Source organism: Durio zibethinus, chromosome 1, assembly GCF_047325235.1.
Source record: "Durio zibethinus cultivar Kanyao isolate XHJ-2024 chromosome 1, ASM4732523v1, whole genome shotgun sequence".
Lineage (NCBI taxonomy): Eukaryota > Viridiplantae > Streptophyta > Magnoliopsida > Malvales > Malvaceae > Durio > Durio zibethinus.
This window is the reverse complement of record NC_143162.1, coordinates 19,888,409-19,960,497: the sequence shown is the minus strand read 5'-3', so window position 1 is coordinate 19,960,497 and position 72,089 is coordinate 19,888,409.

Genomic DNA, 72,089 nt, shown 5'->3' with positions numbered 1-72,089 from the left:
TCATAAAATCTTGTACACTTCTATTTTTTAGCTGATTTTTTTTGTGCATGCCAACAAAAATACAAGGATCATGTCTACCAAGTTTGGGGCCAAAACTCCTTCTAAAAAAATTTAAAAAATCTCGAACCACAAAAAGTTTCGAAAATCATAAAAAATAGAAAACGAGTCGTCTTGCCATGAAACTTCACGCGAAGGCTTAAGGGACCATTCTATGAATTTACAAGCCATAAAAATGGCATTGGCACATAGAAATATGAAGATGTGCCTAAACCCACCTACCACCCCATCAATCCACGGCTCGCGTATCCTGTCTCTCTGGCCGGCGGAGTGCCCGCCCACTCGCTTGTTTCATCGGTTGGGTTAGGCATACGGAGTTCATTCCCAGTCTAAGATTGGATCAGACCAAAGGTTACAGTAATAGGATCGGTAGCACGCAGAGGGGGACCCGATCGATCCCTGGCTCGCGCATCCCGCCCCTCTGGCTGACTGAGCACCCGCACGCTCGTTTCGTGGCTTAACTTAGGTATACAGAGTTCATTCCCAGTCTAATCATACGGAGTTCATTCCCATTCTAAGATCGGACTGGACCGAGGGTTGTGGCAACACATGCTGGGCTCGGGCATGTGCTGGTCCAATATTTTTCTTCGTCGGGGCAGCATCGTGGAACGGCATTGGGGTTTCGATGATCGGGGGGACGGGGGGTGTGCGCACATGATGTGCGATGGGTGCTGGTACTTGGCCCTTATATTGGCCCCCTATCCCTCATCAAACCTCAAGAACTCACACCCCCTTAAAAAGCATTTGAGATTTTATAGGTTTGCTGCCAGTAGCCATTAAAGTGTTTGAAATGGGGACACTTTTTTCCAATGGTTACAAAATCTTGTAGACTTCGAGTATTTAGCTAAATTTTTTTGTGCATGCCAAAAAAATACAAGGATCACGTCTACGAAGTTTGGGGCCAAAACTCCTTCCGAAAAAATTTAAAAAATCTCGAACCGCAAAAAGTTTTGAAAATCATGAAAAATAGAAAACGAGTCATCTTGCCATGAAATTTCACGCGAAGGCTTAAGGGACCATTCTATGAATTTACAAGCCATAAAAATGGCATTGGCACGTAGAAATATGAAGATGTGCCTAAACCCACCTACCACCCTATCGATCCATGGCTTGCGCATCCCGTCTCTCTAGCCGACGTAGTGCCCGCTCACCCGTCCGCCCGCTCGTTTCGTCGGTTGGCTTAGGCATACGGAGTTCATTCCCAGTCTAAGATCGGACTAGACCGAGGGTTGAGGCAGCATGATCGGCAGCATGCAGAGGGTGACCTGGCCGATCCTCGGCTTGTGCATCCCGCCCCTCTGGCCGGCTGAGGGCCTGCACGCTCGTTTCGTGGGTTGACTTAGGCATACGGAGTTCATTCCCAGTCTAAGCATACGAAGTTCTTTCCCAACCGTAGATCGGACGAGACCGAGGGTTGCAGTAGGACATGCTGGGCTCGGGCATGTGCTGGTGCCATTTTTTTCTTCGTCAGGGCACCATCGTCGGAGCATCGTCAGAGAACCGACCGACGGCATTAGGGTTTCGGCGATCGAGGGGGCCGGGGGGTGTGCGCACATGATGTGCGATGGGTGCTGGTACTTGGCCCCTATATTGGCCCCCTATCCCTCATCAAACCTCGAGAACTCACACCCCCTTAAAGAGCATTTGAGATTTTATAGGTTTGCTGCCAGTAGCCATTCAAGTGTCTGAAATGGGGACACTTTTTTCAAATGGTCACAAAATCTTGTACACTTCGAGTTTTTAGCTGAATTTTTTCGTGCATGCCAACAAAAATACAAGGATCATGTCTACCAAGTTTGGGGCCAAAACTCCTTCCGAAAAAATTTTAAAAAATCTCGATCAGGAAAAGGTTGTGAAAATCATGAAAAATAGAAAACGAGTCGTCTTGCCATGAAACTTCATGTGAAGGCTTAAGGGACCATTGTATGAATTTACAAGCCATAAAAATGGCATTGGCATGCAGAAATATGAAGATGTGCCTAAACCCACCTGCCCCCCTATCGATCTACGGCTTGCGCGTCCCGTCTCTCTGGCCGGTGTAGTGCCCGCACGCCTGCCCGCCCGCTCGTTTCATTGGTTGGCTTAGGCATACGAAGTTCATTCCCAGTCTAAGATAAGACCGGACCAAGGGTTGTGGCAGTAGGATTGGCAGCCCGTAGAGGGGGACCCGACCGATCCCTGGCTTGCGCATCCCGCCCCTCTGGCCTGCTGAGCGCCCGCACGCTCATTTCGTGGGTTGACTTAGGCACACGGAGTTCATTCCCAGTCTAAGCAAATGGAGTTCATTCCAAATCTAAGATCATACCAGACCGAGGGTTGTGGCAGCACATGCTGGGCTTGGGCATGTGCTGGTGCTGCATTTTTCTTCGCCAGGGAACTATCGCTGGAGCATCGTTGGAGAACCTGACCGACGGCATTGGGGTTCCGGTGATCTAGGGGCCGGGGGGTGTGCGCACATGATGTGCGATGGGTGCTGGTACTTGGCCCTTATATTGGCCCCCTATCCCTCATCAAACCTCGAGAACTTACACCCCCTTAAAGAGCATTTGAGATTTTACAGGTTTGCTACCAGTAGCCGTTAAAGTGTCTGAAATGGGGTCACTTTTTTCAAATGGGCACAAAATCTTGTACACTTCGAGTTTTCAGCTGAATTTTTTTGTGCATACCAAAAAAAATACAAGGATCACGTGTACCAAGTTTGGGGCCAAAACTCCTTCCGAAAAAATTTTAAAAAATCCCAAACCACAAAAAGTTTCCAAAATCATGAAAAATAGAAAACGAGTCGTCTTGCCATGAAACTTCACGTGAAGGCTTAAGGGACCATTGTAAGAATTTACAAGCCATGAAGATGGCATTGGCACATAGAAATATGAAGATGTGCCTAAACCCACCTACCACCCTATCGATCAATGGCTTGGGCATTCTATCTCTCTGGCCGACGTAGTGCCCGCCCGCTCGCCTGCCCGCTCGTTTCATCGGTTGGGTTAGGCATACGGAGTTCATTCCCAATCTAAGATTGGATCAGACTGAGGGTTATGGCAATAGGATCGGTAGCACACAGAGGGGGACCCGATCGATCCCTGGCTAGCGCATCCCGCCCCTCTGGCCGACTGAGCACCCGTACGCTCGTTTCGTGGCTTGACTTAGGTATACGGAGTTCATTCCCAGTCTAATCATACGGAGTTCATTCCCATTCTAAGATCGGACTGGACCGAGGGTTGTGGCAACACATGCTGGGCTCGGGCATGTGCTGGTCCAATATTTTTCTTCGTTGGGGCACCATCGTCGGACGGCATTGGGGTTTCGCCGATCGGGGGGCCGGGGGGGTGTGCGCACATGTTGTGCGATGGGTGCTGGTACTTGGCCCTTATATTGGCCCCTATCCCTCATCAAACCTTGAGAACTCACACCCACTTAAAAAGCATTTGAGATTTTACAGGTTTGCTGCCAGTAGCCATTAAAGTGTTTGAAATGGGGCACTTTTTTCAAATGGTCACAAAATCTTGTACACTTTGAGTTTTTAACTGAGTTTTTTTGTGCATGCCAATAAAAATAAAAGGATCACATCTACCAAGTTTGGGGCCAAAACTCCTTCCGAAAAAATTTTAAAAAATCTCGAACCGTAAAAAGTTTCAAAAATCATGAAAAATAGAAAATGAGTCGTCTTGCCATGAAACTTCACGTGAAGGCTTAAAGGACCATTGTATGAATTTGCAAGCCATAAAAATGGCTTTGGCAGGCAGAAATATGAAGATATGCCTAAACCCACCTACCACCCTATCGATCCACGGCTTGCGCTTCCCGTGTCTCTGGCCGGCGTAGTGCCCGCCCGCCCGTCCGCACGCTCGTTTCGTCGGTTGGCTTAGGCATACGGAGTTCATTCCCAGTCTAAGATCAGATTGGACCGAGGGTTGCGGTAGTACATGCTGGGCTCGAGCATGCACTGGTGTCGTATTTTTCTTCACCGGGGCACCATCACTAGAGCATCATCGAAGAACCTGACCGACGGTATTAGGGTTTCGACGATCGGGTGGGCCGGGGGGTGTGCGCACATGATGTGCGATGGGTGCTGGTATTTGGCCCTTATATTGGCCCCATATCCCTCATCAAACCTAGAGAAATCACACCCCCTTAAAGAGCATTTGAGATTTTACAGGTTTGCTACTAGTAGCCATTAAAGTGTCTGAAATGGGGACACTTTTTTGAAATGGTCACAAAATCTTGTACAACTCGAGTTTTTAGCTGAATTTTTTTGTGCACGCCAAAAAAAATACAAGGATCACGTCTACCAAGTTTGGCGCCAAAACTCCTTTCAAAAAAAATTTAAAAAATCTGACCGAAAAAAGTTTCAAAAATCATGAAAAATAGAAAACGAGTCGTCTTGCCATGAAACTTCGCGTGAAGGCTTAAGGGACCATTGTATGAATTTACAAGCCATAAGAATGGCATTGGCACACAAAAATATAAAGATGTGCCTAAACTCACCTACCACCCTATCGATCCACGGCTTGCGCTTCCCGTCTCTCTGGTCGACGAAGTGCCCGCCCGCTCGTTTCGTCGGTTGGCTTAGGCATACGGAGTTCAATCCCAGTCTAAGATTAGACTAGATTGAGGGTTGCGGCAACAGGATTGGCAGCTCACAGAGGGGGACCCGACCGATCCCCGACTTCTGCAACCTGCCCCTCTGGCCGACTGAGCGCCCGCACGCTCGTTTCGTGGGTTGACTTAGGCATAAGGAGTTCATTCCCAACCTAAGCATATAGAGTTCATTCCCAGTCTAAGATCGGACCAAACCAAGGGTTGCGGCAGCACATGCTGGGCTTGGGCATGTGCTGGTGCCACATTTTTCTTCGCCGGGGCACCATCACCGGAGCATCGCCAAAGAACCTAACCGGCGGCATTGGGGTTCGGGTGATCGGGGGGCCGGGGGGTGTGCTCACATGATGTGCGATGGGTGCTGGTACTTGGCCCTTATATTGGCCCGTTATCCCTCATCAAACCTTGAGAACTCACACCCCCTTAAAGAGCATTTGAGATTTTACAGGTTTGCTGCCAGTAGCCATTAAAGTGTCTGAAATGGGGATACTTTTTTCAAATGGTCACAAAATCTTGTACACTTCGAGTTTTTAGCTGAATTTTTTTGTGCATGCCAAAAAAAATACAAGGATCAGGTCTACCAAGTTTGGGGCCAAAACTCCTTCTGAAAAAATTTTAAAAAATCCCGAACCGTAAAAAGTTTTGAAAATCATGAAAAATAGAAAACGAGTCGTCTTGCCATGCAACATCACGTGAAGGCTTAAGGGAACATTGTATGAATTTACAAACCATAAAAACGGCATTGGCATGCAGAAATATGAAGATGTGCCTAAACTCACCTACCACACTATCGATTCACGGCTTGCGCATCCCGTCTCTCTGGCTGAAGCAGTGCCTGCCCGGCCGCCCGCTTGTTTCATCGGTTGGCTTAGGCATACGGAGTTCATTCCCAGTCTAAGCATACGGAGTTCATTCCCAATCTAAGATCAGACCCGACCGAGGGTTGCGGCAAGACATGCTGGGCTCGGGCATGTGCTGGTGTCGTATTTTTCTTCGTCGGGCCACCATCGTCGAAACATCACCGGAGAACCTGAACGATGGGATTGGGGTTCCGACAATCGGGGGGGCCGGGGGGTGTGCGCACATGATGTGCGATGGGTGCTGGTACTTCACCCTTATATTGGCCCCCTATCCCTCATCAAACCTCGAGAACTCATACCACCTTAAAGTGCATTTGAGATTTTACAAGTTTGCTGCCAGTAGCTATTAAAGTGTTTGAAATGGGGAAACTTTTTTCAAATGGTCACAAAATCTTGTACATTTTGAGTTTTTAGCTGAATTGTTTTGTGCATGCCAACAAAAATACAAGGATCACGTCAACCAAGTTTGGGGCCAAAACTCCTTCCGAAAAAATTTTAAAAAATCCCGAACCGCAAAAAGTTTCAAAAATCGTGAAAAATAGAAAACGAGTTGTCTTGCCACAAAACTTCACGTGAAGGCTTAAGGGACCATTGTATGAATTTACAAGCCATAAAATGGCTTTGGCATGCAGAAATATGAAGATATGCCTAAACCCACCTACCACCCTATCGATCCACGGCTTGCACATCCCGTCTCTCTGGCCGGCGTAGTGCCCGTCCGCTGGTTTCGTTGGTTGGCTTAGGCATACGGAGTTCATTCCTAGTCTAAGATCAGACTAGATTGAGGGTTGCAGTAGTAGGATTGGCAGCACCCAGAGGGGGACCGACCGATCCCCAGCTTGCGCATCCCACCTCTCTGGCCGACTGAGCGCTCACACGCTCATTTTACGGGTTGACTTAGGCATACGAAGTTCATTCCCAGTCTAAGATCAGTCTGGACCGAGTGTTGCGGCAGCACATACTGAGCTCAGGCATGTGCTGGTGCCGTATTTTTCTTCGTCGGGGTACAATCACCAGAGAATCATTTGAGAACCTGACCGACGGAATTGGGGTTCTGACGATCGGGGGGGCCGGGGTGGTGTGTGCACATGATGTGCGATAGGTGCTGGTACTTGGCCCTTATATTGGCCCCCTATCCCTCATCAAACCTCGAGAACTCACACCCCCTTAAAGAGCATTTGAGATTTTACAGGTTTGCTGCCAGTAGGCATTAAAGTGTTTGAAATGGAAACATTTTTTTCAAATGGTCATAAAATCTTGTACACTTTGAGTTTTTAGCTGAATTTTTTATGCATGCCAACAACAATACAAGGATCACGTCTACCAAGTTTGGGGCCAAAACTCCTTTTGAAAAAAATTTAAAAAATCCTGAACCTTAAAAAGTTTTTGAAAATCGTGAAAAATAGAAAACGAGTCGTCTTGCCATGAAACTTGACGTGAAGGCTTAAGGGACCATTGTATGAATTTACAAGCCATAAAAATGGCATTGGCACGTAGAAATATGAAGATGTGTCTAAACCCACCTACCACCCTATCAATCCACGGCTTGCGCATCCCATCTCTCTGGTCGACGCAGTGCCCTCCCGCCCGCCCGCCCGCCCGCCCGCTCGTTTCATCGATTGGCTTAGGCATACGGAGTTCATTCCCAGTCTAAGATCGGATCGGACCAGGGGTTGCCGTAGTAGAATCGACAGCATGGAGAGGGGGCCCGACCAATCCCTGGCTTGCGCATCCCGCCCCTCTGGCTAGCTGAGCGCCCGTACGCTCATTTCATGGGTTGACTTAGGCATACAGAGTTCATTCCTAGTCTAAGCATATGAAGTTCATTCCCAGTCTAAGATCGGACCAGATCGAGGGTTGCGGCAGCACATGCTGGGCTCGAGCTTGTGTTGGTGTCTCATTTTTCTTCGTCGGGGCACCATCGTCGGAGCATCGCTGGAGAACCTGACCGACAGTAATTGGGTTTCGGCGATCGGGGGGGGTGTGCGCACATGGTGTGTGATGGGTGCTGGTACTTGGCCCTTATATTGGCCCCTATCCCTTATCAAACCTCGAGAACGCACACCCCCTTAAAGAGCATTTGAGATTTTACAGGTTTGCTGCCAATAGCCTTTAAAGTGTCTGAAATGGGGATACTTTTTTCAAATGGTCACAAAATCTTGTACACTCTTGAGTTTTTAGCTGAATTTTTTTGTGCATGCCAACAAAAATACAAGGATCACGTCTACCAAGTTCGGGGCCAAAACTCTTTCTGAAAAAATTTTTAAAAATCCTGAACCATAAAAAGTTTTGAAAATCGTGAAAAATAGAAAACGAGTCGTCTTGCCATGAAACTTCTCGTGAACGCTTAAAGGACCATTGTATAAATTTACAAGCCATAAAAATGGCATTGGCACTTAGAAATATGAAGATGTGCCTAAACCCACCTACCACACTATCGATTCACGGCTTGCGCATCCCGCCTCTCTGGCTGGCGTAGTGCCTGCCCGCCCACCCACCCACTCGTTTTGTCGGTTGACTTAGGCATATGGAGTTCATTCCTAATCTAAGATATGACCAGATCGAGGGTTATGGTAGTAGGATCGGCAGCACACAGAGGGGGACCCGACCGATCCCCGGCTTGTGCATCCCATCCGTCTGGTTGGCTGAGCGCCCGCATGCTCATTTCGTGGGTTGACTTAGGCATACGGAGTTCATTCCCAGTCTAAGATCAGATCGAACCGAGGGTTGCGACAGCACATGCTGGGCTTGGGCATGTGCTAGTGTCACATTTTTCTTCACTGGGGCACCATCGCCAGAGCACGATTCCCGAAGCATCGTCGGAGAACCTGACCGGCGGCATTGGGGTTCCGACGATCGGTGGGGTCAGGGGGTGCACGCACATGATGTGCGATGGGTGCTGGCACTTGGCCCTTATATTGGCCCCCTATCCCTCATCAAACCTCGAGAACTCACACCCCCTTAAAGAGCATTTGAGATTTTACAGGTTTGCTGCTAGTAGCCATTAAAGTGTCCGAAATGAGGACACTTTTTTCAAATGGTCACAAAATCTTCTACACTTCGATTTTTTAGCTGAATTTTTTTGTGCATGCCAACAAAAATACAAGGATTATGTCTACCAAGTTTGGGGCCAAAACTCCTTCCAAAAAAATTTTAAAAGATCTCGAACCGCAAAAAGTTTTAAAAATCATGAAAAATAGAAAACGAGTCATCTTGCAATGAAACTTCATGTGAAGGCTTAAGGGACCATTTTATGAATTTACAAGCCATAAAAATGGCATTGGCACGCAGAAATATGAAGATGTGCCTAAACCCACCTACCACCCTATCGATCCACGGCTTGCGCTTCCCGTGTCTCTGGCCGGCGTAGTGCCCGCCCGCCCGTCCCCCCGCTTATTTCGTCGGTTGGCTTAGGCATACGGAGTTCATTCCCAGTCTAAGATCGAAACGGACCGAGGGTTGTGGCAGCAAGATCGGCAGCACGCAGAGGGGGACCCGATCGATCCCTGGCTTGTGCATCCCACCCCTCTGGCCGGCTGAGTGCCCGCACACTTGTTTCATGGGTTGACTTAGGCATACAGAGTTCTTTCCCAGTCTAAGCATATGGAGTTCATTCCCAGTCCAAGATCGGGCCAGGCCGAGGGTTGCGGTAGCACATGCTGGGCTCGAGCATGTGTTGGTGCTGCATTTTTCTTCACCGGGGCACCATCACCGGAGCATCACCGGAGAACCTGATCGACGACATTGGGGTTCCAACGATCGGGGGGGCTGGGGGGTGTACGCACATAATGTGCGATGAGTGCTGGTACTTGGCCCTTATAATGGCCCCCTATCCCTAATCAAACCTCAAGAACTCAAACCCCCTTAAAGAGCATTTGAGATTTTACAGGTTTGCTGTCAGTAGCCATTAAAGTGTCTGAATTGGGGACATTTTTTTCAAATGGTCACAAAATCTTGTACACTTCAAGTTTTTAGCTACATTTTTATGTGCATGCCAAAAAAAATACAAGGATCACGTCTACCAATTTCGGGGCCAAAACTCCTTCCAAAAAAATTTTAAAAAAACCGAACCATAAAAAGTTTCAAAAATCATGAAAAATAGAAAACAAGTCGTCTTGTCATGAAACTTCACGTGTAGGCTTAAGGGACTGTTGTACGAATTTACAAGCCATAAAAATGGCATTGGCATGCAGAAATATGAAGATGTGTCTAAGATCGGATCAGACCAAGGGTTACGATAGCAGAATCGGCAACACGCTGAGGGGGACCCTTTCGATCCCCAGCTTGCGCATCCCGCCACTTTGGCCGGTTGAGCATCCGCACACTCGTTTCGTGGGTTGACTTAGGCATATGGAGTTCATTCCCAGTCTAAGCATACGGAGTTCATTCCCAGTCTAAGATCAAACCTAATCGAGGGTTGTGGCAGCACATGTTGGGCTCGGTCTGGTGCTGGTGCCACATTTTTCTTTGCCTGGCACCATCGTCGGAGCATCGTTGGAGAACCTGACCGACGGCATTAGGGTTCTGACGATCAAGGGGCTGGATGGGGTATGCGCACGTGATGTGCGATGGGTGCTGGCACTTGGCCCTTATATTGGCCCTTATATTGGCTCCTTATCCCTCATCAAACCTCGAGAACTCACACCCCCTTAAAGAGCATTTGAGATTTTACAGGTTTGCTGCTAGTAGCCATTAAAGTGTCTGAAATAGGGACACTTTTTTCAAATGGTCGCAAAATCTGGTACACTTCGAGTTTTTAGCTGAATTTTTTTGTGCATGCCAAAAAAAATACAAGGATCACCTCTACCAGGTTTGGGGCCAAAACTCCTTCCGAAAAAATTTTAAAAAATCTTGAACCGTAAAAAATTTTGAAAATCATGAAAAATAGAAAATATGTCGTCTTGCCATGAAACTTCACGTGAAGGCTTAAGGGATCATTGTATGAATTTAAAAGAAATAAAAATGGCATCGGCAAGCATAAATATGAAGATGTGCCTAAACCCACCTACCACCCTATCGACCACAGCTTGCGCATACCGTCTCCCTGGCCGGCGTAGTGCCCGCCCGTCCGCCCGCTCGTTTCGTCGATTGGCTTAGGCATACGGAGTTCATTCCCAGTCTAAGATCGGATCAGACCGAGGGTTGCGACAGCATGCAGAGGGGGACCCCATCGATCTCCGGCTTGCGCATCCTACCCCTATGGCCGGCTGAGTGCCCGCACGTTTGTTTCACGGGTTGACTTAGGCATACGGAGTTCATTACCAGTCTAAGCATACTGAGTTCATTCCCAGTCTAAGATCGGACCGGACTGAGGGTTGTGGCAGCACATACTGGGCTCGGGCATGTGCTGGTACCATATTTTTCTTCATCGGGCACCATCACCGGAGCATCGTCGGAGAACCTGAGCAGTGGCATTGGGGTTTCGACGATCGGGGGGGCCGGGGGGGTGTGCGCACATGATGTGCAATGGGTGCTGGTACTTGGCCCTTATATTGGCCCTTATAATGGCCCCCTATCCCTCATCAAACCTCAAGAACTCACACCCCCGTAAAGAGCACTTGAGATTTTACAGGTTTGCTGCCAATAGCCATTGAAGTGTCTGAAATGGGGACACTTTTTTCAAATGGCCACAAAATCTTGTACACTTTGAGTTTCTAGCTGAATTTTTTTATGCATGCCAACAAAAATACAAGGATCATGTCTACCAATTTTGGGGCCAAAACTCATTCCGAAAAAATTTTAAAAAATCCCGAACCGCAAAAAGTTTCCAAAATCGAGAAATTAGAAAACGAGTCGTCATGCCATGAAACATCACGTGAAGGCTTAAGGGACCATTGTATGAATTTACAAGCCATAAAAATGGCATTGGCACACAGAAATATGAAGATGTGCCTAAACCCACCTACCACCCTATCGATCCACGACTTGCGCATCCCGTCTCTTTGGTCGACGTAGTGCCCGCCCTCCCGCCCAACCGCTCGTTTCGTCGGTTGGCTTAGGCATATGGAGTTCATTCCCAGTCTAAGCATACAGAGTTCATTACCAATCTAAGATCGGATCGGACCAAGGGTTGCGGTAGCACATGCTAAGCTTGGGCATGTGCTGGTGCCGCATTTTTCTTCATCGGGGCACCATCGCCGGAGCATCACCGGAGAACCTGAACGGTGGCATTGGGGTGTACGCACATGATGTGTGATAGGTGCTGGAAGTTGCCCTTTATATTGGCCCCCTATCCCTCATCAAACCTCGAGAACTCACACCCCCTTAAAGAGCGTTTGAGATTTTACAGGTTTGCTGCCAGTAGCCATTACTGTGTCTGAAATGGGAACACTTTTTTCAAATGGTCACAAAATCTTGTACACTTTGAGTTTTTAGCTGAATTTTTTTGTGCATGCCAACAAAAATAAAAGGATCACGTCCACCAAGTTTGGGGCCAAAAAGCCTTCCGAAAAAATTTAAAAAAATCCCAAATTGCAAAATGTTTCAAAAATCATGAAAAATAGAAAATGAGTCGTCTTGCCATGAAACTTCACGTGAAGGCTTACGGGACCATTGTATGAATTTACAAGCCATAAAAATAGCATTGGCACACAGAAATATGAAGATGTGCCTAAACCCACCTACCACCCTATCGATCCACGGCTTGCGCATCCTGTCTCTTTGGTCGGCGTAGTGCCTGCCCGCCCGCCCAACCGCTCGTTTCGTCGGTTGGCTTAGGCATACGGAGTTCATTCCCAGTCTAAGATCGGACTAGACCGAGGGGCAGCAGGATCGGTAGTACACAGAAAGAGACTCAACTGATCCCCAGCTTGCGCATCCCGTCCCTCTGGCCGGTTGAGCGCCCGCACGCTCATTTCATGGGTTGACTTAGGCATACGGAGTTCATTCCCAGTCTAAGCATACGGAGTTAATTCCTAGCCTAAGATCGGACCGGACCGAGGGTTGCGGCAGCACATGCTGGGCTCGGGCATGTGCTGGTGCCGCATTTTTCTTCACCGGGGCACCATCGTCGGACGGCATTGGGGTTCCAGCGATCGGGGGGGTCGAGGGGTGTGCGCACATGATATGCGATGGGTGCTGGTACTTGGCCCTTATATTGGCCCCCTATCCCTCATCAAACCTCGAGAACTCACACCCCCTTAAAGAGCATTTGAGATTTTACAGGTTTGCTGCCAGTAGCCATTAAAGTGTCTGAAATGGGGACACTTTTTTCAAATGGTCATAAAATCTTGTTCACTTCGAGTTTTTAGCTGAATTTTTTTGTGCATGCCAACAAAAAAACAAGGATCACGTCTCCCATGTTTGGGGCCAAAACGCCTTCCAAAAAACTTTAAGAAAATCCCAAACCGCAAAAAGTTTCAAAAATAGTGAAAAATAGAAAACGAGTCGTCTTGCCATGAAACTTCACGTGAAGGCTTAAGGGACCATTGTATGAATTTACAAGCCATAAAAATGGAATTGGCATGCAGAAATATGAAGATGTGACTAAACCAACTTACCACCCTATCGATCCACGGCTTGCGCATCCCATCTCTCTAGCTGGCGTAGTGCCCGTCCGCCCGCCCTCCCATTCGTTTCGTCGGTTGGCTTAGGCATAAGGACTTCATTCCCAGTCTAAGATTAGAGCAGACCAAGGGTTACAGTAACAGGATCCGCAGCACACAGAGGGGGACCCGGTCGATCCTCGGCTTAAGCATCCCGCCCCTCTGGCGGTTGAGCACCCGCACGCTTGTTTCGTGGGTTGACTTAGGCATACCGAGTTCATTCCCAGTCTAAGCATACGGAGTTCATTCCCAGTCTACGATCGGACCAGACTGACAATGACGGCAGTAGATTTTGGGCTCAGGCATGTGCTGGTGCCGCATTTATCTTCGTCGGGGCACCATCGTTGGTGTATCGCCGGAGAACCTGACCGGCGGCATTGGAGTTCCGGCGATCGGGGGGGCCGGGGGGTGTGCGCACATGATGTGTGATGGGTGCTGGTACTTGGCCCTTATATTGGCCCCCTATCCCTCATCAAACCTCGAGAACTCACACCCCCTTAAAGAGCATTTGAGATTTTACAGGTTTGCTGCCAGTAGCCATTAAAGTGTCTGAAATGGGGACACTTTTTTCAAATGGTCACAAAATCTTGTACACTTCGAGTTTTTAGCCGAATTGTTTTGTGCGAGCCAACAAAGATACAAGGATCACGTCTACCAAGTTTGGGACCAAAACTCGTTCCAAAAAAATTTTAAAAAATCCTGAACCGTAAAAAGTTTTGAAAATCATGAAAAATAGAAAACGAGTCGTCTTAACATGAAACTTCACGTGAAGGCTTAAGGGACCTTTCTATGAATTTGCAAGCCATAAAAATGGCATTGGCATGCAGAAATATGAAGATGTGCCTAAACCAACTTACCACTTTATCGATCCACGGCTTGCGCATCCCATCTCTCTAGCTGGCGTAGTGCCCGCCCGCTCGCCCGCCCTCCCGTTCGTTTTGTCGGTTGGCTTAGGCATAAGGAGTTCATTCCCAGTCTAAGATCGGACCAGACCAAGGGTTGCATTAACAAGATCGGCAGCACGCAGAGGGGGACCCGGTCGATCCCCGGCTTAAACATCCCGCCCCTTTGGCGGTTGAGCACCAGCACGCTTGTTTCGTGGGTTGACTTAGGCATACGGAGTTCATTCCCAGTCTACGATCGGACCAGGCCAACGATTACTGCAGCAGATTCTAGGCTCAGGCATGTGCTGGTGCCACATATTTCTTCATCGGGGCACCATCGCAGGAGCATCGTCGGAGAACCTGACCGACGACATTGGGGTTTCGACGATCGGGGCGACCGGGGGGGTGTATGCACAGGACGTGTGATGGGTGCTGGTACTTAGCCATTATATTGGCCCCCTATCCCTCATCAAACCTGGAGAACTCACACCCCCTTAAAGAGCATTTGAGATTTTATAGGTTTTCTGCCAGTAGCCATTAAAGTGTCTGAATTGGGGACACTTTTTTCAAATTGTCACAAAATATTGTACACTTCGAGTTTTTAGCTGATTTTTTTTATGCACGCCAACAAAAATACAAGGATCACAACTACCAAGTTTGGGGCCAAAACTTCTTCCGAAAAAATTTTAAAAAATCTCGAACCGCAAAAGTTTAAAAAATGATGAAGAATAGAAAACAAGTCGTCTTGCCATGAAACTTCACGTGAAGGCTTAAGGGACCATTGTATGAATTTACAAGCCATAAAAATAGCATTGGCATGCAAAAATATGAAGATGTGGCTAAACCCACCTACCACCCTCTCGATCCACAGCTTGCGCATCCCGTCTCTCTGGCCGGCGTAGTACCCGCCTGCCCGCCCACCCGCTCGTTTTGTCGATTGGCTTAGGCATACAGAGTTCATTCCTAGTATAACATCGGACAGGACCAAGGGTTACGACAGCAGGATCGACAGTATGTAGAGGGCCACCCGGATCGATCCCCGGTTTACGTATTCTGCCCCTCTGGCCGGCTGAGCGCCCGCACGCTCATTTCGTCCGTTGACTTAGGCATACGGGGTTCATTCCCAGTCTAAGCATATGGAGTTCATTCCCAGCCTAAGATTGGACCGGACCGAGGGTTACGGCAGCACATGCTGGGCTCGGGCATGTGCTGGTGTCGCATTTTTCTTCGTCGGGGGACCATCGTCAGACGACATTTAGGTTCCGGCATCGGGGGATCCGGGGGGGTGTGCGCACATGATGTGCGATGGGTGCTGGTACTTGGCCCTTATATTGGCCCCCTATCCCTCATCAAACCTTGAGAACTCACACCCCCTTCAAGAGCATTTTAGAATTTACAGGTTTACTATCAATAGCCATTAAAGTGTCTGAAATGGGGACACTTTTTTCAAATGGTCACAAAATCTTGTACACTTTGAGTTTTTAGCTGAATTTTTTTGTGCATGCCAACAAAAATACAAGGATTACATCTACCAATTTGGGGCCAAAACTCCTTCCAAAAAAATTTTAAAAAATCCCGAACCGTAAAAAGTTTTAAAAATCATTAAAAATAGAAAACGAGTCGTCTTGCCATGAAACTTCACGTGAAGGCTTAAGGGAGCAATGTATGAATTTACAAGCCATAAAAATGGCATTGGCACATAGAAATATGAAGATGTGCCTAAACCCACCTACCACCCTATCGATCTATGGCTTGCGCATCCCGTCTCTCTGGCTGGCGTAGTGCCCGCCCGCCTGCTCGTTCCGTCGGTTGGCTTAGGCATAAGGAGTTCATTCCCAGTCTAAGATCAGACTGGACTGAGGGTTACGGTAACAGGATCGACACACGCAGAGGGGGACCCGATCGATCCCCGACTTGCGCATCCCGCCCCTCTAGTCGGTTGAGTGCCCGTACCTCATGTCATGGGTTGACTTAGGCATACGGAGTTCATTCTCAGTCTAAGCATACGGAGTTCATTCCCAGTCTAAGATCAGATCAGACCAAGGGTTGCGGCAACACACGCTGGGCTCGAGCTTGTACTGGTGTAACATTTTTCTTCGTCGGGGCACCATCGCCTGAGCATCACCGGAGAAACTGACCGGCAACATTGGGTTTCCGGCGATCGGGGGGGTCGGGGAGGGGGTGTGCACACATGATGTGCAATTGGTGCTGGTACTTGGCCCTTATATTGGCCCCCTATCCCTCATCAAACCTCAAGAACTCACACCCCCTTAAAGAGCATTTGAGATTTTACAGGTTTGCTGCTAGTAGCCATTAAAGTGTCTGAAATGGGGACATTTGTTTCAAATGGTCACAAAATCTTGTACACTTCGAGTTTTTAGCTGAATTTTTTTGTGCAAGCTAAAAAAAATACATGGATCATGTCTACCAAGTTTGGGGCTAAAACTCCTTCTGAAAAAATTTTAAAAAATCCCGAACCAAAAAAAGTTTCAAAAATTTTAAAAAATAGAAAATGAGTCGTCTTGCCATGAAACTTCACGTGAAGGCTTAAGGGACCATTGTATGAATTTACAAGCCATAAAAATGGCATTGGCACGCAGAAATGTGAAGATGTGCTAAAACCCACCTACCACCCTATCGATCCACGACTTGCACATCCCGTTTCTCTGGCCGGCGTAGTGCCCGCCTGCCTGCCCGCCCGCTCATTTCATCGGTTGGCTTAGACATACGGAGTTCATTTCCAGTCTAAGATTCAACTGGACCGAGGGTTATGATAGCAGGATCGACAGCACGTAGAGGGGGACCCGACCGATCCCCGACTTGCGTATCCCGCCCCTCTGGCCCCCTATCCCTCATCAAACCTCGAGAACTCACACCCCCTTAAAGAGCATTTGAGATTTTACAGGTTTGTTGCCAGTAGCCATTAAAGTGTCTGAAATGGGGACACTTTTTTCAAATGGTCACAAAATCTTGTACACTTCAAGTTTTTAGCTGAATTTTTTTATGCATGCCAACAAAAATACAAGGATCATGTCTACCAAGTTTTGGACCAAAACTCCTTCCAAAAGAGTTTTAAAAAATTTCGAACCACAAAAAGTTTTAAAAATCGTCAAAAATAGAAAACGAGTCGTCTTGCCATGAAACTTCACGTGAAGGCTTAAGGGACCATTGTATGAATTTACAAGCCATAAAAATCTCATTGGCATGCAGAAATATGAAGATGTGCCTAAACCCACCTACCACCCTATCGATCCATGGCTTGCGCATCCCATCTCTCTGGCCGATGTAGTGCCCGCCCGCCCGCTCGTTTCGTCGGTTGGCTGAGGCATACAGAGTTCATTCCCAGTCTAAGATCAGACTGGACTGAGGGTTGCGGCAGCAAGATCAGCAGCACGTAGAGGGGGACTCGACCGATCCCCAGCTCGCCCATCCCACCTTTCTGGCCGACTGAGCGCCCGTACGCTCGTTTCGTGGGTTGACTTAGGCATACAGAATTCATTCCCAGTCTCAGCATATGGAGTTCATTCCCAGTCTAAGATCAAACCAGATCGAGGGTTACAACAGCACATGCTGGGCTCGGGCATGTGCTGGGGCCGCATTTTTCTTCGTCGGGGCACCATCGCCGGAGCATCGCCGGAGAACCTAACCGACGGCATTGGGGTTCCGACGATCGGGGGGGCCGGGGGGTGTGCACGTAACCATGTGCAATGGGTGCTGGTACTTGGCCCTTATATTGGCCCCCTATCCCTCATCAAACCTCGAGAACTCACACCACCTTAAAGAGCATTTGAGATTTTACAGGTTTACTACAGTAGCCATTAAAGTGTTCGAAATAGGGACACTTTTTTCAAATGGTCACAAAATCTTGTACCTTTCGAGCTTTTAGCTGAATTTTTTTGTGCATGCCAAAAAAAATACAAGGATCACGTCAACCAAGTTTGGGGCCAAAAAGCCTTCCGAAAAAATTTTAAAAAATCCCGAACCACAAAAAGTTTCAAAAATCGTGAAAAATAGAAAACGAGTCGTCTTGCCATGAAACTTCACGTGAAGGCTTAAGGGACCATTTTATGAATTTACAAGCCATAAAAATGGCATTGACATGCAGAAATATGAAGATGTGCCTAAACCCACCTACCACCCTATCGATTCACAGCTTGCGCATCCCGTCTCTCTGGCCGACGTAGTGTCCGCCTGCCCGCTCGCCCGCTTGTTTCATCGGTTGGCTTAGGCATACGGAGTTCATTCCCAGTCTAAGATCAGACCAGACCGAGGGTTGCGACAGCAAGATTGGCAGCATGCAGAGGAAGACCCGACCGATCCTCAGCTTGTGCATCCCGCCCCTCTGGTCGGTTGAGCACCCACACGCTCGTTTCGTGGGTTGACTTAGGCATACGGAGTTCATTCCTGGTCTAAGCATACGAAGTTCATTCCCAGTCTAAGATCGGACTAGACCGAGGGTTTTAGTAGCACATGCTGGGCTCGGGCATGTGTTGGTGCCGCATTTTCTTCACCGAGGCACCATCGTCGGAGCATCCCCGGAGAACCTGACCGACGGCATTGGAGTTCCGACGATCGGGGGGGCCGGGGGGTGTGCGCACATAATGTGCGATGGGTGCTGGTGCTTGGCCCTTATATTGGCTCCCTATCCCTCATCAAACCTCAAGAACTCACACCCCCTTAATAAGCATTTGAGATTTTACAGGTTTGCTGCCAGTAGCCATTAAAGTGTCCGGAATGGGGACACTTTTTTCAAATGTTCACAAAATCTTGTACACTTCGAGTTTTTGCTGATTTTTTTTGTGCATTTCAAAAAAAATATAAGGATCACGTCTACCAAGTTTGGGGCCAAAAATCTTTTCGAAAAAATTTTAAAAAATCTTGAACCGCAAAAAGTTTCAAAAATCATGAAAAAAAAAAATGAGTCGTCTTGCCATGAAACTTCACGTGAAGGCTTAAGGGACAATTGTATGAATTTACAAGCAATAAAAATGGCATTGGCATGTAAAAATATGAAGATGTGCCTAAACCCACCTAGCACCCTATCGATCCACGACTTGTGCATCCCATCTCTCTGGCCGACTTAGTGCCCGCCCGCTCGCCCGCCCGCTCGTTTCGTCGGTTGGGTTAGGCATACGAAGTTCATTCCCAGTCTAAGATCGAAGCAGACTGAGGGTTCCGATAGCACATACTAGGCTCGAGCATGTGTTGGTGCCGTATTTTTCTTTGTCGGGGCACCATTGCCGGAGCATCGTCGGAGAACCTGACCGGCGGCATTAGGGTTCCGACGATCGAGGGGGCCGGTGGGGTGTGCGCATATGATGTGCGATGGGTGCTGGTACTTGGCCCTTATATTGGCCCCCTATCCCTCATCAAACCTTAAGAACTCACACCCCCTAAAAGAGCATTTGAGATTTTACAAGTTTGCTGCCAGTAGCCATTAAAATGTTTGAAATGGGGACACTTTTTTCAAATGGTCACAAAATCTTGTACACCTCGAGTTTTTAGCTGAATTTTTATGTGCATCCCAAAAAAAATACAAGGATCACGTGTACCAAGTTTGGGGCCAAAACTTCTTCTGAAAGAATTTTAAAAAATCCTGAACCGCAGAAAGTTTCAAAAATCATGAAAAATAGAAAACGAGTTGTCTTGCCATGAAACTTCACGTGAAGGCTTAAGGGACCATTGTGTGAATTTACAAGCCATAAAAATGGCATTGGCATGCAAAAATATGAAGATGTGCCGAAACCCACCTACCACCCTATAGATCCACGGCTTGCGTATCCCGTCTCACTGGCTGGCGTAGTGCCCGCCCGACCGCCCACCCGCTCATTTCATCGGTTGGCTTAGGCATACGGAGTTAATTCCTAGTCTAAGATCGGACCAAATCAAGGGTTGTGTAGTAGGATTAGCAGCACACAGAGGAGGACCCAACCGATCCTCGGCTTGCGCATCCCACCCCTCTGGCCTGCTGAGCGCCCGCACGCTCGTTTCGTGGGTTGACTTAGGCATACAGAGTTCATTCCCAGTCTAAGCAAATAGAGTTCATTCCCAGCTAAGATTGGACCGGACCAAGGGTTACGGCAGCACATGCTGGGCTCGGGCATGTGCTGGTGCCGCATCTTTCTTCGCCGGGGCACCATCGTCGGAGCGTCGTCGGAGAACCTGACCGACGGCATTGGGGTTCCGACGATCGGGGGGGCCGGGGTGGTTTGTGCACATGATGTGCGATGGGTGCTTGTACTTGGCCCTTATATTGGCCCTTTATCCCTCATCAAACCTCGAGAACTCACACCCCCTTAAAGAGCATTTTAGATTTTACAGGTTTGCTGCCAGTAGCAATTAAAGTGTCTGAAATGGGGACACTTTTTTCAAATGGTCACAAAATCTTGTACACTTTCGAGTTTTTAGCTGATTTTTTTTGTGCATCCCAAAAAAAATACAAGGATCACGTCTACCAAGTTTGGGGCCGAAACTCCTTCCGAAAAAGTTTTGAAAAATCTCGAACCGTAAAAAGTTTTAAAAACGTGAAAAATAGAAAACGAGTCGTCTTGCCATGAAACTTCACGTGAAGGCTTAAGGGACCATTGTATGAATTTACAAGCCATAAAAATGGCATTGGCATGCAGAAATATGAAGATGTGCTTACCCACCTACCACCCTATCGATCCACAGGTTGCGCATCCCGTCTCTCTGGCCGGCGTAGTGCCCGGTCGCCCGCCCGCCCGCCCGCTCGTTTTGTCAGTTGGCTTAGGCATTCGGAGTTCATTCACAGTCTAAGATCTGACTGGACCGAGGGTTGCGGCAGCATATACTGGGCTCGGGCATGTGTTGCTATAGCATTTTTCTTCATCGGGGCACCATCGCCGGAGCATTGTCGAAGAACCTGATCGGTGGCATTGGCGTTCCAGCGATCGGGGGTGCTGGGGGGTGTGCGCACATGATGTGTGATGGGAGCTGGTACTTGGCCCTTATATTTTCCCCCTATCCCTCATCAAACCTCAAGAACTCACACCCCCTCAAAGTTCATTTGAGATTTTACAGGTTTGCTGCCAGTAGCCATTAAAGTGGCTAAAATAGGGACACTTTTTTCAAATGGTCACAAAATCTTGTACACTTCGAGTTTTTAGCTGAACTTTTTTGTGCATGCCAAAAAAAATACAAGGATCACGTCTACCAAGTTTGGGGCCAAAACTCCTTTCGAAAAAATTTTAAAAAATCCCAAACCGCAAAAAGTTTCAAAAATCCTAAAAAATAGAAAACGAGTCGTCTTGCCATGAAACTTCATGTGAAGGCTTAAGGGACCATTGCATGAATTTACAAGCCATAAAAATGGCCTTGGCACGTAGAAATATGAAGATGTGCCTAAACCCACCTACCACCCTATCGATCCCCGGCTTACGCATCCCGTCTCTATGGCCAGCGCAGTGCCCGACCGCCCGCCCACTCGTTTCGTCCGTTGGCTTAGGTATACGGAGTTCATTCCCAGTCTAAGATCAGACCAAATGAAGGGTTTCGGCAGCTGGATCAACAGCACGTAGAGGGGGACCCTGTCAATCCTTGGCTTGCGCATCTCGCCCCTCTGGCCAGCTGAGCGCACGCACGCTCGTTTCAAGGGTTGACTTAGGCATATGGAGTTCATTCCCAGTCTAAGATCGGACCGGACCGAGGGTTGCAGTAGCACATGCTGGGCTCGGGCATGTGCCGGTGTCACATTTTTCTTCGTCGGGGCACCATCGTCGGAGCATCATCGGAGAACTGGACCGACAGCATTGAGGTTCCAGCGATCGGGGGGGCCGGGGGGTGCCCGCACATGATGTGCAATGGGTGCTAGTACTTGGCCCTTATATTGGCCCCCTATCCCTCATCAAACCTCGAGAACTCACACCTCCTTAAAGATCATTTGATATTTTACAGGTTTGCTGCCAGTAGCCATTAAAGTGTCTGAAATGGTGATAAAATCATGTACACTTCGATTTTTTATCTAATTTTTTTTGCATGCCAAAAAAATACAAGGATCACGTCTGCCAAGTTTGGGGCCAAAACACCTACCGAAAAAATTTTAAAAAATCTTGAACCACAAAAAGTTTCAAAAATAATGAAAAATCGAAAACGAGTCATCTTGCCATGAAACTTCCCGTGAAGGCTTAAGGGACCATTGTATGAATTTACAAGCCATAAAAATGGCATTGGCACATAGAAATATGAAGATGTGCCTAAACTCACCGACCACCCTATCGATCCACGGCTTGTGCATCCCGTCTCTCTGGCCGACGTAGTGACCGCCCGCCCATCTGCCCGTTCGTTTCATCGGTTGGCTTTGGCATACGGAGTTCATTCCTAGTCTAATATCAGATCAGACCGAGGGTTGCGGCAGCACATGCTGGGCTCGGGCATGTGTTGGTGCCAAATTTTTCTTCGCCGGGGCACCATCGTCGGAGCATCGTTGGAGAACTTGACCGGCGGCATTGGGGTTCCAACGATCAGGGGGACCGGGGGTGGTGTGCGCACATGATGTGTGATTGGTGCTGGTACTTGGCACTTACATTTGCCCCCTATCCCTCATCAAACCTTGAGAAATCACGCCCCCTTAAAGAGCATTTGAGATTTTACAGGTTTGCTGCCTGTAGCCATTAAAGTGTCTGAAATGAGGACACTTTTTTCAAATGGTCACAAAATCTTGTACATTTCAAGCTTTTAGCTGAATTTTTTTGAGCATGCCACAAAAAATACGAGGATCATGTCTACCAAGTTTCGGGGAAAAACTCTTTCTGAAAAAATTTTAAAAAAATCTCGAACCATAAAAAGTTTCAAAAATCATGAAAAATAGAAAACGAGTCGTCTTGCCATGAAACTTCACGTGATGGCTTAAGGGACCATTGTATGAATTTACAAGCCATAAAAATGGCATTGGCACATAGAAATATGAAGATGTGCCTAAACTCACCGACCACCCTATCGATCCACGGCTTGTGCATCCCGTCTCTCTGGCCGGCGTAGTGACCGTCCGCCCGTCTGCCCGTTCGTTTCATCGGTTGGCTTTGGCATACGGAGTTCATTCCTAGTCTAATATCAGATTGGACCGAGGGTTGCGGCAGCACATGCTGGGCTCGGACATGTGTTGGTGCCAAAATTTTCTTCGCCGGGGCACCATCGCCGGAGCATCGTTGGAGAACTTGACCGGCGGCATTGGGGTTCCAACGATCAGGGGGACCGGGGGTGGTGTGCGCACATGATGTGTGATTGGTGCTGGTACTTGGCACTTACATTTGCCCCCTATCCCTCATCAAACCTTGAGAACTCACGCCCCCTTAAAGAGCATTTGAGATTTTACAGGTTTGCTGCCAGTAGCCATTAAAGTGTCTGAAATGAGGACACTTTTTTCAAATGGTCACAAAATCTTGTACATTTCAAGCTTTTAGCTGAATTTTTTTGAGCATGCCACAAAAAATACGAGGATCATGTCTACCAAGTTTCGGGGAAAAACTCTTTCTGAAAAAATTTTAAAAAAATCTCGAACCATAAAAAGTTTCAAAAATCATGAAAAATAGAAAACGAGTCGTCTTGCCATGAAACTTCACGTGATTGCTTAAGGGACCATTGTATGAATTTACAAGCCATAAAAATGGCATTGGCACGTAGAAATATGAAGATGTGCCTAAACTCACCGACCACCCTATCGATCCACGGCTTATGCATCCCGTCTCTCTGGCCGGCGTAGTGACCGCCCGCCCGTCTGCCCGTTCGTTTCATCGGTTGGCTTTGGCATACGGAGTTCATTCCTAGTCTAATATCAGATCGGACCGAGGGTTGCGGCAGCACATGCTGGGCTCGGGCATGTGTTGGTGCCAAATTTTTCTTCGCCGGGGCACCATCGCCGGAGCATCGTTGGAGAACTTGACCGGCGGCATTGGGGTTCCAACGATCAGGGGGACCGGGGGTGGTGTGCGCACATGATGTGTGATTGGTGCTGGTACTTGGCACTTACATTTGCCCCCTATCCCTCATCAAACCTTGAGAACTCACGCCCCCTTAAAGAGCATTTGAGATTTTACAGGTTTGCTGCCAGTAGCCATTAAAGTGTCTGAAATGAGGACACTTTTTTCAAATGGTCACAAAATCTTGTACATTTCAAGCTTTTAGCTGAATTTTTTTGAGCATGCCACAAAAAATACGAGGATCATGTCTACCAAGTTTCGGGGAAAAACTCTTTCTGAAAAAATTTTAAAAAAATCTCGAACCATAAAAAGTTTCAAAAATCATGAAAAATAGAAAACGAGTCGTCTTGCCATGAAACTTCACGTGATTGCTTAAGGGACCATTGTATGAATTTACAAGCCATAAAAATGGCATTGGCACGTAGAAATATGAAGATGTGCCTAAACTCACCGACCACCCTATCGATCCACGGCTTATGCATCCCGTCTCTCTGGCCGGCGTAGTGACCGCCCGCCCGTCTGCCCGTTCGTTTCATCGGTTGGCTTCGGCATACGGAGTTCATTCCTAGTCTAATATCAGATCGGACCGAGGGTTGTGGCAGCACATGCTGGGCTCGGGCATGTGTTGGTGCCAAATTTTTCTTCGCCGGGGCACCATCGCCGGAGCATCGTTGGAGAACTTGACCGGCGGCATTGGGGTTCCAACGATCAGGGGGACCGGGGGTGGTGTGCGCACATGATGTGTGATTGGTGCTGGTACTTGGCACTTACATTTGCCCCCTATCCCTCATCAAACCTTGAGAACTCACGCCCCCTTAAAGAGCATTTGAGATTTTACAGGTTTGCTGCCAGTAGCCATTAAAGTGTCTGAAATGAGGACACTTTTTTCAAATGGTCACAAAATCTTGTACATTTCAAGCTTTTAGCTGAATTTTTTTGAGCATGCCACAAAAAATACGAGGATCATGTCTACCAAGTTTCGGGGAAAAACTCTTTCTGAAAAAATTTTAAAAAAATCTCGAACCATAAAAAGTTTCAAAAATCATGAAAAATAGAAACGAGTCGTCTTGCCATGAAACTTCACGTGATGGCTTAAGGGACCATTGTATGAAATTAAATGCCATAAAAATGGCATTGGAACACAGAAATATGAAGATGTGCCTAAACCCCCTACCACCCTATCGATCCATGGTTTGTGCATCCCGTCTCTCTGGCCGGCATAGTGACCGCCCACCCGTCTGCCCGTTCGTTTCATCGGTTGGCTTTGGCATACGGAGTTCATTCCTAGTCTAAGATCAGATCAGACCGAGGGCTGCGGCAGCTCATGCTGGGCTCGGGCATGTGTTGGTGCCAAATTTTTCTTCGCCGGGGCACCATCGTCGGAGCATCGTTGGAGAACTTGACCGACGGCATTGGGGTTCCAACGATCAGGGGGACCGGGGGTGGTGTGCGCACATGATGTGTGATTGGTACTGGTACTTGGCACTTACATTTGCCCCCTGTCCCTCATCAAACCTTGAGAACTCACGCCCCCTTAAACAGCATTTGAGATTTTACAGGTTTGCTGCCAGTAGCCATTAAAGTGTCTGAAATGGGGACACTTTTTTCAAATTGTCATAAAATCTTGTATACTTCGAGTTTTTAGCTGAATTTTTTTGTGCATGCCAAAAAAAATGCCAGGAACACGTCTACCAGGTTTGGGGCCAAAACTCCTTCCGAAAAAATTTTAAAAAATCCCGAACCGTAAAAGGTTTCAAAAATCATGAAAAATAGAAAACGACTCGTCTTGCCATGAAACTTCACGTAAAGGCTTAAGGGACCATTGTATGAATTTTCAAGCCATAGAAATGGCATTCGCACGCAGAAATATGAAGATGTGCCTAAACCCACCTAGCACCCTATCGATCCACGGCTAGCGCATCCCGTCTCTCTGGCCGACGTAGTGCCTGCCCGCCCGCCCGCCCGCCCGCTCATTTCATGGGTTGACTTAGGCATACGGAGTTCATTCCCAGTCTAAGCATATGGAGTTCATTCCCAGTCTAAGATCAGACCATACTGAGGGTTGCGACAGCACATGCTGGGCTCTAGCATGTGCAGGTGCCGCATTTTTCTTCGTCGGGGCACCATCTTCGTAGCATTGCCGGAGAACTTGACCAACGGCATTGGGGTTCCGACGATACGGGGCCAAGGGGGGTGTGCGCACATGATGTGCGATGGGTGCTGGTACTTGGCCCTTATATTGGCCCCCTATCCCTCATCAAACCTCGAGAACTCACACCCCCTTAAAGAGCATTTGAGGTTTTACAAGTTTGGTGCCAGTGGCCATTAAAGTGGCCATTAAAGTGTCTGAAATGGGGACACTTTTTCAAATGGTCACAAAATCTTGTACACTTCGAGTTTTTAGCTGAATTTTTTTGTGCAAGCCAAAAAAAATACAAGGATCACATCTACCAATTTTGGGGCCAAAACTCCTTCTGAAAAAATTTTAAAAAATCTCGGACCGCAAAAAGTTTCAAAAATCATGAAAAATAGAAAACGAGTTGTCTCGCCATTAAACTTCACGTGAAGGCTTAAGGGACGATTGTATAAATTTACAAGCCATAAAAATGGCATTGGCACGTAGAAATATGAAGATGTGCCTAAACCCACCTGCCACTCTATCGATCGACAGCTTGCGCATCCCATCTCTCTATCCGATGCAGTGCCCAATCACCCGCCCGCTCGTTTCATCGGTTGGCTTAGGCACACGGAGCATCGTCGGAGATCCTGACCGGTGACATTGGGGTTCCGGCGATCGGGGGGACTGAGGGGGGTGTGCGCACATGATGTGCGATGGGTACTGGTACTTGGCCATTATATTGGTCCCCTATCCCTCATCAAAAATCGAAAACTCACACCCCCTTAAAGAGCATTTGAGATTTTACAGGTTTGCTTCCAGTAGCCATTAAAGTTTTTGGAATGGGGACACTTTTTTCAAATGGTCACAAAATCTTGTACACTCTGAGTTTTTAGCTGAATTTTTTTGTCCATGCCAAAAAAAATACAAGGATCACGTCTACCAAGTTTGGGGCCAAAACTACTTCCGAAAAAATTTTAAAAAATCTTGAACCGCAAAAAGTTTCAAAAATCATGAAAAATAGAAAACGAGTCGTCTTGCCATGAAACATCACGTGAAGGCTTAAGGGACCATTGTATGAATTTACAAGGCATGAAAATGGCATTGGCACTTAAAAATATGAAGATGTGCCTAAACCCACCTACCACCCTATCGATCCACGGCTTGCGCATCCCGTCTCTCTGGCCGACGCAGTGCCCAATCGCCCGTCCGCTCGTTTCGTCGGTTGGCTTAGGCATACGGAGTTCATTCCTAGTCTAAGATCGGATCGGACTGAGAGTTACAGTAGCAGGATCGACAGCACGTAGAGGGGGACCCGACCGATCCCCGGCTTGCGCATCCCTCCCATATGGCCGACTGAGCGCCCGTACGCTTGTTTCGTTTGTTGACATAGGCATACAGAGTTCATTCCCAGTCTAAGCACATGGAGTTCATTCCCAGTATAAGATCGGACCGGATCGAGGGTTACGACAGCACATACTGGGCTCAGGCATGTGCTGGTGCCGCATTTCTCTTCGTCGGGGCACCACCGCCGGAGAACCTGACTGGTGGCATTGGCGTTCCGGTGATCGGGGGGGTGTGCGCACATGATGTGTGCTGGGTGCTGGTACTTGGCCCTTATATTGGCCCCCTATCCCTCATCAAACCTTGAGAACTCACACCCCCTTAAAGAGCATTTGAGATTTTACAGGTTTGCTACCAGTAGCCATTAAAGTGTTTGAAATGGGGACACTTTTTTCAAATGGTCACAAAAACTTGTACACTTTGAGTTTTTAGCTGAATTTTTTTTTGCATGCCAACAAAAATACAAGGATCCCATCTACCAGGTTTGGGACCGAAACTCCTTTCAAAAAATTTTTATAAAATCTTGAACCACAAAAGGTTTTAAAAATCATGAAAAATAGAAAACGAGTCGTCTTACCATGAAACATCACGTGAAGGCTTAAGGGACCATTGTTTGAATTTAAAAGCCATAAAAATGGCATTGGCATGCAGAAATATGAAGATGTGCCTAAACCCACCTACCACCCTATCGATCCACGGCTTGCGCATCCCGTCTCTCTGGCCAGCGTAGTGCCCGCCCGTTTACCCGTCCGCTCGTTTCGTCGGTTGGCTTAGGCATACGGAGTTCATTCCTAGTCTAAGATCGCACCGGACCAAGGGTTGTCATAGCAAGATCGACAGCACACAGAGGGGGACCCGATTGATCCCCAGCTTACGCATCCCGCTCCTCTGGCCGGCTGAGCGCCTGCACGCTCATTTTGTGGGTTGACTTAGGCATACGGAGTTCATTCCTAGTGTAAGTATATGGAGTTCATTCCCAGTCTAGGATCGGACCGGACTGAGGGTTGCGGCAGCACATGCTGGGCTCAGGCAAGTGCTGGTGTCGCATTTTTCTTCGTCGGGGCACCATCGTCAGAGAACCTGACCAGCGGCACTCGAGTTCCAATGATCGGGGGTGCCGGTGGGTGTGCGCACATGATGTGCGATGGGTACTGGTACTTGGCCCTTATATTGGCCCCCTATCCCTCATCAAACCTTGAGAACTCACACCCCCTTAAAGAGCATTTCAGATTTTACATGTTTGCTGCCAGTAGCCATTAAAGTATCTGAAATGGGGACACTTTTTTCAAATGGTCACAAAATCTTGTACACTGCGAGTTTTTAGCTGAATTTTTTTGTGCATGCCAACAAAAATACAAGGATCACGTTAACCAAGTTTGGGGCCAAAAATCCCTCAAAAAAAATTTTAAAAAATCTCGAATTGCAAAAAGTTTCAAAAATCATGGAAAATAGAAAACGAGTCGTCTTGCCATGAAACTTCACGTGAAGGCTTAAAGGACCATTGTATGAATTTAGAAGCCATAAAAATGGCATTGGCACATAGAAATATGATGATGTGCTTAAACCCACCTACCACCCTATTGATCCACGGCTTGCGCATCCCGTCTCTCTGGCAGACGAAGTGCCCGCCCGCCCGTCCGCCCATTCGTTTCGTCGGTTGGCTTGGGCATACGGAGTTCATTCCCAGACTAAGATCAGACCAAATTGAGGGTTGTGGCAGCAGGATTGACAGCACACAGAGGGGAACCCAGCTGATCCCCGGCTTGCGCATCCTGCCCCTTTGGCCGGTTGAGCGCCCACACGCTCGTTTTGTGTGTTGACTTAGGCATACGGAGTTCATTCCCAGTCTAAGCATACGGAGTTCATTGTCAGTCTAAGTCAAACTGGACCGAGGGTTGCGGTAGCACATGCTGGGCTCGGGCATGTGCTGGTGACGCATTTCTCTTCGTCGGGGCACCATCGCCGGAGCATCACCGGAGAACCTGACCGACGGCATAGGGGTTCCGACGATTGGGGGGCCAGGTGGTGTACGCACATGATGTGCGATGGGTGCTAGTACTTGGCCCTTATATTGGCCCCCTATCCCTCATCAAACCTTGAGAACTCACACCCCCTTAAAGAGCATTTGAGATTTTACAGGTTTGCTTCCAGTAGCCATTAAAGTTTCTGAAATGGGGACACTTTTTTCAAGTGGCCACAAAATCTTGTACACTTCGAGTTTTTAGCGGAATTTTTTTGTCCATGCCAAAAAAAATACAACGATCATGTCTACCAAGTTTGGGGCCAAAACTACTTCTAATAAAGTTTTAAAAAATCTTGAACCGCAGAAAGTTTCAAAAATCGTGAAAAATAGAAAACGAGTCATCTTGCCATGAAACATCACGTGAAGGCTTAAGGGACAATTGTATGAATTTACAAGCTATAAAAATGGCATTGGCACATAGAAATATGAAGATGTGCCTAAACCCACCTACCACCCTATCGATCCACGGCTTGCGCATCCCGTCTCTCTGGCCGACATAGTGCCCGTCCGCCCGCCCGCTTGTTTCGTCGGTTGGCTTAGGCCTACGGAGTTCATTCCCAGTGTTAGATCAAACTGGACTGAGGGTTGTGCCAGCAGGATCGGCAGCACGCAGAGGGGGACCCGATCGATCCTCAGCTTGCGCATCCTGCCCCTCTGGCCGACTGCGCACCCGCACGCTTGTTTCGTGGCTTGACTTAGGCATATGGAGTTCATTCCCAGTATAAGATCAGACCAGATCAAGGGTTGCAGTAGCACATTCTGGGCTTGGGCATGTGCTGGTGCCGCATTTTACTTCGTCGAGGCACTATCGCCGGAGCATCGCCGTAGAACCTGACCGATGGAATTGGCGTTCCGATGATCGGGGGGTGTGCACACATGATGTGTGATGGGTGCTGGTACTTGGCCCTTATATTGGCCCCCTATTCCTCATCAAACCTTAAGAACTCACATCCCCTTAAAGAGCATTTGAGATTTTACAGGTTTACTGCCAGTAGCCACTAAAGTGTCTGAAATGGGGACACTTTTTTCAAATGGTCACAAAATCTTGCACACTTTGAGTTTTTAGCTGAATTTTTTTTGTGCATGCCAACAAAAATACAAGGATCCCATCTACCAAGTTTAGGGCCAAAACTCCTTTCAAAAAAATTTGAAAAAATCCCAAACCGTAAAAAGTTTTGAAAATCATGAAAAATAGAAAACGAGTCGTCTTGCCATGAAACTTCACGTGAAGGCTTAAGGGACCACTGTTTGAATTTACAAGCCATAAAAATGGCATTGCATGTAGAATTATGAAGATGTGCCTAAACCCACCTACCAGCCTATCGATCCATAGCTTGCGCATCCCGTCTCTCTGGCCGACGTAGTGCCCACCTGTTTGCCCGCCCGCTCATTTCGTCGGTTGGCTTCAGCATACGGAGTTCATTCCCAGTATAAGATCACACCAGACTGAGGGTTGCAGCAGCAGGATCGGCAGCACGTAGAGGGGGAGCCGGCCGATCCCCGGCTTGTGCATCCCACCCCTCTGGCCGGCTGAGCGCCCGCACGCTCGTTTTATGGGTTGACTTAGGCACACGGAGTTCATTCCTAGTCTAAACATATGGAGTTCATTCCCAGTCTAAGATCGGACCGGACTAAAGGTTACGGCAGCACATGCTGGGCTCGGGCATGTGCTGGTGCCACATTTTTCTTCGTCGGGGCACCATCGCTGGAGAACCTGACTGGCGGCACTAGGGTTCCGGCGATCGGGGGTGCCGGGGGGTGTGCGCACATGATGTGTGATGGATGCTGGTACTTGGCCCTTATATTGGCCCCCTATCCGTCATCAAACCTCGAGAACTCACACCCCCTTAGAGAGCATTTCAGATTTTACATGTTTACTGCCAGTAGCCATTAAAGTGTCTGAAATGGGGACACTTTTTTCAAATGGTCACAAAATCTTGTACACCGTGAGTTTTTAGCTGAATTTTTTTGTGCATGCCAATAAAAATACAAGGATCATGTCAACCAAGTTTGGGGCCAAAACTCCTTCCGAAAAAATTTTAAAAAATCTCGAACCGTAAAAAGTTTCAAAAATTGTGGAAAATAGAAAACGAGTCGTCTTGCCATGAAACTTCACGTGAAGGCTTAAGAGACCATTGTATGAATTTAGAAGCCATAAAAATGGCATTGGCATGTAGAAATATGATGATGTGCCTAAACGCACCTACCACCCTATCGATCCACAGCTTGCGTATCCCGTCTCTTTGGCCGACGTAGTGCCCGCTCGCCCGTCCGCCCGTTCGTTTGGTCGGTTGGCTTAGGCATACGGAGTTCATTCCTAGTTTAAGATCGAATCAGACTAAGGGTTGCGACAGCAGCATCGGCTACACGTAGTGGGGGACCCGACCGATCCCCGGTGTCATGAGCCACCCTTGTATAGGGCCATGACCGGGACTTAGGTTACCATGAGTCACCCATGTATAGGGCCATGGCCGGGTAGATCCTTTGTGCTAGGAAAAGTGTCCCCATTACAAACATTGTAATGGTTACTGGTAGCATAGCTCTGAAAGTTCTAAGGCTCTTTAGGGGGGGTGAGCCGGCAGCGTAGTGTTGGGTTGTCTCACTGGGTGCTATGCGAGCTTAGGCCACCCACCAAGGGCTGCCCCCCTGGCCCTGGTGATGGTGGGAGGTCCCGATGTATGATTCCCATTTCTAATAAAATTCACCCCAATTGAATGCCCGATTGTTGCCTCGATGCGTTTCTTTCTTTCTCGATGTGAATGTGCCTTGTTGTTTGTGTATGCTTGAGATTGACCTCGATATATTGTGCCTTATTGTGAATGCTTGAGACTGACCATGGTTTATGGTTATTTGTTCAAATATCGATCTATTGAAGGCTGACTTGGGTGGAAGCATCCATTCAAGTGCCACACGGGCTAGTGCTTGTTGAGAGAAAGTTTAGTCTGTGACACGTGGTATCAGAGCACGGTTGAGAAGTGCTAGAAAAATGGATGAGATGGCCACAAGTGGTGGACTGGATCATCAACAGAGAATTGAGGAACTTGAGGCCGCGTTGGCCGCAATGAAAACTCATATGGTGATGAAAGACCGAGTGAGGGAGATCGAGACAACCCAGCGGGAGTTGTTCGATACTCTCCACAATGTGAGCGAAGAGGCTAGAGATGCCTTGAACATTCTCCAAAAGGAGTTTGACGAGTTCAGGGCCTAGGTGAGCATCCTACAAATGGCTGTGGCCAGATCGGGTTTGAGCTCGATGGACAGGGGACAAAGGCCCAAGGTGCCGGAGCCTCCATGCTATGAGAGGGCAAGGGATGCTAAGGAACTTGAAAATTTCTTATTTGACATGGAACAATACTTTCGAGCTGTACACACAAGTTCAGAGGAAGACAAGGTGACAATGGCGTCGATGTACCTCATAGGGGATGCCAAGCTATGGTGGCGCTCCAAGTTTGTCGATGACGAGTGCCTGATTAAGACTTGGACGGATCTGAAGCAAGAATTGAAAAACCAATTTTTTTTCGGAGAATGTGGAGTATATGGCTCGAAAGAGACTTCGAGAGTTAGTGCAAACCAGAACGGTGCGAGAGTTCGTAAAGAACTTTTTTACCCTGATGCTGGATATTCAGGATATGTCCGAAAAGGACAAGATGTTCTATTTTCTTGAGGGCCTCAAGCCTTGGGCGAGGACAAAACTACAAAGGCAGAAAGTGCAAGATGTGGCCACGGCCATGGCTGCAGCGGAACATCTTCATGATTACAATGATGGCTCCTTAAAATGGAAAACTCCTCCATCAACGGGCAGTAGCTTTAACTTTGGGAGTGGGGGAAAGATGACTAGGTTGGACCGACCCTTCGGTGAGGGATCAAACAGGAGGTCCTTGGGTCGAGATAGCACCTAGCCCAAGACAAACAACGCAGGGATTTTCAAGCCTAGACAATCGCTAGCTTACTTTCTTTGCAAGGGGCCGCATTAAGTGGCTGAATGCCCGCACCGAGGAGCCCTTAATGCCTTAAGGACCTCATCTCAAGAGTCCACAAAAGTGCCAGAGAGCATTGAAGAAGCTGGAGAGGAGCCAGCTAGGATGGGCTCAATAAGGTTCCTCAGTGCCCTCCGCACCCAATTGAACACTATAAAGAAAGAGCAAAGTAGAGGCTTGATGTATGTGAACTTGACGATCAATGGGAAAGCCACCAAGGCCATGGTGGATACGGGTGTAACCGATACTTTCATCACACCGGAAGAAGCAAAAAGGTGTGGTCTTCATATTAGTAAAGACTGCTGACGAATGAAGGCGGTCAATTCGCCAGTCTTTGTGATCAGTGGAAGCTCCAAAAGTGTGACAACCCGATTGGGCCCATGGGAAGGGAAGGTAGACTTCACAGTCTCCCCTATGGATGACTTTGATGTCGTTCTCGGATTGGACTTCATGACGTTGGCTCAGGTGATCCCTATCCCTGCTGCTAGCTGCTTGTTGTTTTTAGGGGAACACCCATGTGTGGTGCCAGCCAATATCTTGCCAAAGAGTGGGAAGAAAATGATTTCGGCTTTGCAATTCAAGAAAGGGGTAAAGAGAGGGGAACCCTCTTTTGTGGCCATGCCGATCTACAAAGAAGGGTCGGAAGTAGAACCAATACCCGATGGTGTGAAAAGAATGTTGGAAGAATTCGGAGAAGTGATGCCAGAGATGTTGCCCAAGGTTCTACCCCCTCGACGAACAGTGGACCACGAAATTGAGCTCCTCCCAGGAGCAAAACCCCTTGCTAGAGCTCCCTATCGCATGGCCCCGCCAGAGTTGGCCGAGCTGAGAAAATAGTTAGATGAGCTTCTACAAGTCGGGTTCATCCGACCATCAAAGGCTCCTTTTGGAGTGCCAGTGCTATTCCAGAAGAAGCATGATGGGAGTTTGCGCTTATGTGTTGACTACAGGGCCCTGAACAAAGTCACCATAAGAAACAAATATCCTATCCCACTTATAGCAGACTTATTTGATCAATTGAGCTAGCCCAAGTACTTCTCCAAACTAGACCTGAGATCTGGATACCATCAGGTCAAAATCGTTGAGGGAGATGAGCCAAAGACCACTTGTGTAACACGGTATGGCGCATTTGAATTTCTTGTTATGCCCTTTGGACTAACCAATGCTCCTGCCACATTCTGTACATTGATGAATCAGGAGTTCCATGACTACTTGACAAATTTGTAGTCATTTATTTAGACGATATAGTGGTGTACAGCTCCACCTTGGAAGAACATCAAGAACACCTACGCCGGGTATTTAAAAGGTTGCAGGACCATCGGTTATATGTAAAAAGGGAGAAATGCGCATTTGCTCAGACCCAAATCTACTTCTTCAGTCACATTGTCGAACGTGCCCACATTCGAATGGACATGAAAAAGGTTAGGGCCATCAAGGTTTGTGACTAGCCAACTATTTTTGGGACTAGCCAACTATTATAGAAGGTTTGTGAAGGGGTACTCTCACAAGACCACGGCCCTCACGAAGTTATTGAAGAAGGAGCATAAATGGTGTTGGACCAACGAGTGCCAAGAGGCCTTTGAGAGATTGAAAGATGCTATTATGAAAGATTCCATCTTAGCTTTCCCCAATATTGAAAAGCCTTTTGAAGTTTAGACGGATACATCAGATTTTGCTATTGGAGGTGTGCTTTTACAACAACATCACCCGATAGCATTTGAAAGTAGGAAGCTAAGCGAAGCGGAGAGGAAATATACGACGAAACAAGCTAGGTGGCAGGAATTTTTAGCGGAGTTCGACTTTCACCTTGAGCATACCGCTGGGAAAACCAATCAAGTGGCAGATGCATTGAACAGGCAACCAGAGTTGGCGGCCCTCAGTGGCAACTAGTAGAGCCACTACAGACATTCATAAGTTGATTGGAGATCATCTAGGGAAGGACCCGTAAGCCTATGCCATCTTGAAGCTAGTGGAAGAAGGGAGTCCAAATACTTCTAGCAAGAAAATGGTGTCTTGTGGACCAAGGGGCCTCGAGTGTTTGTGCCGAGAGCAGGAAGGCTGAGACAGATGCTGATGAGGGAATGCCATGACACCCCATGGGTAGGACACCCAAGCTGGCAATGCACTTTAGTGTTACTGAAATAAGGATACTATTGGCCCCACATGCGACAAGATGTGATGGACTACACGAAGACTTGCCTCATTTACCAACAAGACAAAGTCGAAAAGAGGAAACCTGCGGGCATGCTGGAACCATTACCGGTACCCACCAAACCGTGGGAAAGCATCTACCTCGATTTCATTTCGAGCCTACCCAAGGTTGGGGATCTTGGAACTATCTTGGTGGTAATTGATCGGTTCTCCAAGTATGCCACATTCATCCCCGCTCACAAGTATTGTACAGCAGAAGACACAGCTCGACTATTGTTCAAACATGTGGTCAAATATTGGGGCCTCCCTCAAAATATCGTCAGTGATAGAGATCCGAGATTTACGGGGTCCTTTTGGAGGGAACTTTTCAAGATTTTGGGGTCCCAACTCAACATCTCTTCGAGCTACCATCCTCAGACAGATGGCCAAACGGAATGTTTCAATGGATTGTTGGAGGAATATTTGAGGCACTTTGTCCAAGCCAACCAAAAGGACTGGCCTTCATTGTTAGACGTTGCTCAACTCTGCTTTAATTCCAACAAGAGCTCTTCCACTAACAAGAGCCCATTTGAGGTGGTCACCGGACAACTACCAAGGCTACCCCACACTTCCTTGGAACAATATAGAGGAGAGAATCTGAGAGCTTTCAACTTCAGCAAGGAGTGGAAACAAAACACAGAGATTGCACAAGCTTACTTGGAGAAGGCATTAAAGTGGATGAAGAAATGGGCAGACAAGAATCGTAGAGCTTAGTAATTCCAAGTTGGTGATTTGGTTCTGGTCCGACTAGTTCCAGAACAAACCAGGTTCTTAAGAAAGAGAGATCGTAGACTGGTACGCAAATATAAAGGTCCAGTAAGGGTCATTTCCAAGGTGGGGAATGCTTCTTACAAAATCGACCCACCGAAGTGGATGAAGGTGCACCCAGTATTTCATGTAAGCAACCTCAAGCCTTTCCATGCAGATCCTACAGATATTAGCCGAAGGGAGCCAACCAGAGCCGCCATCACCATGAAGCCACCCTCAGAGCTTCGAGTTGAAGAGATCTTAGCCGACAGGGAAACCAAGATATCTTGAAGACTAGTTCGGGAATACTTAGTGAAGTGGGAGGGCTTAGGACTAGAAGAAACCAGCTGGGAGAGAGAACATGACCTCCAGAGATTTCAAAGGAAGATTGAAGAATTTTAAGCCAGCAAGTCGATGAGGACATCGATAGAATAGGTGGGGGAGGATGTCATGAGCCACCCTTGTATAGGGCCATGATCGGGACTTAGGTTGCCATGAGCCACCCAAGTATAGGGCCATGACCGGGTAGATCCCTTGTGCTAGGAAAAGTGTCCCCATTTCAAACATTGTAACGGTTACTGGTAGCATAGCTCTAAAAGTTCTAAGGCTTTTTAGGGGGGTGAGCCGACAGCGTAGTGTTGGGATGTCTCACCAGGTGCTATGCGAGCTTAGGCCACCCACCAAGGGCTGCCCCCTGGCCCTGGTGATGGTGGGAGGTCCCGATGTATGATTCCCGTTTATAATAAAATGCACCTCGATTGAATGCTCGATTGTTGCCTCGATGCATTTTTTTCTTTCTCGATGTGAATGTGCCTTGTTGTTTGTGTATACTTGAGATTGACCTTGATATATTGTGCCTTACTGTGAATGCTTGAGACTAACCATGGTTTAGGGTTATTTGTTCAGATATTGATCTATTGAAGGCTGACCTGGGTGGAAGCATCCATTCAAGTGCCACACGGGCTAGTGCTTGTTGAGAGAAAGCTTAGTCTGTGACACCCGGCTTGCGCATCCCACCCCTCTGGCCGGCTGAGCGCCTGCACACTCGTTTCGTGGGTTGACTTAAGCATATGGAGTTCATTCCCAGTCTAAGCATACGGAGTTCATTCCCAGTCTAAGATCAGACTGGACCGAGGGTTGCGACAGCACATGCTGGGCTCGTGCATGTGCTGGTGCTGCATTTTTCTTCACCGGGGCACCATCACCGGAGCATTGCCGGAGATCCTGACCGACGGCATTGGGGTTCTGGTGATCGGGGGGGCCGGTGGGGTGTGCGCACATGATGTGCGATGGCTGTTGGTACTTGGCCCTTATATTGGCCCCCTATCCCTCATCAACCCTCGAGAACTCACACCCCCTTAAAGAGCATTTGAGATTTTATAGGTTTGCTTCCAGTAGCAATTAAAGTGTCTAAAATGGGGACACTTTTTTCAAATAGTCACAAAATCTTGTACATTTCAAGTTTTTAGCTGAATTTTTTTATGCATGCCAACAAAAATACAAGGATCATGTCTACCAAGTTTGGGGCCAAAACTCCTTTCCAAACAATTTTAAAAAATCTTCAACCGTAAAAATTTTTCAAAATCGTGAAAAATAGAAAACGAGTCGTCTTGCCATGAAACTTCACGTGAAGGCTTAAGGGACCATTGTATGAATTTACGAGCCATAAAATGGCATTGGCACGTAGAAATATGAAGAGGTGCCTAAACCCACCTACCACCCTATCGATCCACGACGTGCGCATCCCGTCTCTCTGGCCGGCATAGTGCCCGCCCGCTCGCCCGCCCGCTCGCCCACCCGCTCGTTTCGTCGGTTGTCTTAGGTATAAGGAGTTCATTCCCAGTCTAAGACTGGATCGGACTGAGGGTTGCGACAGCAGGATCGACAACACGTAGAAGGGGACCCGATCGATCCCCGGCTTGTGCATCTCACCCCTCTGGTCGGCTGAGCGCCCGCACGCTCGTTTTGTGGGTTGACTTAAGCATGCAGAGTTCATTCCCAGTCTAAGCATACGGAGTTCATTCCCAGTCTAAGATCAGATCGGACCAAAGGTTGTGGCAACAAAGGCTGGGCTCGGGCATGTGCTGGTGCCGATTTTTTCTTCACTGGGGCACCATCGTTGGAGCATCACAGGAGAACCTAACCGACGGTATTGGGGTTCTAATGATCGGGGAGGCCGGGGGGTGTGCGCACATGATGTGCGATGGGTGCTGGTACTTGGCCCTTATATTGGCCCCCTATCCCTCATCAAACTTCGAGAACTCACACCCTTTTAAAGAGCATTTGAGATTTTACAAGTCTGCTGCCAGTAGCCATTAAAGTGTCTAAAATGGGGACACTTTTTTCAAATGGTCACAAAATCTTGTACACTTCGAGTTTTTAGCTGAAGCCAATAAAAATACAAGGATCACGTCTACCAAGTTTGGGGCCAAAACTCCTTCCGAAAAAATTTTAAAAAATCTCGAACCGTAAACAGTTTCAAAAATCGTGAAAAATATAAAATGAGTCATCTTGCCATGAAACTTCACGTGAAGGCTTAAGGGACCATTGTATGAATTTACAAGCCATAAAAATGGCATTGGCACGTAGAAATATGAAGATGTGCCTAAACCCACCTACCACCCATTCGATCCACGGCTTGCGCATCCCGTCTCTCTGGCCGACATAGTGCCCACCTGCCCGTCCGCCCGCTCGTTTCGTCGGTTGGCTTAGGCATACGGAGTTCATTCCCAGTCTAAGATTGGATCAGACCGAGGGTTACGGTAGCAGGATCGGTAGCACGTAGAAGGGGACCCGGTCGATCCCCAGATTACGCATCCCGCCCTTCTGGCCGATTGAGCACCCCACGCTAATTTCGTGGGTCGACTTAAGCATACGGAGTTCATTCCCAGTCTAAGCATACAGAGATCATTCCAAGTCTAAGATCGGACTGGAATGAGGGTTGCGATAGCACATGCTGGGCTCGAGAATGTGCTGGTGCCGCATTTTTCTTCGCTGGGGCACCATCACCGGATAATCTGATCGACGGCATTGGGGTTCCGGCAATCAGGGGGGCCGGGGGGTGTGCGCACATGATGTGCATGGGTGCTGGTACTTGGCCCTTATGTTGGCCCCCTATCCCTCATCAAACCTTGAGAACTCACACCCCCTTAAAGAGCATTTGAGATTTTACAGGTTTGCTGCCAGTAGCCATTAAAGTGTCTGAAATTGGACACTTTTTTCAAATGGTCACAAAATCTTGTACAGTTCGAGTTTTTAGCTGAATTTTTTTGTGCACGCCAACAAAAATACAAGGATCCCGTCAACCAAGTTTGAACCAAAACTCCTTTCGAAAAAATTTTAAAAAATCCCAAACCGCAAAAAGTTTCAAAAATCATGAAAAATAGAAAACGAGTCGTCATGCCATGAAACTTCACGTGAAGGCTTAATGGACCATTGTATGAATTTAAAAGCCATAAAAATGGCATTGGCGTGCAGAAATATGAAGATGAGCCTAAACCCATCTACCACACTATCGATCCACGACTTTCACATCCCGTCTCTCTGGCCAACGTAGTGCCCGCCCGCTCGTTTTGTCGGTTGGGTTAGGCATACGGAGTTCATTCCCAATCTAAGATCGGACCGAAAAGACAGTTGTGGCAGCAGGATTGGCAGCATGTAGGGGGGACCTGGCCGATCCTCGGCTTGCGCATCCTGCCCCTCTGGCCGGCTGAGCGCCCGCACGCTTGTTTCGCGGGTTAACTTAAGCATGCGGAGTTCATTCCCAGTCTAAGCATACGGAGTTCATTCCAAGTCTAAGATCAGACCAGACCGAGGGTTGCGGCAGCACATTCTGGGCTCGGGCATGTGCTGGTGTCGTATTTTTCTTCACCGGGGCACCATTTTCGGAGCATCGCAGGAGAACCTGACCGGCGGTATTGGGGTTTCGATGATCGGGGGGGCCGGGGGGTGTACGCACATGATGTGCGATGGGTGCTGGTACTTGGCCCTTATATTGGCCCCCTATCCCTCATCAAACCTCGAGAACTCACACCCCCTTAAAGAGCATTTGAGATTTTACAAGTTTGCTGCCAGTAGCCATTAAAGTGTCTCAAATGGGGACACTTTTTTCGAATGGTCACAAAATCTTGTACACTTCGAGTTTTTAGCTGAAGCTAACAAAAATACAAGGATCACATCTACTAAGTTTGGGGCCAAAACTCCTTCCGAAAAAGTTTTAAAAAATCTCGAACCGTAAAAAGTTTCAAAAATCGTGAAAAATAAAAAACCAGTCGTCTTACCGTGAAACTTCACGTGAAGCCTTAAGGGACCATTGTATGAATTTACAAGCCATAAAAATGGCATTGGCATGCAGAAATATGAAGATTTACCTAAACCCACCTATCACCCTATCGATCCACGGCTTGCGCATCCCGTCTCTCTCGCCGACGTAATGCCCGTCCGTCCGCTCATTTCGTCAGTTGGCTTAGGCATACGGAGTTCATTCCCAGTCTAAGATCAGACCAGATCGAAGGTTGTGGCAGCAGGATTGGCAGCACGTAAAGGGGGACCCGACCATCCTCGGCTTGTGCATCCCGCCCCTCTGGCCGGTTGAGCGCCCACACGCTCGTTTCGTGGGTTGACTTAGGTATACGGAGTTCATTCCCAGTCTAAGCATACAGAGTTCATTTCCAGTCTAACCATGGAGAGTTCATTTCCAGTCTAAGATCAGATAGGAACGAGGGTTACGGCACCACATGCTAGGTTCGAGCTTGTGCTGGTGCCACATTTTTCTTCGTCGGAGCATCATCGGAGAACCTGACCGATGGCATTGGGGTACTGGTGATCAGGGGGCCAGGGGGTGTGCACACATGATGTGCGATGGGTGCTGGTACTTGGCCCTTATATTGGCCCCCTATCTCTCATCAAACCTCGAGAACTCACAAACCCTTAAAGAGCATTTGAGATTTTACAGGTTTGCTGCCAGTAGCCATTAAAATGTCTGAAATGGGGACACTTTTTTCAAATGGTCACAAAATCTTGTACACTTCGGGTTTTTAGCTGAATGTTTTTGTGCACGCCAACAAAAATACAAGGATCACATCTACCAAGTTTGGGGCCAAAACTCCTTTCGAAAAAATTATAAAAAAATAGCGAACCGTAAAAAGTTTCAAAAATCGTGAAAAATAGAAAACGAGTCATCTTGCCATGAAACTTCACGTGAAGGCTTAAGGGACCATTGTATGAATTTACAAGCCATAAAAATGGCATTGGCATGCAGAAATATGAAGACATGCCTAAACCCACCTACCACCCTATCGATCCACGGCTTGTGCATCCCATCTCTCTGGCCGGCGTAGTGCTCGCCCGCCCGCTCGCCCGCCTGCCCACTCGTTTCGTCGGTTGGCTTAGGCATACGGAGTTCATTCCTAGTCTAAGATCAGACCAGACCAAGGGTTGTAGCAGCAGGATCGACAGCACGTAGAGGGGGACCCGGTCGATCCCCAGCTTGTGCATCCCGCCCCTCTAGTCGACTGAGCACCCGAACGCTCGTTTCGTGGGTTGACTTACGCATATGGAGTTCATTCCCAGTCTAAGCATATGGAGTCCATTCCTAGTCTAAGATTGAACCCGACCAGGGTTGTGGCAGCAGGATCGACAGCACGCAGAGGGGGACCCGGCCAATCTGCAGGTTGCACATCCCACCCCTCTAGCGTGCTGAGCGCCCGCACGCTCGTTTCATGGGTTAACTTAGGCATACGGAGTGCATTCCCAGTCTAAACATACGGAGTTCATTCCCAGTCTAAGATCGGACCGGACTGAGGGTTGTGACAGTACATGCTGGGCTCGAGCATGTGCTGGTGCCGCATTTTTCTTCGTCGGGGCACCATCGTCGGAGCATCGTCGGAGAACCTGACCGACGGCATTGGGGTTCCGGCAATCGGGGGGGCTGTACGCACATGATGTACGATGGGTGCTAGGACTTGGCCCTTATATTGGCCCCCTATCCCTCACAAACCTCGAGAACTCTCGCCCCCTTAAAGAGCATTTGAGATTTTACAGGTTTGCTGCCAGTAGCCGTTAAAGTGTCTAAAATGGGGACACTTTTTTCAAATGGTCACAAAATCTTGTACACTTCGATTTTTTAGCTGAATATTTTTGTGCATGCCAAAAAAAATACAAGGATCATGTCTACCAAGTTTGGGGCCAAAAGTCCTTCTGAAAAAATTTTAAAAAATCTCCAACCGTAAAAAGTTTCAAAAATCGTGAAAAATAGAAAACGGGTCGTCTTGCCATGAAACTTCACATGAAGGCTTGGGGGACCACAGTATGAATTTACAAGCCATAAAAATGGCATTGGCATGCAGAAATAAGAAGATGTGCCTAAACCCACCTACCACCATATCGATCCACGGCTTGCGCATCCCGTCTCTCTGACCGACGTAGTGCCCGGCCGCCCGGCCGCCCGCTCGCTCGTTTCGTCGGTTGGCTTAGGCATACAGAGTTCATTCCCAGTCTAAGATCGGACAAGACCGAGGGTTGCAGCAGCAAGATCGGTAGCACACAGAGGGGGACCCGACCGATCCCTGGCTTGTGCATCCCGCCGTTCTGGCCGGCTGAGCACCCGCACGCTCATTTCGTGGGTTGACTTAGGCATACGGAGTTCATTCCTAGTCTAAGCATATGGAGTTCATTCCCAGTCTAAGATCGGACTGGACGGAGGGTTGCGGCATCACATGCTGGGCTAGGGCATGTTCTGGTGCCACATTTTTCTTCGCCGAGGCACCATCGCCAAAGCATCGTCGGAGAACCTGACCGGCGACATTGGGGTTCCGGCGATCGGGGGGTGTCCACACATGATGTGCAATGGGTGCTGGTACTTGGCTCTTACATTGGCCCGCTATCCCTCATCAAACCTTGAGAACTCACACCCCCTTAAAGAGCATTTGAGATTTTACAGTTTTGCTACCAGTAGCCATTAAAGTGTCTGAAATGGGGACACTTTTTTCAAATGGTCACAAAATCTTGTACACTTCGAGTTTTTAGCTGAATTTTTTTATGCATGCCAAAAAAAATACAAGGATCACGTCAACCAAGTTTGGGGCCAAAAATCCTTCCGAAAAAATTTAAAAAATTCTCAAACCGCAAAAAGTTTAAAAAATCCTGAAAAATAAAAAACGAGTCGTCTTGCCATGAAACTTCAGGTGAAGGCTTAAGGGACCATTGTATGAATTTACAAGCCATAAAAATGGCATTGGCACGTAGAAATATGAAGATGTGCCTCAACCCACCTACCACACTATCGATGCACGGCTTGCGCATCCCGTCTCTCCGGTCGGCGTAGTGCCCGCTCGCCCATCCGCCCGCTCGTTTCGTCGGTTGGCTTAGGCAAATGGAGTTCATTCCTAGTTTAAGATCAGACCAAACTGAGGGTTGCGGTAGCAAGATCGGCAGTAAGTAGAGGGGGACCCGGCCGATCCTCTGCTTGTGCATCCCGCCCCTCTGGCCGACTGAGCGCCCACACGCTCGTTTCGTGGGTTGACTTAGGGATACAGATTCATTCCCAGTCTAAGCATACGGAGTTCATTCCCAGTCTAAGGTCAGACCAGACCGAGGGATGTGGCAGCACATGCTGGGGTCAGGCATGTGTTGGTGCCGCATTTTTCTTCCCTGGGGCACCATCGCTGGAGCATCGTCGGAGAACCTGACCGACGGTATTGGGGTTCCGACGATCGGGGGGGCCGGGGGGTGTGCACACATGATGTGCGATGGGTGCTGGTACTTGGCCCTTATATTGGCCCCCTATCCCTCATCAAACCTCGAGAACTCACACCCCCTTAAAGAGCATTTGACATTTTACAGGTTTTCTGCCAGTAGCCATTAAAGTGTCTGAAATGGGGACACTTTTTTCAAATGGTCACAAAATCTTGTACACTTCGAGTTTTTAGCTGAATTTTTTTGTTCTTGCCAACAAAGATACAAGGATCACGTCTACCAAGTTTGGGGCCAAAACTCCTTTCGAAAAAATTTTAAAAAATACCGAACCGTAAAATTTTCAAAAATTATGAAAAATAGAAAATGAGTCATCTTGCCATGAAACTTCATGTGAAGGCTTAAGGTACCATTGTTTGAATTTACAAGCCATAAAAATGGCATTGGCATGTAGAAATATGAAGATGTGCCTAAACCCACCTACCACTCTATCGATCCATGGCTTACGCGTCCCGTCTCTCTGGCGGATGTAGTGCCCGCCTGCCCGCCCGGCCGCTCGTTTTGTCGGTTGGCTTAGGCATACGGAGTTCATTCCCAATCTAAGATCAGACCAGACCAAGGGTTGCAGCAGTAAGATCGGCAGCATGCAGAGGGGGACCCGACTGATCCCCAGGTTGCGCATCACACCCCTCGGGCGTGCTGACCGCCCGCACGCTCGTTTCGTGGGTTGACTTAGGCATACGGAGTTCATTCCCAATCTAAGCATACGGAGTTCCTTCCCAGTCTAAGATCGGACCAGACCGAGGGTTGCGAAAGCACATGCTGGGCTCGGGCATGTGCTGGTGCCGTATTTTTCTTGGTCGGGGCACCATCGCCAGAGCAACGTCGGAGAACCTGATCGACGGCATTGGGGTTCTGGCAATCGGGGGTGTGCGCACATGATGTGCGATGGGTGCTGGTACTTGGCCCTTAAATTGGTCCCCTATCTCTCATCAAACCTCTAGAACTCACACCCCCTTAAAGAGCATTTGAGATTTTACAGGTTTGCTGCCAGTAGCCATTAAAATGTCTGAAATGGGGACACTTTTTTCAAATGGTCACAAAATCTTGTACACTTCGGGTTTTTAGCTGAATTTTTTTATGCATACCAACAAAGATACAAGGATCACGTCTACCAAGTTTGGGGCCAAAAATCCTTTCGAAAAAATTTTAAAAAATACCGAACCGTAAAAAGTTTCAAAATTTGTGAAAAATAGAAAACGATTCATCTTGCCATGAAACTTCACGTGAAGGCTTAAGGGACCATTGTATGAATTTAGAAGCAATAAAAATGGCATTGGCATGCAGAAATATGAAGATGTGCCTAAGCCCACCTACCACCCTATCGATCCACGGCTTGGGCGTCCCGTCTCTCTAGCGGTTACAGTGTCCGCCCGTCCGCCCGGCCGTTCGTTTTGTCGGTAGGCTTAGGCATACGGAGTTCATTCCCAGTCTAAGATCAGACCAGACCAAGGGTTGCAGCAGCAAGATCGGCAGCATGCAGAGGGGGACCCGGCTGATCCCCAGGTTACGCATCCCACCCCTCTGTCGTGCTGACCGCCCGCACGCTCGTTTCGTGGGTTGACTTAGGCATACGGAGTTCATTCCCAGTCTAAGCATACGGAGTTCCTTCCCTGCCTAAGATCGGACCAGATCGAGGGTTGCGACAACACATGCTGGGCTCGAGCATGTGCTGGTGCCATATTTTTCTTCGTCGGGGCACCATCGCCGGAGCAACGTCGGAGAACCTGACCGACGGCATTCGGGTTCTGGCAATCGGGGGGGTGTGCACACATGATGTGCGATGGGTGCTGGTACTTGGCCCTTATATTGGCCCCCTATCTCTCATCAAACCTCTAGAACTCACACCCCCTTAAAAAGCAGTTGAGATTTTACAGGTTTGCTGCCAGTAGCCATTAAAATGTCTGAAATGGGGACACTTTTTTCAAATGGTCACAAAATCTTGTACACTTCGGGTTTTTAGCTGAATTTTTTTATGCATACCGACAAAGATACAAGGATCACGTCTACCAAGTTTGGGACCAAAACTCCTTTCGAAAAAATTTTAAAAAATACCGAACCGTAAAAAGTTTCAAAATTTGTGAAAAATAGAAAACGATTCATCTTGCCATGAAACTTCACGTGAAGGCTTAAGGGACCATTGTATGAATTTACAAAACATAAAAATGGCATTTGCATGCAGAAATATGAAGATGTGCCTAAACCCACCTACCACCCTATCGATCCACGGCTTGCGCGTCCCGTCTCTCTAGTGGATGGAGTGCCCGCCCGCCCGCCCGCCCGCTCGTTTTGTCGGTAGGCTTAGGCATACGGAGTTCATTCCCAGTCTAAGATCAGACAAGATCAAGGGTTGCAGCAGCAGGATCGACAGTATGCAGAGGGGGACCCGGTTGATCCCCGGGTTGCGCATCCCACCCCTCTGGCGTGCTGACCGCCCGCACGCTCGTTTCGTGGGATGACTTAGGCATACGGAGTTCATTCCCAGTCTAAGCATATGGAGTTCCTTCCCAGTCTAAGATCAGACCAGACCGAGGGTTGCGACAGCACATGCTGGGGTCGGGCATGTGCTGGTGCCACATTTTTCTTCGTCGGGGCACCATCGCCGGAGCAACGTCGGAGAACCTGACCGACGGCATTGGGGTTCTGGCAATCGGGGGGGTGTGCGCACATGATGTGCGATGGGTGCTGGTACTTGGCCCTTATATTGGCCCCCTATCTCTCATCAAACCTCTAGAACTCACACCCCCTTAAAGAGCATTTGAGATTTTACAGGTTTGCTGCCAGTAGCCATTAAAATGTGTGAAATGGGGACACTTTTTTCAAATGGTCACAAAATCTTGTACACGTCGGGTTTTTAGCTGAATTTTTTTATGCATACCGACAAAGATACATGGATCATGTCTACCAAGTTTGGGGCCAAAACTCCTTTCAAAAAGATTTTAATAAATACCGAACCGTAAAAAGTTTCAAAATTTGTGAAAAATAGAAAACGATTCATCTTGCCATGAAACTTCACGTGAAGGCTTAAGGGACCATTGTATGAATTTAGAAGCCATAAAAATGGCATTGGCATGCAGAAATATGAAGAAGTGCCTAAACCCACCTACCACCCTATCGATCCATGGCTTGCGCGTCCCGTCTCTCTAGCGGATGTAGTTCCCGCCCGCCCGCCCGGCCGCTCGTTTTGTCAGTAGGCTTAGGCATGCAGAGTTCATTCCCAGTCTAAGATCAGACCAGGCCAAGGGTTGCAACAGCAGGATCGGCAGCATGCAGAGGGGGACCCGGCTGATCCCTAGGTTGTGCATCCCACCCCTCTGGCGTGCTGACCGCCCACACGCTCGTTTTGTGGGTTTACTTAGGCATATGGAGTTCATTCCCAGTCTAACCATACGGAGTTCCTTCCCAGTCTAAGATAGGACCAGACCGAGGGTTGCGACAGCACATGCTGGGCTCGGGCATGTGCTGGTGCCACATTTTTCTTCGTCAGGGCACCATCGCCGAAGCATTGTCGGAGAACCTGATCGACGGCATTGGGGTTCTGGCAATCGGGGGGGTGTGCGAACATGATGTGCGATGGGTGCTGGTACTTGGCCCTTATATTGGCCCCCTATCTCTCATCAAACCTCGAGAACTCACACCCCCTTAAAGAGCATTTGAGATTTTACAGGTTTGCTGCCAATAGCCATTAAAATGTCTGAAATGGGGACACTTTTTTCAAATGGTCACAAAATCTTGTACACTTCGGGTTTTTAGCTGAACTTTTTTGTGCATACCAACAAAGATACAAGGATCACGTCTACCAAGTTTGGGACCAAAACTCCTTTCGAAAAAATTTTAAAAAATACCGAACCGTAAGAAGTTTCAAAATTTGTGAAAAATAGAAAACGAGTCATCTTGCCATGAAACTTCACGTGAAGGCTTAAGGGACCATTGTATGAATTTAGAAGCCATAAAAATGGCATTGGCATGCAGAAATATGAAGATGTGCCTAAACCCACCTACCACCCTATCGATCCACGGCTTGCGCGTCCCGTCTCTCTGGCGGACGTAGTGCCCGCCCGCCCGCCCGCCCGCTCGTTTCATCAGTTGGCTTAGGCATACGGAGTTCATTCCTAGTCTAAGATTGGACAAGACCAAGGGTTGCGGTAGCAAGATCGGCAGCACGCAGAGGGGGACCCGGCTGATCCCCGGATTGCGCATCCCGCCCCTTTGGCCGACTGAGCACCCGTACGCTCGTTTCGTGGGTTGGCTTAGGCATACGGAGTTCATTCCTAGTCTAAGCATACGGAGTTCATTCCCAGTCTAAGATCAGAGTGGACCGAGGGTTGCGGCAGCACATGCTGGGCTAGGGCATGTTCTGGTGCCGCATTATTCTTCGTCGGGGCACCATCGCCAGAGCATCGTCGGAGAACCTGATCGACGGCATTGGGGTTCCGGCGATCGGGGGGGCCAGTGGGGTGTGCGCATATCATGTGCGATGGGTGCTGGTACTTGGCCTTTATATTGGCCTTCTATCCCTCATCAAACCTTGAGAACTCACACCCCCTTAAAGAGCATTTGAGATTTTACAGGTTTGCTGCTAGTAGCCATTAAAGTGTCTGACATGGGGACACTTTTTTCGAATGGTCACAAAATCTAGTACACTTCGAGTTTTTAGCTGAATTTTTTTGTGCATGCCAACAAAAATACAAGGATCACGTCAACCAAGTTTGGGGCCAAAACTCCTTTCAAAAAAATTTTAAAAAATTTCAAACCGCAAAAAAGTTTCAAAAATCTTGAAAAATAGAAAATGAGTCGTCTTGCCATGAAACTTCAGGTGAAGCCTTAAGGGACCATTGTATGAATTTACAAGCCATAAAAATGGCATTGGCATGTAGAAATATGAAGATGTGCCTAAACCTACCTACCACACTATCGATGCATGGCTTGCGCATCCCGTCTCTTCGGTAGGCGTAGTGCCCGCCCGCCCGCTCATTTCGTCGGTTGGCTTAGGCAAACGGAGTTCATTCCCAGTCTAAGATCAGATCGGACCGAGGGTTACAGCACCAAGATCGACAGCAAGTAGAGGAGGACCCGGCCGATCCTCAGCTTGTGCATCCCGACCCTCTGGCCGGCTGAGCGCCCGCACGCTCGTTCCGTGGGTTGACTTAGGCATACGGAGTTCATTCCTAGTCTAAGCATACGGAGTTCATTCCCAGTCTAAGGTCGGACCAGACCGAGGGTTGCGGCAGCATATGCTGGGCTCGGGCATGTGTTGGTGCCGCATTTTTCTTCCCCGGTGCACCATCGCTGGAGCATCGCTAGAGAACCTGACCAGCGGTATTGGGGTTCCGACTATAAGGGGGCCGGGGGGTGTGCGCACATGATGTGCGATGGGTGCTGGTACTTGGCCCTTATATTGGCCCCCTATCTCTCATCAAACCTTGAGAACTCACACCCCCTTAAAAAGCATTTGAGATTTTACAGGTTTGCTGTCAGTAGCCATTAAAGTGTCTGAAATGGGGACACTTTTTTCAAATGGTCACAAAATCTTGTACACTTCGAGTTTTTAGCTGAATTTTTTTTGGATGCCAAAAAAAATACAAGGATCACATCTACCAAGTTTGGGACAGAAACTCCTTCCAAAAAAATTTTAAAATATCCCAAACTGTAAAAAGTTTCAAAAATCATGAAAAATAGAAAACGAGTCGTCTTGCCATGAAACTTCACGTGAAGGCTTAAGGGACCATTGTATGAATTTACAAGAGATAAAAATGGCATTGGCATGCAGAAATATGAGGATGTGCCTAAACCCACTTGCCACCCTATCGATCCACGGCTTGTGCATCCCGTCTCTCTGGCCGGAGTAGTGCCCGCCCGCCAGCCCGCATGCTCGTTTCGTCGGTTGGCTTAGGCATACGGAGTTCATTCCCAGTCTAAGATCAGATCGGACTGAGGGTTACGGTAGCAAGATCGACAGCACACAGAGGGGGATCCGGCCGATCCCCGACTTGTGCATCCCGCCCCTCTGGCCGGCTGAGCGCCCGTACGCTCGTTTCATGGGTTGACTTAGGCATACGGAGTCATTCCCGGTCTAAGCATATAGAGTTCATTCCCAGTCTAAGATCGGACCAGACCGAGGGTTGTGGCAGCACATGCTAGGCTCGGTCATGTGCTGGTACTGCATTTTTCTTCGTCGGGGCACCATCGCCGGAGCATCACCGGAGAACCTGACCGGTGGCATTGGGGTTTCGATGATCAGGGGCCAAGGGGGGGTGTGCGCACATGATGTGTGATGGGTACTGGTACCTGGCCCTTATATTGGCCCCCTATCCCTCATCAAACCTCAAGAACTCGCATCCCCTTAAAGAGCATTCGAGATTTTACAGGTTTGCTGCCAGTAGCCATTAAAGTGTATGAAATGGGGACACTTTTTTCCAATGGTCACAAAATCTTGTACACTTTGAGTTTTTAGCTGAATTTTTTTGTGCATGCCAACAAAAATACAAGGATCACGTCTACCAAGTTTGGGGCCAAAACTCCTTCCAAAAAAATTTTAAAAAAATCCCGAACCGCAAAAGGTTTCAAAAATCGTGAAAAATAGAAAACGAGTCGTCTTGCCATGAAACTTCACGTGAAGGCTTAAGGGACCATTGTATGAATTTACAAGCCATAAAAATGGCATTGGCATGCAGAAATATGAAGATGTGCCTAAACCCACCTACCACCCTATCGATCCATGGCTTGCGCATCCCGTCTCTCTGGCCGACGTAGTGCCCCCCGCCCGCTCATTTCATCGGTTGGCTTAGGCATACTGAGTTCATTCCATGTCTAAGATTGGACCAGACCGAGGGTTGCAGTAGCAGGATCGGCAGCATGTAGAGGGGGACGCGACCGATCCCCGGCATGCGCATCCCGCCCCTCTGGCCGGCTGAGCGCCCGCACGCTCGTTTCGTGGGTTGACTTAGGCATACGGAGTTCATTCCCAGTCTAAGCATATGGAGTTCATTCCCAGTCTAAGATCAGACTGGATCGAGGGTTGTGGGAGCACATTTTGGGCTTGGGCATGTGCGGGTGCCACATTTTTCTTCGCCAGGGTACCATCGTCGGAGCATCGTCGGAGAACGTTACCAGGGGCATTGGGGTTCCGGCGTTCGGGGGGGCCGGGGGGTTTACGCACATGATGTGCGATGGGTGCTGGTACTTGGCCCTTATATCGGCCCCCTATCCCCCATCAAACCTCATGAACTCACACCCCCTTAAAGAGCGTTTGAGATTTTATAGGTTTGCTGCCAGTAGCCATTAAAGTGTCTGAAATGGGGACACTTTTTTCGAATGGTCACAAAATCTTGTACACATTGAGTTTTTAGCTGAATTTTTTTGTGCATGCCAACAAAAATACAAGGATCACGTCTGCCAAATTTGGGGCCAAAACTCCTTCCGAAAAAATTTTAAAAAATCCCGAACCGTAAAAAGTTTTGAAAATCATGAAAAATAGAAAACGAGTCGTCTTGCCATGAAACTTCACGTGAAGGCTTAATGGACCATTGTATGAATTTATAAGCCATAAAAATGGCATTGGCACACAAAAATGTGAAGATGTGCCTAAACCCACCTACCACCCTATCGATCCACGGCTTGCGCATCCCGTCTCTCTGGCCGACGTAGTGCCCGCCCGCCCGCTCATTTCGTCGGTTGGCTTAGGCATACTGAGTTCATTCCCAGTCTAAGATTGGACCGGACCGAGGGTTGCAGCAGCAGGATCGGCAGCACGTAGAGGGGGACGCGACCGATCCCCGGCTTGCGCATGCCGCCCCTCTGGCCGACTGAGCGCCCGCACGCTCATTTCGTGGGTTGACTTAGGCATACGGAGTTCATTCCCAGTCTAAGCATATGGAGTTCATTCCCAGCCTAAGATCAAACTGGATCGAGGCTTACAGGAGCACATTTTGGGCTTGGGCATGTGCGGGTGCCACATTTTTCTTCGCCAGGGCACCATCGCCAGAGCATCACCGGATAACCTTACCAGCGGCATTGGGGTTCCGGCGTTCGGGGGGGCCGGGGGGTTTACGCACATGATGTGCGATGGGTGCTGGTACTTGGCCCTTATATTGGCCCCCTATCCCTCATCAAACCTCGAGAAGTCACACCCCTTTAAAGAGCATTTGGGATTTTACAGGTTTGCTGCCAATAGCCATTAAAGTGCCTGAAATGGGGACACTTTTTTCGAATGGTCACAAAATCTTGTACACTTCGAGTTTTTAGCTGAATTTTTTTGTGCATGCCAACAAAAATACATGGATCATGTCTACCAAGTTTAGGGCCAAAACTCATTCTGAAAAAATTTTAAAAAATCCCGAACCGTAAAAAGTTTTGAAAATCGTGAAAAATAGAAAACGAGTCATCTTGCCATGAAACCTCACGTGAAGGCTTAAGGGACCATTGTATGAATTTACAAGCCATAAAAATGGCATTGGCACACAGAAATATGAAGATGTGCCTAAACCCACCTACTACCCTATCGATCCACGGCTTGCGCATCCCATTTCTCTGACTGGTATAGTACCCGCACGCCCACGCGTCCACTCATTTCGTTGGTTGGCTTAGGCATACGGAGTTAATTCCCAGTCTAGGATCAGATCGGACCAAGGTTTACGGTAACAAGATCAGCAGCACGTAGAGGGGGACCCGACCGATCCCCGGCTTGCGCATCCCGCCCCTCTGGCCGGCTGAGCGCCCGCACGCTCGTTTCGTGGCTTGACTTAGGCATACGGAGTTCATTTCTAGTCTAAGCATACGGAGTTCATTCCCAGTCTAAGATTGGATCGGACCGAGGGTTGTGGCAGCACATGCTGCGCTCGAGCATGTGCGGGTGCCGCATTTTTCTTCGTCGAGGCACCAACGTTAGAGCATCGTCGGAGAACCTGACCGACGGCATTAAGGTTCCGGCGATCGGGGGGGCCAGGGGGTGCACACACATGATGTACGATGGGTGCTGGTACTTGGCCCTTATATTGGCCCCCTATCCCTCATCAAACCTCGAGAACTCACCCCCCCTTAAAGAGCATTTGAGATTTTATAGGTTTGCTGCCAGTAGCCATTAAAGTGTCTGAAATGGGGACACTTTTTTCAAATGGTCACAAAATCTTGTACACTTCGAGTTTTTAGCTGAATTTTTTTGTGCATGCCAACAAAAATACAAGGATCACGTCTACCAAGTTTGGGCCAAAACTCCTTTCGAAAAAATTTTAAAAAATCCCGAACAGTAAAAACTTTCAAAAATCATGAAAAATAGAAAACGAGTCGTCTTGCCATGAAACTTCACGTGAAGGCTTAAGGGACCATTGTATGAATTTACAAGCCATAAAAATGGCATTGGCACACAAAAATGTGAAGAAGTGCCTAAAACCACCTACCACCCTATAGATCCATGGCTTGCGCATCCAGTCTCTCTGGCTGACGTAGTGCCCGCCTGCCCGTTCGTTTTGTCGGTTGGCTTAGGCATACGGAGTTCATTCCCAGTCTAACATTGGACCAGACCGAGGATTGCAGCTGCAGGATTGGTAGCACGTAGCGGGGGACCCGGTCGATCCTCAGCTTGCGCATCCCGCCCTTCTAGCCGGCTGAGCGCCCGCATGCCCGTTTCGTTGGTTGACTTAGGCATTCGGAGTTCATTCCCAATCTAAGCATACGGAGTTAATTTCCAGTCTAAGATCGGACCGAACCGAGGGTTGCGGCAGCAAATGCTGGGCTCGGGGGGTTCCGACGATCGGGGGGCTAGGGGGGTGCGCGCACATGATGTGCGATGGGTGCTGGTACTTGGCCCTTATATTGGCCCCCTATCCCACATCAAACCTCGAGAACTCACACCCCCTTAAAGAGCATTTGAGATTTTATAGGTTTACTGCCAGTAGCCATTAAAGTGTCTGAAATGGGGACACTTTTTTCAAATGGTCACAAAATCTTGTACACTTCGAGTTTTTAGCTGAATTTTTTTTGCATGCCAACAAAAATACAAGGATCATGTCTACCAAGCTTGGGGCGAAAACTCTTTCCGAAAAAGTTTTAAAAAATCCTGAACCACAAAAAATTTTGAAAATTGTGAAAAATAGAAAACGAGTCGTCTTGCCATGAAACTTCAGGTGAAGGCTTAAGGGACCATTGTATGAATTTAGAAGCCATAAAAATGGCATTGGCACATAGAAATATGAAGATGTCCCTAAACCCACCTACCACCCTATCTATCCACGGCTTGCGCATCTCGTCTCTCTAGCCGGTATAGTGCCTGCCCGCCCACCCGCCTGCTCGTTTCATCGGTTAGCTTAGGCATACAGAGTTAATTCTCGATCTAAGATCGAACTGGATCAGGGGTTGCAGCAGCAGGATTGGCAGCACGTAGAATGGGACTCGGCCGATCCTCAGCTTGTCCATCCTGCCCCTCTGGCCAGCTGAGTGCCCGCACGCTTGTTTCGTGGGTTGACTTAGGCATACGGAGTTCATTCCCAGTCTAAGCGTACGGAGTTCATTCCCAGTCTAAGATCGAACTGGACCGATGCTTGCGACAGCACATGCTGGGCTCGAGCATGTACTGGTGCCGCATTTTTCTTCACCGGGGCACCATCGTCGGAGCATCGTAGGAGAACCTGACCGACGGCATTGGGGTTCCGGCGATCGGGGGGGCCGGGGGGTGTGTGCACATGATGTACGATGGGTGCAGGTACTTGGCCCTTATATTAGCACCCTATCCCACATCAAACCTCGAGAACTCACACCCCCTTAAAGAGCATTTGAGATTTTATAGGTTTGCTGCCAGTAGCCATTAAAGTGTCTGAAATGGGGACACTTTTTTCAAATGGTCACAAAATCTTGTACATTTCGAGTTTTTAGTTGAATTTTTTTGTGCATGCCAACAATAATATAAGGATCACATCTAACAAGTTTGGGGCCAAAACTCCCTCCGAAAAAATTTTAAAAAGTCTCGAACCGCAAAAAGTTTCAAAAATCGTGAAAAATAAAAAACGAGTCGTCTTGCCATGAAACTTCACGTGAAGGCTTAAGGGACCATTGTATGAATTTACAAGCCACAAAAATGATGTTGGTATGCAGAAATATGAAGATGTCCCTAAACCCACTTACCACCCTATCGATCAACGGCTTGAGCATCCCGTCTCTCTGGCCGGCGTAGCGCCCGCCTGCCCGCCCGCTCGTTTCGTCCGTTGGCTTGGGCATACGGAGTTCATTCCCAGTCTAAGATCAAATCGGACCGAAGGTTCCGATAGTAGGATTGACAGCACATAGAGGGGGACCCGGCCGATCCCTGAGTTACGCATCCCGCCCCTCTGGCCGGCTGAGCGCTCCCACACTTGTTTCGTGGGTTGACTTAGGCATACGGAGTTCATTCCCAGTCTAAGTATAGGGAGTTCATTCCCAGTCTAAGATCGGACCGGATCGAGGGTTGCAGCAGCACATATTGGGCTCGGGCATGTGCTAGTGCCATATTTTTCTTCGCTAGGACACCATCACCAGAGCATCGCTGGAGAACCTGACCGGCGGCATTGGGGTTCCGACGATCAGGAGTTTCGGGGGGGTGTGCACACATGATGTGCGATGGGTGCTGGTACTTGGCCCTTATATTGGCCCCCTATCCCTCATCAAAGTTCGAGAACTCACACCCCCTTAAGGAGCATTTGAGATTTTACAAGTTTGCTGTCAGTAGCCATTAAAGTGTCTGAAATGGGGATACTTTTTTCAAATGGTTACAAAATCTTGTACACTTCGAGTATTTAGTTGAATGTTTTTGTGCATGCCAGAAAAAATACAACGATCACATCTACCGAGTTTGGGGCCAAAACTCCTTCTGAAAAAATTTTAAAAAATCCCGAACCGTAAAAAGTTTGAAAATCATGAAAAATAGAAAACGAGTCGTCTTCCCTTGAAACTTCACGTGAAGGCTTAAGGGACCATTGTATGAATTTACAAGCCATAAAAATGGCATTGGCACACAGAAATATGAAGATGTCTCTAAACCCACCTAACACCCTATCGATCCACGGCTTGCGCATCTTGTCTCTCTGGCCGGCGTAGTGCCCGCCCACCCTGTCATTTCGTCGGTTGGCTTAGGCATACGGAGTTAATTCCCAGTATAAGATTAGACCAGACCGAGGGTTATGGCAGTAGGATTCGCAGCACGTAGATGAGGACCTGGCCGATCCTTGACTTGCGCATCCCGCCCCTCTGGTCAGCTGAGCGCCCGCAAGCTCATTTTGTGGGTTCACTTAGGCATACAGAGTTCATTCTCAGTCTAAGATCACACCGGATCGAGGGATGCGGCAGCACATGCTAGGCTCGAGCATGTTTCGGTGCCGCATTTTTCTTCATCGGGGCACCATCGAGAACTCACACCCCCTTAAAGAGCATTTGACATTTTACAAGTTTGCTGCCAGTAGCCATTAAAAAATTCCAAACTAGAAAACGAGTCATCTTGCCATGAAATTTCACGTTAAGGCTTAAAGGACCATTGTATGAATTTACAAGCCATAAAAATGGCATTGGCAGGCAGAAATATGAAGATGTACCTAAACCCACCTACCACCCTATCGATCCACGGCTGGCGCATCCCGTCTCTCTGGCCGGCATAGTGCCCTCCCGCCCGCCCGCCCGCTCATTTCGTCGGTTGGCTTAGGCATACGGAGTTCATTCCCAGTCTAAGATCGAACCGGACCAATGGTTGCGGCAGCACATGCTGGGCTCGAGCATGTGCTGGTGCCGCATTTTTCTTCGTCGGGGCACCATCGTCTGAGCATTGTCAGAGAACCTGACCGACGGCATTGGGGTTCCGATGATCGGGGGGCCGGGGGGGTGTGCGCACATGATGTGCGATGGGTGCTGGTACTTGGCCCCTATATTGGCCCCCTAACCCTCATCAAACCTCGAGAACTCACACCCCCTTAAAAAGCATTTGAGATTTTCCAGGTTTGCTACCAGTAGCCATTAAAGTGTCTGAAATGGGGACACTTTTTTTAAATGGTCACACAATCTTGTACACTTCGAGTTTTTAGCTGAATTTTTTTGTGCGTGCCAAAAAAAAAACCAGGATCACGTCTACCAAGTTTGGGGCCAAAACTCCTTCCAAAAAAATTTTAAAAAATCTCGAACCGCAAAAATTTTGAAAATCATGAAAAATAAAAAACGAGTCATCTTGCCATTAATCTTCACGTGAAGGCTTAAGGGACCATTGTATGAATTTACAAGCCATAAAAATGGCATTGGCATGTAGAAATATGAAGATATGACTAAACCCACCTACCACCCTATCGATCCATGGCTTGCGCATCCCGTCTCTCTGGCCGGGGTAATGCCCGCCCGCCCACCTGCCCGTTCGTTTCGTCGGTTGGCTTAGGCATACGGAGTTCATTCCCAATCTAAGATTGGACCGGACTGAGGGTTGTAGCAGCAGGATCGGCAGCATGCAGAGGGGGACACGATCGATCCCCGGCTTGCGCATCACGCCCCTCCGGCTGGCTGATCGCCCGCACGCTCATTTTGTGGGTTGACTTTGTCATACGGAGTTCATTCCAAGTCTAAGCATACGGAGTTCATTCCCAGTCTAAGATCGGACCAGACTGAGGGTTGCAGCAGCACATGCCGGGCTCTGGCATGTGCTGGTGCCACATTTTTGTTCACCGGGGCACCATTGTTAGAGCATCACCGGAGAACCCGACCGGCGGTATTGGGGTTCCGACGATTAGGGGGGCCGGGGGGTGTGCGCACATGATGTGCGATGGGTGCTGGTACTTGGCCCTCATATTGGTCCCCTATCCCTCATCAAACCTCAAGAACACACACCCCCTTAAAGAGCATTTGAGATTTTACAGGTTTGCTGCCAGTAGCCATTAAAGTGTCCAAAATGGGGACACTTTTTTCAAATGGTCACAAAATCTTGTACACTTCGATTTTTTAGCTGAATTTTTTTGTGCAAGCCAACAAAAATACAAGGATCACGTCTACCATGTTTGGGGACAAAACTCTTCCAAAAAAATTTTAAAAAATCTCCAACCGCAAAAAGTTTCAAAAACAGTGAAAAATAGAAAACGAGTCGTCTTGCCATGAAACTTCATGTGAAGGCTTAAGGGACCGTTGTATGAATTTACAAGCCATAAAAATGGAATTGGGACACAGAAATATGTAGATGTGCCTAAACCCACCTACCACCCTATCAATCAACAGCTTGCGCATCCCGTCTCTCTGGCCGACGTAGTGCCCGCCCACCCGCCCGTTAATTTCGTCGGTTGGCTTAGGCATACGGAGTTCATTCCCAGTCTAAGATCAAACCAGACCGAGGGTTACGGCAGCACATGCTGGGCTCGGGCATGTGCTGGTGCCATATTTTTCTTCATCGGGGCACCATCGTCGGAGCATCACCGGAGAACCTGACTGGCGGCATTGGGGTTCTGACGATCGGGGGTCCGGGGGGGTGTGCGCACATGATGTGCAATGGGTGCTGGTACTTGGCCCTTATATTGGCCCCCTATCCCTCATCAAACCTCGAGAACTCACACCCCCTTAAAGAGCATTTGAGATTTTACAGGTTTGCTGCCAGTAGCCATTAAAGTGTCTGAAATGGGGACACTTTTTTCAAATGGTCACAAAATCTTGTACACTTCGATTTTTTTGCTGAATTTTTTTGTGCAAGCGAAAAAAAATACAAGGATCACGTCTACCATGTTTGGGGCCAAAACTCCTTCCAAAAAAAATTTTAAAAATCTTGAACCGCAAAAAGTTTCAAAAATAGTGAAAAATAGAAAATGAGTCGTCTTGCCATGAAACTTCTCGTGAAGGCTTAAGGGACCGTTGTATGAGTTTAAAAGCCATAAAAATGGAATTGGCACGCAGAAATATGAAGATGTACCTAAACCAACCTACCACCCTATCGATCCATGGCTTGCACATCCCGTCTCTCTGGCCAACATAGTGCTTGCCAGCCCGCCCGCTCTCTCGTTTCATCGGTTGGCTTAGGCCTACGGAGTTCATTCCTAGTCTAAGATCGAATCGGACCGAGGGTTACGATAGTAGGATCGGCAGCACAAAGAGGGGGACCCGGCCGATGCCCGGCTTGTGCGTCCTGCCCCTTTGGTCGGCTGAGCGCCGGCACGCTCGTTTCATGGCTTGACTTAGGCATACGGAGTTCATTCCCAGTCTAAGCATATGGAGTTCATTCCCAGTCTAAGCATATGGAGTTCATTCCCAGTCTAAGATCAGACCGGATTGAGGGTTGCGGCAGCACATGCTAGACTCGGGCATGTGCTGGTGCCACATTTTTCTTCGTCGCGGCACCATCATCAGAGCATCGTCGGAGAACCTGACCGACGGCATTGGGGTTCCGACGATCGGGGGGGCCAGGGGGGTGTGCGCACATGATGTGCGATGGGTGCTGGTACTTGGCCCTTATATTGGCACCCTATCCCTCATCAAACCTCGAGAACTTACACCCCCTTAAACAACATTTGAGATTTTACAGGTTTGCTGCCAGTAGCCATTAAAGTGTCTAAAATGGGGACACTTTTTTCAAATGGTCACAAAATCTTGTACACTTTGATTTTTTAGCTGAATTTTTTTGTGCAAGCCAGCAAAAATACAAGGATCACATCTACCATGTTTGGGGCCAAAACTCCTTCCAAAAAAATTTTAAAAAATCTCGAACCGTAAAAAGTTTCAAAAATAGTGAAAAATAGAAAACGAGTCGTCTTGCCATGAAACTTCACGTGAAGGCTTAAGGGATCGTTGTATGAATTTACAAGCCATAAAAATGGAATTGGCACACAAAAATATGAAGATGTGCCTAAACCAACCTACCAACATATCGATCCACGGCTTGCGCATCCCGTCTCTCTAGCTGGCGTAGTGCCTGCCAGCCCGCCCGCTCGCTCGTTTCGTCGGTTGGCTTTGGCCTACAGAGTTCATTCCCAGTCTAAGATTGGATCAGATCGAGGGTTGCGGCAGTAGGATTGGTAGCACACAGAGGGGGACCCGACCAATCCCCGGCTTGCGCATTCTACCCCTCTGGTCAGCTAAGCGCACGTACGCTCATTTCGTGGCTTGACTTAGGCATACGGAGTTCATTCCCAGTCTAAGCATATGGAGTTCATTCCGAGTCTAAGATCAGACTGGACCGAGGGTTGCGGCAGCACATGCTAGGCTTGAGCAAGTCCCGGTGCCACATTTTTCTTCACCGGGGCACATTGTCGGACGGCATTAGGGTTCCGACGATCGGAGGGGTCGGGAAGGGTGTGCGCACATGATGTGCGATGGGTGCTGGTACTTGGCCCTTATATTGGCCCCCTATCCCTCATCAAACCTCGAGAACTCACACCCCCTTGAAGAGCATTTGAAATTTTACAGGTTTGCTACCAGTAGCCATTAAAGTGTCTGAAATAGGGACACTTTTTTCAAATGGTCACAAAATCTTGCACACTTCGAGTTTTTAGCCGAATTTTTTTGTGCGTGCCAAAAAAAAATACAAGGATCACGTCTACCTAGTTTGGGACCAAAACTTCTTCCGAAAAAATTTAAAAAAATCCCGAACCGTAAAAAGTTTTGAAAATCGAAAAAAATAGAAAACGAGTAGCCTTGCCATGAAACTTAACGTGAACACTTAAGGGACCATTGTATGAATATAAAAGCCATAAAAATGGCATTGGCACATAGAAATATGAAGACGTACCTAAAGCCACCTACCACCCTATCGATCCACGGCTTGCGCATCCCGTTTCTCTGGCCGACGTAGTGCCCTCCCGCCCGCCCGCCTGCTCGTTTCGTCGGTTCACTTAGGCATATAGAGTCCATTCCGAGTCCAAGATCAGATCAGACTGAGGGTTGTGGCAGCAGGATCGGCAGCACGCAGAGGGGGACCCGATCGATCCCCAGCTTGCGCATCCTGCCCCTCTGGCCGGCTGAACGCCCGCACGCTCTTTTCGTGGGTTGACTTAGGCATACGGAGTTAATTCCCAGTCTAAGCATAGAAGTTCATTCCCAATCTAACATCAGACCAGACCGAGGGTTGCGGCACGACATGCTGGGCTCGGGCATGTGCTGGTCCCGTATTTTTCTTCGTCGGGGCACCATCGTCGGACGGCATTGGGGTACCGACGATCGGGTTGCTGGGGGGATGTGCACAGATGATGTGCGATGGGCGCTGGTACTTGGCCTTTATATTGGCCCCCTATCCCTCATCAAACCTCGAGAACTCACACCACCATAAGGAGCATTTGAGATTTTACAGGTTTGCTACCAGTAGCCATAAAAGTGTTTGAAATGGGGATACTTTTTTCAAATAGTCACAAAATCTTGTACACTTCGAGTTTTTAGCTGAATTTTTCTGTGCATGCCAACAAAAATACAAGGATCACGTCTACCAACTTTAGGGCCAAAACACCTTTTGAAAAAATTTTAAAAAATCCCGAACCGTAAAAAGTTTCCATAATCATGAAAAATAGAAAACGAGTCGTCTTGCCATGAAACTTCACGTGACGGCTTAAGGGACCATTGTATGAATTTACAAGCCACAAAAATGGCATTGGCATGCAAAAATATGAGGATGAGCCTAAACCCACCTACCACCCTATCGATCCACGGCTTGCACATCCCGGCCCTCTGGCGGCTGAGCGCCCGCACTCTTGTTTTGTGGGTTGACTTAGGCATACGGAGTTCATTCGCAGTCTAAGCATACGAAATTCATTCCCAGTCTAAGCATAGGAGTTCATTCCCAGTCTAGGATCGAACCAAACCGATGGTTGCAGCAGCACATTTCGGGCTCGAGCATGTGCTGGTGCCACTTTTTTCTTCGTCGGGGCACCATCGCCGGAGCATCGCCAGAGAACCTGACCGACGACATTGGGGTTCCGACGATTGGCGGGGCCGGGGTGGTGTGCAGACATGATGTGCGATGGGTGCTAATACTTGGCCTTTATATTGGCCTCCTATCCCTCATCAAACCTCGAGAACTCACACCCCCTTAAAGAGTATTTGAGATTTTACAGGTTTGCTGCCAGTAGCCATTAAAGTGTCTGAAATGGGGACACTTTTTTCAAATGGTCACAAAATCTTGTACACTTCGAGTTTTTAGCTGAATTTTTTTGTGCGTGCCAATAAAAATACAAGGATCACGTCTACCAAGTTTGGGGCCAAAACTCCATCCGAAAAAATTTAAAAAAATCCCAAATCGCAAAAAGTTTTAAAAATCATGAAAAATAGAAAATGAGTCGTCTTGCCATGAAAATCACGTGACGGCTTAAGGCACCATTGTATGAATTTACAAGCCACAAAAATGGCATTGGCATGCAGAAAAATCAAGATGTGCCTAAACCCACCTACCACCCTATCGATCAACGGCTTGCCCATCCCGTCTCTCTGGCTGGCGTAGTGCCCGCCTGTCCGCCCGCTGGTTTTGTCGGTTGGCTTAGGCATATGGAGTTCATTCCCAGTCTAAGATTGGACCGAACCGATGGTTGCAGCAGTGAATTGGCAGCACGTAGAGGGGGACCAGGTCGATCCTCGACTTGCACATCCCGGCCCTCTGGCAGCTGAGCGCCCGCACTCTTGTTTCGTGGGTTGACTTAGGCATACAGAGTTCATTCGCAGTCTAAGCATACGAAGTTCATTCCCAGTCTAAAGCATACGGAGTTCATTCCCAATCTATGATCAGACCAGATCGACGATTGCAGCAGCACATTCCGGGCTTGGGCATGTGCTGGTGCCGCATTTTTCTTCATCGAGGCACCATCGTCGGAGCATCACCGGAGAACCTGATCGACGGCATTGGGGTTCCGACGATTGGTGGGGCCGGGGTGGTGTGCACACATGATGTGCGATGGGTGCTGGTACTTGGCCCTTACATTGGCCTCCTATCCCTCATCAAACCTCGAGAACTCACACCCCCTTAAAGAGCATTTGAGATTTTACAGGTTTGCTACCAGTAGCCATTAAAGTGTCTGAAATGGGGACATTTTTTTCAAATTATCATAAAATCTTGTACACTTCGAGTTTTTAGATGAATTTTTTTATGCGTGTCAACAAAAATACAAGGATCACGTCTAAGAAGTTTGGGGCCAAAACTCCTTTCGAAAAAATTTTAAAAAATCCTGAACCGTAAAAAGTTTTGAAAATCGTGAAAAATAGAAAACGAGTCGTCTTGCCATGAAACTTCACGTGAAGGCTTAAGGGACCATTGTATGAATTTACAAGCCATAAAAATGGCATTGGCACATAGAAATAAGAAGATGTGCCTAAACCCACCTACCACCCTATCGATCCACGGATTGCGCATCCCGTCTTTCTGGTCGGCGTAGTACTCGCCCGCTTGCTCGTTTCGTCGATTGGCTTAGGCATACAGAGTTTATTCCCAGTCTAAGATCAAACTGGACTGAGGGTTGTGGCAGTAGTATCGACAGCATGTAGTGAGGGACCCGGTCCATCCCCGACTTGCGCATCCCGCCCCTCTGGTCGACTGAGCGCCCGCACGCTCGTTTCGTGGGTTGACTTAGGCAAACGGATTTCATTCCCAGTGTAAGCATACAGAGTCCATTCCCAGTCTAAGATCGGATCAGATCGAGGGTTGCGACAGCACATGCTGGGCTCAGGCATGTGCTGGTGCCGTATTTTTCTTCGCTGGGGCACCATTGCCGGAGCATTATCGGAGAACCTGACCGACGGCATTGGGGTTCCGGTGATCGGGGGGGTGTGTGCACATGAAGTGCGATGGGTGCTTGTACTTGGCCCTTATATTTGCCCCCTATCCCTCATAAAACCTCGAGAACTCACACCCCCTTAAAAAGCATTTGAGATTTTACAGGTTTGCTGCCATTAGCCATTAAAGTGTCTAAAATGGGGACACTTTTTTCAAATGGTCACAAAATCTTGTACACTTCAAGTTTTTAGCTGAATTTTTTTGTGCATGCCAAAAAAAATACAAGAATCACGTCTACCAAGTTTGGGACTAAAACTCCTTCCGAAAAAATTTTAAAAAAATCTCAAACCGTAAAAAGTTTCCAAAATTACGAAAAATAGAAAACGAGTCGTCTTGCCACGAAACATCACGTGAAGGCTTAAGGAACCATTGTATGAATTTACAAGCCATAAAAATGGCATTGGCATGCAGAAATATGAAGATGTGCCTAAACCCACCTACCACCCTATCGATCCACTGCTTGCGCATCCCGTCTCTCTGGCCGGCGTAGTTCCCGGCCGCCCGCCCGCTTGTTTCGTCAGTTGGCTTGGCCATACGAAGTTCATTCCTAGTCTAAGATCAGACCGGATCGAGCATTTGCTGGTGCTGGATTTTTCTTCGTCGGGGCACCATCGCCAGATAACCTGGCCGACGGCTTTGGGGTTCCGGCGATTGGGGGCCGGGGGGTGTGCGCATATGATGGGCGATGGGTGCTGGTACTTGGCCCCTATATTGGCCCCCTATCCCTCATCAAACCTCGAGAACCAACACCCCCCTAAAGAGCATTTGAGATTTTACAGGTTTGCTGCCAGTAGCCATTAAAGTGTCTGAAATGGGGACACTTTTTTCAAATGGTCACAAAATCTTGTACACTTCGAGTTTTTAGCTAAATTTTTTTGTACATGGCAAAAAAAATACAAGGATCACGTCTACCTAGTTTGGGGCCAAAACTCTTTCTGAAAAAATTTTAAAAAATCCCAAACCGTAAAAAGTTTCAAAAATCGTGAAAAATAGAAAGCGAGTCGTCTTGCCATGAAACTTCACGTGAAGGCTTAAGGGACCATTGTATGAATTTACAAGCCATAAAAATGGCATTGGCACACAGAAATATGAAGATGTGCCTAACCCCACCTACCACCCTATTGATCCACGGCTTGCGCATCCCGTCTCTTTGGCCGGCGTATTGCCGGCCCGCACGCCCGCCTTCTCGTTTCGTCGGTTGGCTTAGGCACCCGGAGTTCATACCCAGTCTAAGATTAGACCGAACAGAGGGTTAAGACAGTAGATCGACAATAATAGAGGGGGACCCGATCGATCCCCAGCTTACGCATCCGGCCCCTCTGGCCTGCTGAACACCCGCACGCTCGTTTCGTGGGTTGACTTAGACATATGGAGTCCATTCCCAGTCTAAGCATACAGAGTTCATTACCAGTTTAAGATCCAATGGGACCGAGGGTTGCGGCAGCACACGATGGGATCAAGCATGTGCTGGTGCCGCATTTTTCTTCGTTGGGGTACCATCGTCGGAGCATCGCCGAAAAACCTGACCGGCGGTGTTAAGGTTCCGGCGATCGGGGGGTGTGCGCACATGATGTGCGATGGGTGCTGGTACTTGGCCCTTATATTGGCACCCTATCCCTCATCAAACCTCGAGAACTCACACCCCTTTAAAGAGCATTTGAGATTTTATAGGTTTGCTGCCAGTAGCCATTAAAGTGTCTGAAATGGGGACACTTTTTTCAAATGGTCACAAAATCTTGTACACTTCGAGTTTTTAGCTGAATTTTTTTGTGCATGCCAACAAAAATACAAGGATCACGTCTACCAAGTTTGGGGCTAAAACTCCTTCTGAAAAAATTTTAAAAAATCCCAAACCGCAAAAAGTTTCAAAAATCGTGAAAAATAGAAAGCGGGTCGTCTTGCCATGAAACTTCACGTGAAGGCTTAAGGGACCATTGTATGAATTTACAAGCCATAAAAATGGCATTGGCGTGCAGAAATATGAAGATGTGTCTAAACCCACCTACCACCCTATCGATCCACGGCTTGCGCATCACGTCTCTCTGGCCCCTATCCCTCATCAAACCTCGAGAACTCACACCCCCTTAAAGAGCATTTGAGATTTTACAAGTTTGCTGCCAGCAGCCATTAAAGTGTCTGAAATGGGGATACTTTTTTCAAATGGTCACAAAATCTTATACACTTCGAGTTTTTAGCTGAATTTTTTTATGCATGCCAAAAAAAATACAAGGATCACGTCTACCAAGTTGGGGCCAAAACTCCTTCCGAAAAAATTTTAAAAAATCTCGAACCGTAAAAAGTTTCAAAAATCGTGAAAAATAAAAAATGTGTCGTCTTGCCATGAAACTTGACGTAAAGGCTTAAGGGACCATTATATGAATTTACAGGCCATAAAAATGGCATTGGCACGTAGAAATATGAAGATGTGCCTAAACCCACCTACCACCCTTTCGATCCACGGCTTGCACATCCTGCCTCTCTGGCATGCGTAGTGCCCGCCTGCCCGCTCGTTTCGTCGGTTGGCTTAGGCATACGGAGTTCATTCCCAGTCTAAGACTGGACCGGACTGAGGGTTGTGGCAGCAAGATCGACAGTACGTAGAGGGGGACCGGGCCGATCCTCAACTTGCGCATCCCGCCCCTCTGGCCGGTTAAGCGCCCGCACGCTCGTTTCATGGGTTGACTTAGGCATACGGAGTTCATTCCTAGTCTAAGCATACGGAGTTCATTCCCAGTCTAAGCATACGGAGTTCATTCCCAGTCTAAGATCGGACCGGACCGAAGGCTGCGATAGCACATGCTGGGCTCGGGCATCTGCTCGTGCCGCATTTTTCTTTGTCGGGGCACCATCGTTGGAGAACCTGACCAGCGGCATTAGGGTTCCGGCGATCAGGGGGGCCGAGGGGGTTGTGCACACATGATGTGCGATGGGTGCTGGTACTTGGCCCTTATATTGGCCCCCTATCCCTCATCAAACCTCGAGAACTCACGCCCCCTTAAAGAGCATTTGAAATTTTACAGGTTTGCTGCCAGTCGCCATTAAAGTGTCTGAAATGGGGACACTTTTCTCAAATGGTCACAAAATCTTGTACACTTCGAGTTTTTAGCTGAATTTTTTTGTGCATGCCAACAAAAATACAAGGATCATGTCTACCAAGTTTTGGGGCCAAAACTCCTTCCGAAAAAATTTTAAAAAATCCCGAACCATAAAAAGTTTCCAAAATCATGAAAAATAGAAAACGAGTCATCTTGCCATGAAACTTCACGTGAAGGCTTAAGGGACCATTGTATGAATTTACAAGCCATAAAAATGGCATTGGCACATAGAAATATGAAGATGTGCCTAAACCCACCTACCACCTTATCGATCCACGGCTTGCACATTTTGTCTGTCTAGCCTGCGTTGTGCCCGTCTGCCCGCTTGTCCGCTCGTTTCATCGGTTGGCTTAGGCATACGAAATTCATTCCCAGTCTAAGATCAGACCGAATCGAGGGTTGTGGGAGCAGGATCGACAGCACGCAGAGGGGGACCCGATCGATCCCCGGCTTACGCATCCCGCCCCTCTGGCTGGCTGAGCGCCCGCACGCTCATTTCGTGGATTCACTTAGGCATACAGAGTTCATTCCCAATCTAAAATCAGACTGGATCGAGGGTTGCGGCAGCACATGCTGGGCTCGGGCATGTGCTAGTGTCGTATTTGTTTGTGCATGCCAAGAAAAATACAAGTATCACATCTACCAAGTTCAGGGCCAAAACGCCTTCCGAAAAAATTTTAAAAAATCCCAAACCGTAAAAAGTTTCAAAAATCGTCAAAAATAGAAAACGAGTCGTCTTGCCATGAAACTTCACGTGAAGACTTAAGGGACCATTGTATGAATTTACAAGCCATAAAAATGGCATTGGCACGTAGAAATATGAAGATGTGCCTAAACCCACCTACCACCCTATCGATCCATGGTTTGCGCATCTTGCCTCTCTGGCAGGCGTAGTGCCCGCCCGCCCGCCCGCTCGTTTCATCGGTTGGCTTAGGTATAAAGAGTTCATTTCCAATCTAAGATCAGACCAGACCTAGGGTTGCGACAGCAGGATCGATAGCACGTAGAGAGGGACCCGATCAATCCCCGACTTTTGCATCCCGCCCCTCTGGCCGGCTGTGCGCCCGCACGCTCGTTTCGTGGGTTTACTTAGGCATACAGAGTTCATTCCCAATCTAAGATCGGACTGGTCCAAGGGTTGCGACAGCACATGCTAGGCTCGGGCATGTGCTGGTGCCTCATTTTTCTTTGTCGGGGCACCATCGTCGGAGCATCGCCGGAGAACCTGACCGGCGGCATTGGGGTTCCGACGATTGGGGGGCCGAGGGGGTGTGCGCACATGATGTGCGATGGGTGCTGGTACTTGGCCCTTATATTGGGCCCCTATCCCTCATCAAACCTCGAGAACTCACAGCCCCTTAAAGAGCATTTGAGATTTTACAGGTTTGCTGCCAGTAGCCATTAAAGTGTCTGAAATGGGGACACTTTTTTCAAATGGTCACAAAATCTTATACACTACGAATTTTTAGCTGAATTTTTTTGTGCACGCCAAAAAAAATACAAGGATCACGTCTACCAAGGTTGGGGCCAAAACTCCTTCCAAAAAAATTTTAAAAAATCTCGAACGGTAAAAAGTTTCAAAAATCATGAAAAATAGAAAACGAGTCGTCTTGCCATCAAACTTCACGTGAAGGCTTAAGGGACCATTGTATGAATTTACAAGCCATAAAAATGGCATTGGCACGCAAAAATATAAAGATGTGCCTAAACCAACCTACCACCCTATCGATCCACGGCTTGCGCATCCCGTCTCTCTGGTCGGCGTAGTGCCCGCCCGTCCGCCCACTCTTTTCATCGGTTGGCTTAGGCATGCAGAGTTCATTCCCAGTCTAAGATCGAACCGGACCAAAAGTTGCGGTAGAATGATCGGCAGCACACAGAGGGGGACCCGACTGATCCCCGGCTTGCGCATCCTGCCCCTCTGGCCGGCTGAGCGCTCGTACGCTCGTTTCGTGGGTTGACTTAGGCATACAGAGTTCATTCCCAGTCTAAGCATACGGAGTTCATTCCCAGTCTAAGATTGGATTGAACCGAGGGTTGTGACAGCACAGGATGGGCTCGGGCATGTGCTGGTACCACATTTTTCTTCGTTGGGGCACCATCGTCGGAGCATCATCGGAGAACCTGACCGGCGGCATTGAGGTTCCGACGATCGAGGGGGCCAGTGTGGGTGTGCGCACATGATGTGCGATGGGTATGTGTACTTGGCCCTTATATTGGCCGCCTATCCCTCATCAAACCTCGAGAACTCACACCCCTTTAAAGAGCATTTGAGATTTTATAGGTTTGCTGCCAGTAGCCATTAAAGTGTCTGAAATGGGGCACTTTTTTCAAATGGTCACAAAATCTTGTACACTTCGAGTTTTTAGTTGACTTTTTTTTTGCATGCCAACAAAAATAGAAGGATCACGTCTACCAAGTTTGGGGCCAAAACTCCTTCCGAAAAAATTTAAAAAATTCCCGAACCATAAAAAGTTTCAAAAATCGTGAAAAATAGAAAATGAGTCATCTTGCCATGAAACTTCACGTGAAGGCTTAAGGGACTATTGTATGAATTTACAAGCCATAAAAATGGCATTAGCACGTAGAAATATGATGATGTGCCTAAACCCACCTAGTACCCTATCGATCCATGACTTACGCATCCCGTCTCTCTGTCTGGCGTAGTACCCTCCCGCCCACCCGCCTACTCATTTCGTCGATTGGCTTATCCATACGGAGTTCATTCCCAGTCTAAGATTGGACCGAATCGAGGGTTGCGGTAGCAAGATCAGCAGCAGGCAGAGGGGGACCCGATCGATCCCTGGCTTGCGCATCCCGGCCCTCTGGCCGGCTGAGCACCCGTACACTCATTTCGTGGGTTGACTTAGGCATACGGAGTTCATTCCCAGTCTAAGATTGGACGGGACCGAGGGTTACGACAGCACATGCTGGGCTCGGGCATGTGCTGGTGCTGCATTTTTCTTCGTCGGGGCACCATCGTCGGAGAACCTGACCAACGGTATTAGGGTTCCGACGATCGGGTGGGCCGGGGGGTGTGCGCACATGATGTGCGATAAGTGCTGGTACTTGGCCCTTATCTTGGCCCCCTATCCCTCATCAAACTTCGAGAACTCACACCCCCTTAAAGAGCATTTGAGATTTTATAGATTTGCTGCCAGTAGCCATTAAAGTGTCTGAAATGGGGTACTTTTTTCAAATGGTCACAAAATCTTGTACACTTCAAGTTTTTAGCTGACTTTTTTTGTGCATGCCAACAAAAATACAAGGATCACGTCTACCAAGTTTGGGGCCAAAAATCCTTTCGAAAAAATTTTAAAAAATCCCGAACCGCAATAAGTTTCGTAAATCGTGAAAAATAAAAAACGAGTCGTCTTGCCATGAAACTTCATGTGAAGGCTTAGGGGACCATTGTATGAATTTACAAGCCATAAAATGGCATTGGCATGAAAAAATATGACGATGTGCCTAAACCCACCTACTACCCTATCGATCCACGACTTGCGCATCCCGTGTCTCTGGCTCGCGTAGTGCCCAACCGCCCGCCCGCCCGCTCGTTTCGTCGACTGGCTTAGGCATACGGAGTTCATTCCCAGTCTAAGGTCAGACTGAAGTGAGGGTTACGGCAGCAAGATCGGTAGCAGGCAGAGGAGGACTTGACTGATCCCTGGCTTGTGTATCCCGCCCCTATGGCCGACTGAGCACCCGCACGCTCGTTTCGTGAGTTGACTTAGGCATAAAGAGTTCATTCCCAGTCTAAGCATACGGAGTTCATTCCCAGTCTAATATCGGACCGGACCGAGGGTTGCGGCAGCACATGTTGGGCTCGGGCATGTGCTGGTGCCATATTTTTCTTCGTTGGGGCACGATCGTCGGAGCATCACCGGAGAACCTGACCGACGACATTAGGGTTTCGATGATCGGGGGGGCCGGGGCGGTGTGCGCACATGATGTGCGATGGGTGCTGGTACTTGGCCCTTATATTTACCCCCTATCCCTCATCAAACCTCAAGAACTCACACCCCCTTAAGGAGCATTTGAGATTTTACAGGTTTGCTGCCAGTAGCAATTAAAGTGTCTGAATTAGGGACACTTTTTTCAAATTGAGATTTTCCCGTCTCTGGCCGACGTAGCGCCCACCCACCCGCCCGTCTGCTCGTTTCGTCGGTTGGCTTAGGCATACGAAGTTCATTCCCAGTCTAAGATCAGACCGGAGTGAGGGTTGCGGTAGCAGGATTGACAGCACGCAGAGGGGGACCCGATCGATCCTCGACTTGCGCATCCCGCCCCTCTGGCCAGATGAGCGCCCGCACGCTCGTTTCGTGGGTTGACTTAGGCATACGGAGTTCATTCCCAGTCTAAGATTGGATCAGACTGAGGGTTGCGGCAGCACATGCTGGGCTCAGGCATGTGCTGGTGCCGTATTTTTCTTCGTCGAGGTACCATTGCCAGAGCATCGCTGGAGAACCTGACCGACGACATTGGGGTTCCGATGATCGGGGGGCCGGGTGGTGTGTGCACATGATGTGCGATGGGTGCTGGTACTTGTCCCTTATATTGGCCCCCTATCCCTCATCAAACCTCAAGAACTCACACCACCTGAAAGTTCATTTGAGATTTTACAGGTTTGCTGCCAGTAGCCATTAAAGTGTCCGAAATTGGGACACTTTTTCCAAATGATCACAAAATCTTGTACACTTCGAGTTTTTAGCTGAATTTTTTTTTGTGTGCCAACAAAAATACAAGGATCACATCTAGAAAGTTTGGGGCCAAAATTCCTTCTGAAAAAATTTTAAAAAATTCAGAACCGTAAAAAGTTTTGAAAATCGTGAAAAATAGAAAACGAGTCATCTTGCCATGAAACTTCACGTGAAGGCTTAAGGGACCATTGTATGAATTTACAGGCCATAAAAATGGCATTGGCACGTAGAAATATGAAGATGTGTGTAAACCCACCTACCACCCTATCGATCCACGGCTTGCGCATCCCATCTCTCTGCCTGGCGTAGTACCCGCCCGTGTGTCCGCTCGCTCGTTTCGTTGGATGGCTTAGGCATACGGAGTTCATTCCCAGTCTAAGATCGGATTGGGCCGAGGGTTACGGTAGCACGCAGAGGCGGACCAGACCGAGGGTTGCGGCAGCAGGATCGGCAAACCGATCCCAGCTTGCACATCCTGCCCCTCTAGCCGGCTGAGCGCCCGCACGCTCGTTTTATGGGTTGACTTAGGCATACGGAGTTCATTCCCAG